General features: G+C 43.5%; 2 protein-coding genes across 4 annotated transcripts; one reads left to right on the forward strand and one right to left on the reverse strand.

The window, feature by feature from the left end:
* Positions 1-8,819: 8,819 nt before the first annotated feature.
* Positions 8,820-12,479, forward strand: RPS27L (ribosomal protein S27 like). The gene is made up of 4 exons (XM_055278233.2): positions 8,820-8,959; positions 9,833-9,941; positions 10,621-10,731; positions 12,278-12,479. Exons 1-4 carry the CDS (start codon positions 8,954-8,956, stop codon positions 12,304-12,306), a joined length of 255 nt encoding a protein of 84 aa, XP_055134208.1. The 5' UTR covers positions 8,820-8,953; the 3' UTR covers positions 12,307-12,479.
* Positions 12,480-24,262: 11,783 nt separating this feature from the next.
* On the reverse strand, positions 24,263-44,401 carry LACTB (lactamase beta). Of its 3 annotated transcripts, XM_063638931.1 has the most exons (7): positions 44,251-44,353; positions 43,915-43,989; positions 43,450-43,516; positions 39,692-39,882; positions 39,052-39,388; positions 37,060-37,225; positions 24,263-25,045 (listed from the first exon to the last, which is right to left on the reverse strand). In XM_063638931.1, exons 1-7 carry the CDS (start codon positions 44,269-44,271, stop codon positions 24,520-24,522), a joined length of 1,383 nt encoding a protein of 460 aa, XP_063495001.1. In that variant the 5' UTR covers positions 44,272-44,353; the 3' UTR covers positions 24,263-24,519. The 3 variants fall into 3 exon arrangements, with proteins under 3 accessions (XP_063495001.1, XP_055134210.1, XP_063495002.1); XM_055278235.2 differs by having other exon boundaries at positions 43,915-44,401; XM_063638932.1 differs by lacking the exon at positions 24,263-25,045 and having other exon boundaries at positions 37,060-37,221; positions 43,915-44,353.
* Between the last annotated feature and the right edge of the window lie 27,151 nt (positions 44,402-71,552).

Genomic DNA, 71,552 nt, shown 5'->3' on the forward strand with positions numbered 1-71,552 from the left:
TTCCCAGAGCTAACTGATTTCTTTTGCAAACGCTAAGCACCCCAGAGAACTCATACAGCAGTGGTTCTCAACCCTAGCTACTGATGGAATTACCTGGGGAGTTTACAAAAATACTGCCAGCTGGGTTCTACCCCGTGTACTCTAATTTAATCAACTTCAGCTGCTCCTTTGGTGATTCTAATGTACAACAAATTTGGGTTTCATTGACTTAGAGGGTTCCTAGAAGTGGTAAGAGAGAATGAGATTTGCTAGAATGAACAAGATATTTTTGTTCATTCCAAATGAACAGGGGAAGAGAGGTCCTTTCCTGCTCCAATGTAGAGAACAATCCTTGATTTGTTACCCTGGAGTAGTAGGAATCTGGGTTCTGGCTTCCTGACAACCACTAGGAATTACAGCTGGCATTTATTGAACACTTGCGGTATACCATGCCTCATCTCATTTTTTCTTCATATAACCTTATGAAATAGGTATAAATATTTTCATTTTATAGAGACACAACTTAGGTTAAACAGCTATTAAAGTTTCTGTGCTCCCAGGAAATAGGGTTTCCAAATTGCTGTTTGTATATAGCAGACATTCCATAAATAGTTGAATAAGTTTTTCAGTGTGAATAAATAGAACACCATTCTTCTTTATACTTTGAGCCCTTTAGCCCATTAGCCTTTTAGTCCGCTTTTATCTAATGGAAAAGCAGAATGCTTTTCACTTATTTTGCTTGTACCCACTTCCCAAGGGAAGAAGAAGCAGAGGTTACTACAGTGTCACATTAACTCTGCAGTGACTTTGAATCACTTTCCTAATTTTATCTTATTTGTTTATTTGTTTTTGGAGACAGGGTCTCAATGTCGCCCAGGCTGGAGTGCAGTGGTGAAATCATGGCTCTTTGCAGCCTCACCCTCCCGGGCTCAAGCGATCCTCCCACCTCAGCCTCCTGAGTAGCTGGGACCACAGGCACATGCCATCATTCTCAGCTAATGTTCTTTTTTCTTTTTTTTGTAGAAATGAGATCTGGCTATGTTACCCAGGCTGGTCTTGAACTTCTGGCCTTAAGCAATCCTTTCACCTTGGTCTCCCAAAGTGTAGGGATTACAGTTGTAAGCCACCACACCTGGCCTTTCCTAACTTTAGAAACAAGTTAATCGAGGCTTAGTCAGAATTCAGTGGTCTTTTGGTCTTTTCTCATAACACCAAGTTGAGACAGAAGAATGATCAAAGGCGTGCATCAAGAAGGATCAACTAAAACTATGACGAGAAGAAAGGGATTCTGGATAACTGGAATCGTTGTTAAAGAATGACCATCAAGTCAGCTCTATTGAGTATGGTACTCAGCATATTCCTGGAGTGCCCATTATGCACTGTGCTAGGCTTTCGGGGAGATGAGACCAAATCCTGATCTTTAAGAACCCTATGGGCCAGGCACAGTGGCTCACGCCTGTAATCCCAGCACTTTGGGAGGCCAAGGCAGGCAGATCACCTGAGGTCAGGAGTTTGAGACCAGCCTGGCCAACAGAGTGAAACCCCCTCTCTACTAAACAGTGGCTCACGCCTGTAATCCCAGCTACTCAGGAGGCTGAGGCAGAATTGCTTGAACTTGGGAGGTGAAGGTTGCAGTGAGCCGAGATTGTGCCACTGCACTCCAGCCTGGGCAACAAGAGCGAGACTCCATCTCAGAAAAAAAAAAAAAAAAAAAAAGCCTATGGACTTTTGGGGAAGAGAAGGCATGACACATGGGAAGTGAAATAGCATAGCAGTATAAGAGCATTTTTTAAAAAGTTCATATAAGACAGCAGTAGTTATTGACAAGTGGTTAAGGTAGGGATTAAGAGTTCAGAAAGGGGAGAGATATTTGCATAAATTTATGCTGGCCTCAGCACCTTCATAAAACACCTTGACACTATGAACTGTGGGTTACAATGAAGTCTGAGAGAACACCGTGCCTCTCAGTAGCTCACCTTCTCCTCTGGAGTCTCGGGCGGGTAGTGAGAAGGTTTGCAGGAAGCAATGGTAGGGGAAATGAAGAGACCTGATCATCAAGGCAAGCAGGACAGGTGCTGGGAGATCTCACCTGGCTGCCAAGCTTGGCTATTTTGAAATATTAATGATTTTTTTCTCCCTGTATTTTTCCCTTATTCTCCTTTTAGGCATTAGACATGTACAGTACTTTCTAGGCTTTGCTTTTACAAATTCTAAGCCCTCCAGACAATTTATAGCAGAAGTGCAACGCTGGTTGTTCATGGAATCACCTGGGGAGTTTTAAAAATACTGCCGCCTGGGTTCCACCCGTAAATACTCTAATTTAATTGACATCAGCTGCTCCTTTGGTGATTCCAAAAAGCAAACAACTTTGGAATCACTGACTTAAAAGTTTCCTAGATATGGTAAGAGAGAATGAGATTTGCTGGAATGAATAGAGTATCTTGGAGAAGCAGTGAAAGAGGAGTGCTTTCCTGTTCCAATATAGAGAAAAATCCTTGATTTGTTACCCTGGAGTAGCAGAAACCTGGGTTCTGGGTTCCTGACAGCCCCAGCAGGGACGTAGGAAGACTCCAGAGAGAATGGCCGTGTGATATATCTAGGCCAGTGCTTCTCACACAGAGATGTGCACAAGGATCACTATTGTTAAAATGCAGATTCTGACTCAGTAGGTCAGGGGCGGTGCCTGAGAGTCTCTATTTCCAAAAAGTTTGTAGGCGGCTGGTCCACAAAGTGGCAAGGATATACATGGCTAGGACTACAGGCTGTCTCCTTTAAGATTCCCATATCCATTTCAAGCATAGAACAGGAGGAGCCACAGCCTATTAAAACTGAATGGTCCCACAGGCGGGGACAAAGGATGTTTCTGCGGTGATTTGGTTTGATTGATGACTGAGGAGCAGATGGACCCCAACTGCAAAGCCTTCTAGGCTAAAAGAGGACCACATCCTGACAGGGGATCCTCGTGTCAGGGTCTTGGCAGATCACAGATGGCCACTCAGAAGGGATGACTGAAGAGAGTTTCATGAGGCATCCTCATGAATAACAGATAGATGGCAACTCTACAGTTGGCACTTTGGGGGCCATAGGTGTGGTCCTGTTGGAGAACTGGTATGCAGGAAAGACGCACACTTGCAGAAGTTGCTGCTGATTTCAGGAGTGTGTTGAGAATGAGCCACAGCACTTTAATAACTGCCAACAGGTGGACAATAGAAGGAAGAGAAAAAAAGAATGCAGTCTTGCTTTAGTTTCCTGACCACACAGATTTCTCGGAGAGTCTCAGAAAAATACTTAGAAAGGGTATGAAAAGTTATCTTTAGGCCGGGTGCGATGGCTCACACCTGTAATCCCAACACTTTGGGAGGCCAAGGTGGGTGGACCACCTGAGGTCAGGCGTTTGAGACCAGCCTGGCCAACATGGTGAAACCCCGTCTCTACTAAAAATAAAAAAATTAGCTTGGGCGCAGTGGCACATGCCCATAGTCCCAGCTACTGGGGAGGCTGAGGCAGAAGAATTGCTTGAACCCGGGAGGCGGAGGTTGCAGTGAGCTGAGATCATGTCACTGCACTCCAGCCTGGGCGACGGAGTGAGACTCCATCTCAAAAAAAAGAAAAAGAAAAGTTATCTTCAGTCTGGGCAACATGGCAAAACCCCGTCTCTACAAAATTTTAAAAAAATGAGTCAGGTGTGGTGATACACATCTATGGTCCTAGCTACTCTGGAGGCTGAGGTGAGACTGCTTGAGTCCAGGACGTGAAGGCGACAGTGAGCGGTTTCACACCACTGCACTCCAGTGTGGGCAACAGAGTGAGACCTTGACTCAAAAAAAGAAAAGTTATCTTTAGGACCTCCACCTCAAACTCTAATTTTTTTTTTTTTTTTTTTTTGAGACGGAGTCTCATTCTGTTGCCCAGGCTGGAGTGCAGTGGTGTGATCTCAGCTCACTGAAACCTCCGCCTCCCGGGTTCAAATGATTCTTCTACCTCAGCCTCCTGAGTAGCTGGGATTACAGGCACACACCTCAATGTCTGGCTAATTTTTGTATTTTTAGTAAAGACGGGGTCTCACCATGTTGGTCAAGCTGGTCTTGAACTCCTGACCTCAAATCATCCATCCGCCTTGGCCTCCCAGAGTGCTGGGATTATAAGCATGAGCCACTGCGCCTGGCCTGAATTTCTTAAAATCAAAACTAAACTAAACCCTTGATCATCTTTCTGGAAAAAGGGCATAGGCATTGAAAAACTTCAGTCCGGGGGAAAGCTGGGGATCTGATTTATTTAGAGCAGCACTTGGGGCCTGAAATTTAGCACTGGTTGGGTTACCGACTTAGCCTGTCCGAACACCTGCGTGTTTTCCTGGCACTAGAAGTTGGTAAAGGGAGGCTGGGCGCAGTGGCTCACACCTGTAGTCCCAGCACTTTGGGAGGCCGAAGCGGGCGGATCACCTGAGGTCAGGAGTTTGAGACCAGCCTGGCCAACATGGTGAAACCTCGTCTCTACTAACAATACAAAAATTAGCTGGGCATGATGCGCGCACCTGTAGTCCCAGCTATTTGGGAGGCTGAGGCACAAGAATCACTTGAACCCAGGAGGCAGATGTTGCAGTGAGCTGAGATCGGACTACTACACTCCAGCCTGGAATTCCATCTAAAAAGAAAAAAAAAAAAGAATTTGGAAAAAAAAAAAAGAATTTGGTAAAGGGAGATGGGAGTAGAAATGGCCCCCACACCCTTCTGAGGTGAAGGGAGCCAGTGCCAAATGGGAGGTTTCAGTTGCACCTACTTAGACCTGGCCAGCTAGAATGGCTGGAAAGTTCTCAGGGCAGTAAATAGGATTTTGACTGATGCTTTACAGTTCTTTGGAAAGCCAGGTGGGAGCTCTTTCTGCAGGATCCCTGAGAGCAGAGTGCCAAATGTAAAGGGACTCCAGGGCCCTCCATCTGCCATCAGTGCAGGGGCCTGAAAACATTTTAGGAGAAATTGAGCTTTGGAGGAGGAGGAGGGAGAGTTGTAATTAGAGTCCAGGTCTTCTTGACCTGGAAAATTTTATTTCTTCAGGCTGCCTGTGAATGTCTCAGAGGCTGGAGGGTTTTGACACTATACCGGGCATTAGTTAACAAGAACTGAAGCCATAACTAGGCCTAATAATCAGAAATTGTTCTGAGACCTATGATACATGAAGTGCCAAAATAAATTCCAACTTAATTAAAAAGTTAAAGAATAAATATCACAACAAGAGAATTAGAAGAAAGCAACAGCAAATATTCAGTTAATCCTACAGTGACCAAGTCCTCTCTAAACACAATAGCAAAAGGGAAAAAAGCAATAAATTTGAAATATGTATGTGTGTGTGTGAATAACATTAAAAACTTCTGCATGATTAAAACAAATTATCAAAAAATAAAATTAGGCAGGGCACAGTGGGTCACAGTGTAATCCCGGCATTCTGAGAGGCAGAGGCAGAGGCAGGAGGATTGCTTGAGCCTGGGAGTTTGATGCTGCAGTGAGCCATGACTTTCACTCCTGCACTCCAGCCTGGGCAATAAAGCAAGGCCCTGTTTCAAAAACACAAGAAAACAAAAATAGAAAAATGGTAATGGCCAATGAGCATGCGGAAAATATTAATTACAACAACAGTGAAATATGACAAAATATTAGTTCAAAACAATAGTTCTTCTGGATTGAGATAGGGAAAAACATAATATCCAGTATTGTCAAGGGTGCAAAGAAAGGGACATTCACATACATTTATATCTGGAAAATAAATTGGTTTCGCTTTTTTGGAGGGTAATTTGGCAGTTTATATTACAAACCTTAAAACGTGCATAACTTTTGACTCAGCAATTCCTCCTCCAGGAATTTATCCTAAGGGAATGAGGACAAACACAAAAACGTATCTATAAGAATGTTTATTGTAGCGTTAATAATGAAAAGTTGCTGGGAGGGAGTATTGAATGTTAAGCTTTGACAGAGCTAGGTAGTGGGTACACGGATCTTCATTATTGCATTAGTTTTCTATTGTTGCTGTAACCAATTACCATAAATGTAATGGCTTAAAACAACACAAATGTATTTATTTATTTATTTTTTGAGACAGTCTCGCTCTGCTGCCCAGGCTGGAGTGCATTGGCGCCATCTCCGCTCACTGCAACCTCTGCCTCCCAGGTTCAAGCAATTCCCCTGCCTCAGCCTCCCAAGTAGCTGGTGTCTACAGGTATGTGCCACCACGCCCAGCTAATTTTTGTATTTTTAGTAGAGACGCAGTTTCACCATGTTGGCCAGGCTGATCTCGAACTCCTGACCCCAGGTGATCTGCCCGCCTTGGCCTCCCAAAGTGCTGAAATTACAGGCAATGAGACAAAATTTATTATCTTACAGTTCTGGACAGAAGTCTGAGCCAGGTCTTACTGGGCTAAAGTTGAGATGTTGGCAGGGCTGTGTCCCTCTCTGGGGGATCCAGGAGGGAGTCCATTTCCTTGCCTTTTCTAGCTTCTAGAAGCTGCCCACATTCCTTGGCTCATGGCCCTCTTCCATCTACAAGCCATCAACATAGCACCTCTCAGACCTTCTTCCATTACCACATCTCTTTCTCGCTCTTCTGTCTTCCTCTTCCACTTTCAAGAACCCTTGTGATTCCACTGGGCCTACACAGATAATCCAGGATAATCCTTCTAGATTAAATCAGCTAATCAGCAACCTTTATTCCACTTGCCATGTAACTGAAGGTTCTGAGGATTAGGACATTGATGTCTTTGGAGGCCACTATTCTGTGTATACAATTGTATTATTCTATATACTTATACACATTAAATAGTTAATATTCACCAATATTTTATTAATTTTTAAGTATCAAATATTTAAAAACCCAAACCTAATGCCCAATTTAGTGTATGGCTGAAATGAAGATATATATAGTCACAGGACAAATGCTATATGCCCATTAAGAAGCATAATGTAGAATATTCCAGCCTGGGCAACATGGCGAAACCCCATCTCTACAAAAATTACAAAAATTAGCCAGGCGTGGTAGCTTGCACCTGTAGTCCCAACTACTCAGGAGGCTGAGTGGGGACAATTGCTTGAGCCCAGGAGGTCGAGGCTGCAGTTAGCCAAGATTGTGCCACTGCACTCCAGCCTGGGCAACACAGTGAGACTTTGTTTAAAAAAAAAAAAAAAAGAATATGTAGTGACATGGAGCAATGCTCATTTTATAGTAAGTGGGAGGAAAATTCAAGTCTACAAAAGATTATGCACAAGATGATCCCAATTAGGTTAAGTCAAAACTCAAAATAAACCTATATCCAAGAGAGTAAAAAATATTGGGAAGGATATAGGTCAAAAGTAAAAAATCTTTATCTCCAGATGGTAAATTTTCTTCTATTTTTCTGCATTTCCCAAAATGTATATTATACATGTATCCTTTTTGTAAAGACAAATAAGGTGATTAAGAACATCAAGTCAGGGCCGGATGCGGTGGCTCACGCCTGTAATCCCAACACTTTGGGAGGCCAAGGCGGGCAGATCACTTGAGGTCAGGTGTTCGAGACCAGCCTGGCCAACATACTGAACCCCCCCCATCCCCCGTCTCTACTAAAAACACAAAAAGTAGCCGGTGTTTGGCTACCATTACATGGTGGTGGACACCTGTAATCTCAGCTACTTGGGAGGACTGAGGCAGGAGAATCGCACGAACCCAGGAGGCGGAGGTTGCAGTGAGCTAAGATCACGCCACTGTACTCCAGCCTGGGCGACAGAGCAAGACTCCGCCAAAAAAAAAAAAAAAAAAAAAAAAAAATCCAGTTAGACCAATTTTCTGGTAAAGTGTCTTTCTGGTTTCTTGCCTTTTTGTCGCCCATGACACCCATCTTTCAAGCATAGAGTTTCCTCCTCAAAAATAGAGCATGCTGTCACGCGCCGGTGGTCCCAATTACTTGGGAGGCTGACGTGGGAGGACTCCTTGAGCCTAGGAGTTGGAGACCAGCCTGAGCAATATAGCAGGACACTGTCTCCAAGGGAAAAAAAAAAAAAAAAAAAAAAAAAAAAAAGAATAGTGGCGTGTTCCTGTGGTCCCAGCTACTCGTGAGGCTGAGGCGGGAGAATCGCTTGAGCCCAGGTGGTCGAGGCTGCAGTGAACTGTGATGGCACCATTGCATTCCAGCCTGGGCAAAAGAGCGAGACCTCGTCTCAAATAATAATAATGATAAAGACTCATGTTCGGTCATCAATGACATTCGCCTTTCTCAGGCCCCGTAGTTGTCCACTCTGCAGAGTACGTGTAATCCTCGGAAGGGGTGGGGTCTCTTAGTGAACGAGGCACAGCAGCGAATCCGTGCTGTTTTAAAAACTTTTTTTTCAGAACAAAGCAAACCTAAGGCACAGCCATACCCCGCAGAAAACTTCGAAATCTGCGCCTTGAAAAGGGAAGCCAAAAGGATACGAGCCTCTTTCATAATCTCTCTGGCACGTATTAATGGTTAATAATACTGTATTTTTTAATACACAAAAGAAGAGAATAGTGGCATCGCCCCGTGTGTCCCCCCTACCCAGAGCTAACCGAGAGCGGCCGGGCCAGGGGGCCGGGGCCGGGGCTGAACGGCCCGCCGGGTTTCGGGGTGGCGCCGGCCAGGGTGGCCGCGGGCGCTCTCTCGCCATGGCCTAAGCCCGAGGCCGCTCCCCAGCCAGATTGTGGCCTCAGGCACTGCAGAGCCCGCGGCCCTCGCCAACAAGCCCGTTAGACCCACGGGACTTGGCACCCTGGAACGCGCGCCATCCCCGGGTCTTCCCTGCGCCCTGGACCCGAGGACCCGGCTGGAGCGTCCCCCTACCACCGAGAGGAGGGCCTAGAGCGGACAAGCCCGCCCCGCCGCTCCTCCCAGCCGCTTCTATCCCGGAAGTTGATGCCGAGCGCAGATCGCTTGTAGCTTGCTAGCTGTGTGGGCTGAGAGGTCTGGTGGGGCTGAGCTTGCGAGAAGATCAACATGCCTGTGAGTTGTTTACATCGGGCTCCGGGTTTGTTTTGGGCTTCTTTACCGAGGGTCATATGGGACGGATGAGTCCGGCTGCCTCTCGGGCCGGTAGTGTCCTAGAGTGGCGAGGCGGCTCCCGTTGCGCAGCGTCTTCGCGCGTGGCGGGCATGTAGTGACTTGCCCGGTCAGCGCGGCGCGGCTGGCCCTGCAGGGGCGTGGGCTGCAATTCAGAGGCGGTGGCTGGGAGGGGAACAGCTCTCTGTGTAGCTTATGAGCGGTCTGGGTTTTTGAGGGTGCCCCTGAGGCTGTGATCTTTGGGTCTTTTTGCTTTCCCAGTGCTTGGTGTTTCTCGCCCCCTCTGCCTTCTTTCGGAAGCGATTTCCTACTTGTTTTCCTTTTTTAAAAACTGTCCTCGTTGTTGCCTTATATATTAATTCCGTCAAGGACGGTCGCTCAGCAAGAATTCCTGTCAGATCAGCTGTTGAGCCACAGCAGCAAAAGTCACCCAGGCGCTGGCGTTCTCTGGTCGACTTCAGCAGTTTCTAGTCTAAGCGAGTCCACAGTCGGGGTCACTTTCTTAGCACCTCGACTTCGCGCAGTTTTCATTGAAGACAGTTCATTACGCAGTTGAGTAAAGAAGGACGGAGTTTGCCTTACCATATGTTTCCTGATCGTCCGAAAGCCCTTTTCTAGGGACTTGGAGAACACAAGTATTATGAAAAGTATTGATGAAAGTTATTAACAGGTTTCGAAAAATAACTTTACTATCTGACGTGTTGCTTCTGCCGAGGATGACCGTGATTCCTGTTTTTGCATGTATATTTCACGTATGGTTAAATGTGCCAGCATTGTGGTTTAAAACTAATAGTAATAATATGCTTCTTTGTTCAGTTGGCTAGAGATTTACTACATCCGTCCTTGGAAGAGGAAAAGAAAAAACATAAAAAGAAACGCCTAGTACAAAGTCCAAATTCTTACTTTATGGATGTAAAGTGTCCAGGTAAAATTTGAAATCTTCATTCCTTTACTAAGGAAAATTTCTGTAGGGATTGCTAGTGTGGTGTGTATAGTTAAGATACATTAGAACCCTCTGTTGAGTAGAAGTGGGATTACAGAATTGGAAATGTCAGGGACATTTTCATAATAAATGTACTGAAACCATTGTGGGAACATTTCGGGGTAAGTGAAAACGGGCATTCAAAGGAGATATGCTATTTGACTTAGCAAGTCTTTAAGCTCTTCAGATGATGAGTTTTCTATTTCATGATACAAAGAAAAGTCTGTTGATTCTTCAGTCTAAAGCTGTGCTGCCCAATACAATGGCCATTAGCTGAATGTGGCTACTGAGCACTTGTGGATAATCAAAATGCGGATAGTCAAAATAGAGATGTTCTTTAATTGTAAAATACTCACTGGATTTTGACGATGTAGCACAGAAAAAAAATACATTGATTACATGTTGAAATGATATTTTGGAAATATTAAGTTTAATGAAATATATTATTGATTTTACCTGTTTTTAAAAAATTTTGTGTCGCTGCTAGAAATGTTTATGTTACACATGTGGCTTGCTGTTTCATAGCACTACAGTTACTAATTTTTTTTACATATTACCAGAAATGTCGAGCAGGTGCTGTTTTCCTCTGCTTTTCACTTTTAACATTGCCTTTTTTTTTTAGGTTGCTACAAGATCACCACGGTTTTCAGCCATGCTCAGACAGTGGTTCTTTGTGTGGGTTGTTCAACAGTGTTGTGCCAGCCTACTGGAGGAAAGGCCAGACTCACAGAAGGTATATCATTTGGCATTCTCCAACCCAGTGTTGAGATTGATTATAAATGTCTCTATCTTCACTGAAAAGTTTAAAGAAATCTTAATGATTACCAAAATAACTTATCTTTCATTGTGTGCTTTCAGTAAAGAATGCCCTGTTCAAATGGTTATATTTATACTCTTGACCTTGCAGTGAACTCCATTGACTTATTTTTCTTGGTTTAGAACACATTTATTCACTTAGCTTGCTGAACTTGGAATAAATTAAATCAGAATAGAAGCAAAAGAATAACTACATGTTATAGGACATACGGATTTATTATTTATTTATTTATTTATTTTTATTAGGAGTCTCGCTCTGTTGCCCAGGCTGGAGTGCAGTGGCGCCATCTCGGCTCACTGCAACTTCTGCCTCCCCAGTTCAAGTGATTCTCTTGCCTCAGCCTCCCGAGTAGCTGGGACCACAGGCACGTGCCACCATGCCTGGCTAATTTTTTGTATTTTTAGTAGAGATGGGGTTTCACTGTGTTAGCCAGGATGGCCTTGATCTCCTGACCTCATGGTCTGCCCGCCTCGGCCTCCCAAAGTGCTGGGATTACAGGCATGAGCCACTTTGCCGGCCAGGACATATAGATTTTTAAAACCATATAAAATTTTAAAATTTCTCTTACAAAATTTTGTTCCTTATGTATTTAGTACATATAATAGTTTTTTTTAATCATTGCCAGCTAAGCAACAGATAGCTAATATATAAGTTAAAATGCCAGAGGTTTTATTTTTATGAGCAACTGCAATGATTAATATAAAAACCTAATTTTAATTCCTCTTTCACTTTAGTGCAATAAGAAAAAAAATTATATATATAGTTTCCATAGTAATACTTGTACATTTACAATTCCATAATGATGTTATAAATTTGCTTGTGATATTTTGGGGAGCTGTAAGTTCCATGCTCTCACTGGAAGAGTTAAGTGGATTGGCAGCAAATCCGAGATCTATTTGGTGTGACCTGGTGAGATCTAAATATGGAGTCAGCACATGATATTTTAAGAGTAATATTGCTAAGTAATATTGCTAAGTATACTTGTGAGATTTTTGAAACAAAGTATGTCATGTCATAATTTTGGAATTTAGTGCCCGTATGCTGACAGATGGTTTAATGGGTCTGTCTGTTCTAGAGTTTTCCTAATAGGTCTGAAAATGCCTCTAATCAAAATTATTTTCTTGAGAAAAGTATTCAGAATAGTTCCTAAAAATTAAGAGTATATCTTCTGACAGCTTGCTTGAAACAGTCTTCACTGTTGAATTCAGGTTTATGGTCTTAAGTAGACTTCATTATAGCATTTGAGAAACAGGAGTGACACTTATAGTCATACCAGAGTAAACTCAGATATGATAGATGTATTATAGCAAATTTCTGGTATAAAAGGATAAATAATCTGTATATGAGTATTAATCCAATATTCTTAAAACTTCAGTATTTTACTTAAAAGTACTTTTTGTCATTGAAATTATAACAAAGGTAGAATGCACTTGTTTAATATACTCTCATGATTCTTTTGCAGGGTGTTCATTTAGAAGAAAGCAACACTAATGATTCAAACAGCTTCCTGAATTTTGTGTTATCTCACAGAAAGCCTTATCATAAATTCCATAATTATAATTAATTTACCAAGATAATGTAATTACATTTGGTTTTGTAAGGTATACAACAGTAATCTCCTATTTTGGTGCCAGTTTTTCAATAAAGTTTTGATTATGGGCAAATCCCCTCTTTTTCTTTTTTCTTTTTAAAATATATTTGAGTATGCCATACATTTATATATACAGTGTATATGAATTTGGTTTAAACATTTTAAAATTTATTTTGATTGGTTTGTGTCTTTTTTTTTGAGAGAGAGAGAGAGTCCTGCTCTGTCACTCAAGCTGGAGTGCAGTGGTGCGATCTCAGCTCACTGCAACCTCCGCCTCCCAGGTTCAAGCGATTCTGTTGCCTCGTCCTCCCAAGTAGCTGGGATTATAGGCACACACCACCATGCCCCGCTAATTTGTGTCTCATTTTCAAGAGTAGAAACCCTAAATATTTTATTTTCATTCCTTTTCCAAATTGCTATGAATGGAATTAAAGGATTACAAATGTAAAGTCTATTATTTGTGAATTCTAAATGTAGTTCTGCTGTTGTACCTGTGGAAACATCTTAAAGAAGTACATATTTTGCACGTCCTGCACGTGTACCCCAGAACTTAAACTATAATTAAAAAGAATAGTTTCAAAAAAATACATATTTAACACAGTAACGATCACAGTGTAATGCCTTGGATTTATGTGGCCTTGCTATACTACTATATAATTTAGGACAGTAACTGCTAGCTGGGGTCTGAGTTACTTATTGGAAGCTCCTTTTTAGGGTAGAGAATTTGAGGAGAAATCAGAAGTGGCATGATTTACCCGCAGAAGTCCTGGTTGGGGATAGTAGATGGTGTTGAATTCTCTGGCCCAGACAGGTGAGCACTCCTGACTACGGATGTGTGTTGAGTGGTTCTGGTGCCTGCCTCATGGTCATTTTCATAGTTTATGAAGTAATCCTGGGGAGCTGAGACGGGGAGTGTATCCGCTCACTATGCAACTCCTCATTGGACTAGGAAGATAGTCCAGTTTCTACTCTGCTTCTATTTGATTTGTTACCTTATGGCAGGAATTAGAACAGGCATTTCCTATCAACAGGTGGGACTCTAATGTGAGCAACTGATCCGCTTACATACTGCTTAAATCAGAGAACTGTTGCACAAGAACTAAAGAATGATGGCAAGTTTGGGGTGTATATAGTTGTATGAGGAAGGCCGGGCGCAGTGGCTCACACCTGTAATCCCAGCACTTTGGGAGCCTGAGGCAGGTGGATCACCTGAGATCAGGAGTTCAAGACCAGCCTGACCAATATGGAAAAACCCCGTCTCTACTAAAAATACAAAATTAGCTTGGTGTGGTGGTGCGTGCCTGTAATCTCAGCTAACTTGGGAGGCTGAGGCAGGAGAATTCGCTTGAACCTGGGAGGTGGAGGTTGCGGTGACCCGAGATCGTGCCATTGCACTCTAGCCTGGGCAACAAGCACGAAACTCCGTCTCGAGATATATATATATATATATATATATACATATATATGTATGTAGATGACCCAGAGATTCTCAGACTTTTAGTTTCTGACATCATTAGAATCTCAGTAGTTTTTTTCAGGCCATTCCTTAGCCAAAAGAAATACCTGATAGTTACATTTATTAACTTATGTTCTAACAACTCTAGTAGCCATTTGAAAAAAAACTATACACAAGAGCGTGATGTGATGATTTTTTTAAAAATAGAGACAGTGTCTTGGCTCTGTTGCCCAGGTTGGAGGGTCATAGCTCACATTGTGACCTCAAACTCCTGGGCTCAAGCAAGCCTCCCACCTCTGCCTCCTGAGTAGCGGAGCCTTCAGGCATGGGCCACCATGCCCACCTAATTTTTTTGTAGAGATGGGGCTCTGGCTATGTTGCCCAGGCTGTAATGAACTCCTGGCCTCAGGTGATCTGCCTTGGCCTACCAAAGTGCTGGGATTACAGGTGTGAGCCACTGTGCCCAGCCTGATGTGATAATTTTTATCTCATCCTTAAATCATCACAGTTACTAATGGAATGTGTGTGCCTTTTGGGCTCTGTACAATTTATCAAAATTGAAATCAGATTGGTCACCATTGTCCTTATTTCTTCCACATTGATTTTTGCATGGTGCTTTTTGTCATACCAGTGGCTCCAAACCCAGCTTCACAAGGATAGGATGCCATCAAAGGGAAAGTAGTGCCATATCATATTGAAACTGAACTACCTAGAACTAGTAGTTTATACAAAAGATGTGTCAGTGTCCGTGTTTTTCCTGAGGTACTCCAAGGCACTTCAGCTTGCACAGTTTAGGATACTTGGCTATATGGAGAGGCAGTGGGGATGACAGCTTTTGATGAGAAGGAATCAAACCTATAAGGAGGAATAATCTAACAAACCCCTGAAAATTCCCTTGGAAGTATTTTTTAAAAAAGGATTATACTTTAAAGACCACATCTAAGGGCTGGGTGCGGTGGCTCACGCCTATAATCCCAGCAGTTTGGGAGGCTGAGGCTGGCAGATCACTTGCAGTCAGGAGTTCGAGACCAGCCTGGCCAACACAGTGAAACCCCGTCTCTACTAAACATACAAAAATTAGCTGGGCATGGTGGCGCACACCTGTAGTCCCAGCTACTTGGGAGGCTGAGGCACGAGAATTGCTTGAAACCAGGAGGCAGAGGTTGCAGTGAGCCAAAATCGCACCACTGCACTTCAGCCTGGGTGACAAGAGAAGCTGTGTCTCAAAGAACACATCTAAGGATTTACATGGCATTGGGAAACGAATGGTGTATTAAGTTTTACTTTATTATTAATCTAGATGGTATTACTGGTTTTGAAAAGTGCTGAATAGGACACCAGGACTTTCCCAAACTTCAGGGTCAGCCACATACATTATTATATACTGAATGTTTTAAATATTATTTATATTAACTTCATATTTTAAATATATTTGTAAAGGAAACCTTCCATAAACTTAATATAAATGTATTTTTAGGGGAAGCCTTCCATATAGGCTTACATAAAGATAGCTAAAAATAGGCTGGGCGCAGTGGCTCATGCCTATAATCCCAGCACTTTGGGAGGCCGAGGCGGGCGGATCACAAGGTCAGCAGATCGAGACCATCCTGGCTAACACGGTGTAACTCCGTCTCTACTAAAAATACAAAAAATTAGCTGGGCATGGTGGTGGGCGCCTGTAGTCCCAGCTACTCGGAAGGCTGAGGCAGGAGAATGGCGTGAACCCGGGAGGCGGAGCTTGCAGTGAGCCAAGATCCCGCCTCTGCACTCCAGCCTGGGTGACAGAGCAAGACTCCAGCTCAAGAAAAAAATAAATAAGCTAAAAATAAAATGAAATTCTTGGCTTCTGGCCTGATGAGATGACAAATGGTTTGTGTCTGGTTGTTCCTGTAAGTCATCTGATAAAGCTCTAATTCCTTTTTGTTTTATTTTTCTGGAGATATGATTCAGATACTATAAAATCCAACCTTTTGTGATGTAAAAGTCAGTACTTTTTACTATATTTACAAGGTTGTGCAACCATTACTACTGTCTAATCCCAGACCATTTTCATCACCTTAGAAAGAAACTTCATACCTAACAGCATTCACTCCCTATTCTTCCCTCCTCTCAGCCATTGGCAGCCACTAAGCTACTTTTGTCTCCATGGATTTGCTTCTTCTCAATATTTCATATAATGCTATTTCATATAAATGGAATCATATGGTACGTAGCTTCTGTATGTTTCACTTAGCATAATGTTTTCAAGGGCTGTCTATGCTGTTGCATGTATCAATCAATATTTCATTCCTTTTCTTGACAATATTCTGTGTAATATACAATGTTTATCCATTCATCAGTTGATAGACATTTAGAGTGTTTTCACTTTTTATGTATTTATTTTTGAGATGGAGTCTTGCTCTGTTCCCTAGGCGGAGTGCAGTGGCGTGATCTCAGCTCACTGCAACCTCCGCCTCCCGGGCTCAAGTGACCCTCTGGCCTCAGCCTCCCGAGAAGCTGGGACTACAGGCACGTGCCACCACACCCCGCTGATTTTTTGTATTTTTTGTAGAGATGGGGTTTCGCCATGTTGCCCAGGCTGGTCTTGAACTCCTTACCTCAGGCCGTCCGCCCACCTCAGCCTTCCAAAGTGCTGGCATTACAGGTGTGAGCCACTGCACCCGGCCAAATAAAGTATTCTTAATTACATCTGCAAAATCCGTTTTGCTATGTAAGGTAACATATTCGTAGGTTCTGGGGATTAGGTTGTCGGAATCTTTAGAGGGCCATTATTCTGCTACCACAAAATATAAAGTTGTAAAATTCTACCCCATATTTGAAAACTGAGATTCTTAAGTTATGTCTTTGTAATTCTCTTTTTTCTTTTTCTTTCTTTCTTTTTTTTTTTTTTTTGAGACGGAGTCTTGCTCTGTCGCCCAGGCTGGAGTGCAGTGGCGCAATCTCAGCTCACTGCAAGCTCCGCCTCCTGGGTTCGCGCCATTCTCCTGCGTCAGCCTCCAGAGTAGCTGGGACTACAGGCGTGTGCCACCGTGCCGGGCTAATTTTTTTAAAAGTATTTTTAGTAGAGACGGGGTTTCACCGTGTTAGCCAGGATGGTCTCGATCTGCTGACCTCGTGATCCGCCGGCCTCAGCCTCTCATGTCTTTGTAATTTTCCATGGAAAAAAACTTTTAAATCTTTGGAAGGAATAGAGTATATTATTGCATTTTACAAAGAAAAGGATAACTTTATAGAATAATGACCTTGTATTCTTTTAGGATTTTACAGCTACTTTTTCACAACTATAGGCATAGAAAATGACATCAGGGGCTGGGCACGGTGGCTCACGCCTGTAATCCCAACACTTTGGGAGGCCCAGGCAGGCGGATCACGAGGTCGAGATTGAGACCATCCTGGCCAACATGATGAAACCCCGTCTCTACTAAAAATACAAAAATTAGCTGGGCGTGGTGGCGGGCGCCTGTAGTCCCAGCTACTCGGGAGGCTGAGGCAGGAGAATTGCTTGAACCCGGAAGGCCGAGCTTGCAGTGAGCCGAGATCGTGCCACTGCACTCCAGCCTGGGTGACAGAGCAAGACTCTGTCCCAGAAAAAAAAAAAAAAAGAGATGACATCAGGTCATGGTGTTTGCTATTGATCGACACTCACATAGGCTTTGAATTTTGTTTCAAAGGAGATGCCAGAATTGCAAATTTTCTCCGTTGATTTGTATCCTACTGATTCTGGCTCGCTTCCCCCCTACATTCCTAGGGCTACTCTCACTTTCATGCCTAGCAAAACTTCACCTATCAAAGAATTTAGGCAGAATAGTCCTAATTTAGTTAATAAGCTTTCATTTTAAATTTTAGGGAAGCAGTGTTAGTTTCAGTTATTCTGTAGGAACAGAAATTGGAGCTGCCACAGCCTTTTGAACCAGACAGAGCCTGGCAGACCCTCAGCTTCAGCCCTGCTCAGTGTTTTGTGTCTATGAAAGTCTTTTTAATTTTCTCATTACACATTTTATATATCATGCTATGTATTTAGAACAGAGGAGGTGTGTAAGATTACGACTCTGTTATCTTTATCTTGTCTTTGTATTAATTTGAAGTTGTTTTTTCTTTATTTGTAGCCAACTAATTAAAATACCAACACATACTTATTTTTATTCATTTTTATGTGACAAACTTTTAAACTGAAGACTGCATCAATAAAATTGCATGCCATTAAATATGACTTTTATTGGATTGGTAAATTTTTAGAGATGGCTTTTTTTTTTAGACAGAGTCTTGCTTTGTTGCCCAGGCTAGAGAGTGCAGCTGTGTGATCTCGCCTCTCTGCAACCTCTGCCTCCTGGGCTCAAGTGATCCTCCCGCCTCGTTCTCCCAAGTAGCTGGGACTGCAGGCCCATGCCACCACACCTGGTTTACTTTTGTATTTTTTGTAGAGACAGGGTTTCACCATGTTGTCCAGGCTGGTCTCAAACTTCTGGGCTCAAGTGATCCGCCCACCTCAGCCTCCCAGTGTGTTGGGAATACAGGTGTGAGCTACTATGTTGGCCTAGAGATGCTTTTTATGGGAAGTCACGATAATGGTTAAAACAGGCTTTAGAGTCAGATATGTGTGGGTTTGAAACAAGTGCTAGTTAATGGTTTGTGACCTTGGGAAAAAATAATATCTCTACTTAATAGAGTTATGTTGAAGGTATAATGAGATAGCATATACAAAGAGCTTAGCAAAATGCCTTTCCCACAGTAAGTGCTCTGTTAATAGTTTGTGTGGGCCGGGCGTGGTGGCTCACGTCTGTAATCCCAGCACTTTAGGAGGTCAAGGCGGGTGGATCAACTGAGGTCAGGAGTTTGAGACCAGCCTGACCAATACGATGAAACCCCGTCTCTACTAAAAATACAAAAATTAGCCAGGCGTGGTGGTATGTGCCCGTAGTCCCAGCTACTCAGGAGACTGAAGCAGGAGAATTGCTTGAACCTGGGAGGTGGAGGTTGCAGTGAACCGAGAATGCGCCATTGCACTCCAGCCTGGGCAACAAGAGCGAAACTCCGTCTTAAAAAAAAATAGTTTGTGTGTTTTTTTTTTTAAGTGGAAAGCAGTCATGTCTATTCAACATCAAGTACTTCAATGTTCCATTTTTTCCCTAAAGTTGTTTATCCACCTTACCACCACACTGGAGCACAGATATGTTAACTTCTGCTACAAAACAAGTCACCCCCAAATCTAATAGCTTAAAATGTTGACTTATTACTATTTCTCATGATTATATGAGTTGGCCGCTTACTCTGTTGGTCTCACCTAGGTTCACTTACACAGCCACCTTCACCTGGAGGCTCAAATCATAGGTCTGGCAGCTGGTGCTAGCTGTCAGCTGGGGCATCTCTGTTCCCCTCCATGTGGCCCCCCATCCTCCAGTAAGCTAGTATGGCTTCTTTACATGGAAATCTTGGGATAGTGTTCTTAGAGGGTGGCAGACAAAAGCTTGAAAGCCACTTAAAGCCTATGCAGTGGGACTTGTGCAACATTATTTCCACCACATTCAATGGGTCAAAAAGCAAATCATAAAGCAAGACCAGATTTAAGAGAGTGGAGAAAGAGCTCCACCTTTGGATGGAAAAAGCAGCAAAATCACATTGCAAAGTTGCATGCACAATGGAATGAGAGGAAATCGTGGCCATCAAAGAACTGGTGGCTGGGCACGGTAGCTCATGCCTGTAATCCCAAGCACTTTGAGAGGCTGAGGCAGGAGGATTGCTTGAGTCCAGGAGTTCGAGATCAGTCTGGACAACATTGTGAAACCCCTACTCTGCAAAAAATTATCCAGGCATAGTGGAGTGCGCCTGCATTTCTAGCTACTCAGGAAGCTGAGGTGGGAAGATCACCTGAGCCTGGAAGGTCAAGGCTGCAGTGAGCCATGATTGTACCACTGCACTCCAGCCTGGGTGACAGAGTGAGACCTTATCTCTAAATAAGTAAATAAATAAATAAATATAAAAGAAAATTCCAAATGGGGGCCCAGGAATGGTGGTTCATGCCTGTAATCCCAGCACTTTGGAAGGCCGAGGTGGGCGGATCACTCGAGCCCAGGTTACAGTGAGTTATGATCATGTCACTGCACTCTAGCCTGGGTGCCAGAGCAAGATCCTGTTTCTAAAAAATAAATAATTCCAAATAACATAAAACACTAACATTAAAGAAACATTAAATATTTAATGTTAAAATAACATTAAAATAACATTAAAGAAAGGCATGACATTTTTATGTTTATCTAAGGGCACGGATTCAAAATTTGACAAACATGAATACAGGACCTAGAGATCAGAAGTCAGAAAGAAATAAGGAGATGAAATGGATCTGTTTTAGAGAGCTGCTCTCTTTCTACTTCAACCACTCAGAGATATCCACCTATTTACTTGTATAAAGTGTTAAGTGAAGAAACAGATTTAGGGCTCAGAATTATAGAAAAGCCCTTCTTTTATTAGAGTGTATAAAAACTTTGATTTCTTTTTGAATTTTCCTGAGTTCAGTGGCACACTGGTAATCTCTAGTACACATGATCTGTGGCTGTTAGAACAAAATTCCCCAATACGTTAACACTGCAGCCTCCAAAATGGCTCCCAATGATCCCCACCTTCTGGTATCCACTCCTTGTACAGTCCTCTCCCACACCAAATCAGGGTTGGTTTCTATAACCAACAGAATTTGGCATAAGTGATGGCATATAGCTTCCAAAGCTGAATTATAAAAGACATTGAGGTGTTTCCCTGTTTCTTCAAGCCCCTGCTCTAAAGGAAAGCCATAGCACAGACAAGCAGACCTATGGAGAGGGCCATGTGGTGAGAAAACTGAAAACTCTTGCCCAAAGCCAGCAGGCCACAAAGCCCTCTTGTCCATGGCCACGTGGGTGAATCATTTTGGAATCAGATTATCCAGCTCCAATCAAGCCTTCCCTCAGATGCCTGAAGCCTCTGCTGACATCTTGTCTACAAACTCATGAGACCCTGAGCTAGAAACACCCAGCAAACCTGCCCCCAAATTTCTGAAACACAGAAACTGTGAGACAATAAGCTTTGGGGTAATTTGTTACACAGTAATAGATAACTAATACACATTATACTACAGGAAAAAGCTCAAGACACAGAAGGCCAGATATGGTGTGATTCCATTTATATGAAACATCTGTAACAGGCAAATCCAAAGAGATAGAAAGTAGATTGCTGGTTACCAGGGGCTGGAAGGACAGAGGAATGGGGAGCAAATGCTAATGGGTATGAGGTTTCTTCTTGGGGTGAAAATGAATTGGATAGTGGTAATGGGTACATAATCTTGTGACTATACTAAAAACCACTGAATTGTACACGTTAAAGAATTTTATGGCATATGGACTGTGAATTATATCTGAATTATATATATGTGTGTGTGTGTTTATGTGTGTATGTATTTGGAACAGAGCAGCGGATGGAAGTTGGAAGGACTTTGAGGAGAGTGTTAATGAAAACCTGAAGAGCCTTGAAGAAATTGTTGAGAAGTATGGCCTTTGAAGAGGCTGCAGGTGTAGTCTTAAGGAAAGTAAGAGAAATCTTATTGACAATTAGAGGAGGGGATTCTTGTTTAGTACTGACAGAAAATTTAGCAACACTGTCACCAGGAGTAACTCAGAAAATAGAAAATGTGCCTAATGAATTGGGTGACTAGCTGATGGGATTTCCATATACAGTGTTTTTTTTTTGTTTTTTGTTTTGAGGCTGGGTAATTTATAAAAAGAGGTTTATTTGGCTCACGGTTCTGCAGGCTGTACGGGAAGCATGGTGCTGGCATGTACTTCTGGTAAGGGCCTCAGGAAGCTTACAACCATGGCAGAAAGAGAAGGGGGAGCCTGGATGTCACAGGGCAAGAGAAGGAGCAGAGAGCCATACACAGTGTTGAATGTGCTTCCTTAATTCTTGTTGCTTATACTAACATGCAAGAGAAAGATAAGCTAATGGAAGAACTATTGGTAAAGAATTAATAATTGATGGTTTAAAAAATTCCCAGACTCTTCAGATGGCAAATGATGCCAAAATTAAGAAATGGCTTCAAGGCAAAGATAATAATTGAGGGCACTTCCAGGAAAACATAGTCTAAAGATGATATTGAGGGCTTGACTATACAATCATTTCTCAAGACTTTAGAATGAACCAACATAGTGCTTCAGAGAATGATTTAAACAATAGAGTTCATTAGATTATTAGCGTAAGTAGTTCTTCCCATTATCTTGGCAGAGACAAGCCCCAGGTTAGAGAGGGGCTATTCTGAAGGGACTTTGGGGTGGCTTTTGTCTACTAGCAGAAACTCCAATAAAATTCACAGGATACTCTTAACATTTTAAAATATTATATTGTCAGTTAATAGCGTTGCTAAAAAAAATTCAAAAATTAGAGAAATAAAATATTATATTGGCAGAACCACTGTTAACTTAGATTGAAAGGAGAGAGTACAAAAAGGCCTTTGGGTCTCCAAACTTCTACAAGTGGAAAGCAGACTGAGAAAACCACTCAGCTAGAAATATATGCTACCTTTCATGAAAAAAAGGTATAGGGAAGCGGCCAGCCTTAGTGGCTCACGCCTGTAACCCCAGCACTTTGGGAGGCCAAGGGGGGCGGGGGGGGGCGGATCACCTGATGTCAGGAGTTCGAGACCAGCCTGGCCAACATGGTGAAACCCTGTCTCTATTAAAAATACAAAAATTAGTCGGGAGTGGTGGCACGCACCTGTAATCCCAGCTACTCGGGAGGCTGAGGTGGGAGAATTGCTTGAACCCAGGAGGCTAAGGCTGCAGTGAGCCGAGATTGTGCCACTGTACTCCAACCTGGGTGACAGAGGGAAACCCTGGCTCAACCAAAAAAAAAAAGAAAGAAAGAAAAGAAAAAAGTATAACTCAGAGGCTGGGTGCGGTGGCTCATGCCTATAATCCCAGCACTTTGGGAGGCTGAGGTGGGTGGATCACTTGAGCTCAGTAGTTGAAGACCAGCCTGGGAAATATGGTGAACACCTGTCTCTTAAAAAAAAAGAAAAAGTGTAACTCGTAAGGCAGAACTAAGAGCCCAGATAACATAGCCAAAAGGTAAGAATTATTCTGAAGCCTTGAGTACTAATCAGAGTTGCCAACCTCTGTCTGACTGAATTTCAGAATTGCCAGTCTCCTGTATGTCTTCCACTTCCCTACTTTTTGAAGAGGACGGCATCTAGCAATTATCCTGTATCTGCTGTGCTACTGTATGTTACACATATGGGGAGCAAATAACTAAAGTTCACAGGTCTTAAGAGAAACTGTACTTGAGTTGCTGTACCTAAGGAACTCATCCCAAGGAGCCCTCATTCACACTTGGACCTGACCTGATTTAGATGATAAGATACTGGGCTTTGAGCTGATGCTATACTAAGGTGAAACTTCTGGAGGATTTGAAAGGAGGTAAGAGTATTTTGCATTGGGAAGGACAAAAATCATTGGGGACCAGAGGTCAGACTGTGGTACCCAACTTTCAAGTTGACAACCAGTGATTCTTACCTCCTAATATTCACAATGTATATAATCTCTCCAACATTTATTAGCCCCATGTAACCCATGGAATTTGGCAAATGTGATCGTATGTGACTTGAGGCTAGTTTATAAAAGAGTGACTTCTGCCTGGCACTCTCTGTCCCATCACTTACTCTGCGGGAAGCCAACTACCATGACATTAAGATACTCAAGCAGCCTAGAGAGAGGTCCATGTGGTGACAAACTGAGTCCCCTTGCCACCCACCAGCCAGAGAACTGATTCTTGCCAGCAGTCATGCAAGTAAGCCATGTGGAAGCATTTCCTCCATCCCTGGAGAATTCTTTAGATGATCATAACACCTTGCCTGCAACCTCATTAGAGACCGCGCCAGACCCACGCGACTATATTGCTCCTGATTTCCCGATTCCTTCTCTGAACGTTTCTTTCTCTGTAGTGGATAACTAATATACCATTTTTCATGCTTTTGTTTCTGCTGTCATATTAAAAGGATATTTGGGCTGGGCACAGTGTCTCACACCTGTAATCCCAGCACTTTGGCAGGCTGAGGGGGGTGGATCATCTGAGGTCAAGAGTTCGAGACCAGCCTGGCCAACATGGCGAAATGCTGTCTCTATTAAAAATTCAAAAATTGGCTGGGCATGGTGGTGGGTGCCTGTAATCCCAGTACTTGGGAGGCTGAGGCAGGAGAATTGCTTGAACTCAGGAAGCAGAGGTTGTGGTGAGCCAAGATCACACCACTGCACTCCAGGCTGGGTAACACAGCAAGAGTCCATTTCAAAAAAAAAAAAAGAAAAGAAAAGAAAAAAAAAAACCTCAGATATTTGGAGGCTCCTGTTGAATGATATTTTCTCTGTATTACACATGCAGAAAGTACATATTTTATCAGAATATTTTATTTCAAGAGTTAACACTTTTTTCAAAAAGTAAAAACAATATAATTACTTCCCTGAGTATAAAGAACCAATTCTACAATAAAAGACCATTACAAAATTAAGCAATTAGAGGTACATAATTCTCTGCATTCAATTATACTCTATTTCAAATTTATTCTTAAAAATTTCATGTTTTGGAACTTTAATGTTTTCAAAAAAACCTCAAAACAACTCATTTTGCACCTGTGGTGTTAAGGTTATCAGTCTGATCTGTCTTTATCAAATTCAAGGGCAATCTTCAAAGCGGTGCTATTGAGGCCAACAGATTGCATGTTACATATGATAGAAACAATGATTCCTCTTGGGGGAACCTTGTTATTTATAGTCTCTGTATCCAGTTCTTCAGGAAGGACCAGCAGGACACTACTGGCGCCCACTGCCCCTCCAGTATGTGAAGCATAATGCCGTTGCTTTCTACAAGAGCCATACGTTTGTTTCTTTTCCACCACACCCCACGCCATTGCATATTTACCCTCTTTATCCCAAGACATCTCTGTGTTAGGGACTGGGGTCCACATCATAATCATTGTTTCTGGTTTGAGGTATCCAGGTAAAAGATTTTCATTTGAGTTCTTAAACAGCCTAACTTGGTAACCATAAAGCATCGCATTCCCAAATTTTAGAAGGTCACCCACTGTAGACAGAAATCCACCACCAGCCCATTTATAGGAGTTATCCACGTAAGGCGTGTTGACAAGACGTTTCTTTTTATTGTAAACATAAAATCTAAAAGGAAATAAGAAATGATCATTAAAAATTTCATAATCACTGGCTTCACACATGACGATAGAAAAATGTGTACATGAGAGAGATTGTATTTCAATGTAATGATCATACATTCTCAGAAACTATAAACTAACCACTAATTTTCAATATGATTCAGGTCCTAATGACACACAGATAACTAAGTAAGATAGTCTAATTACCTTTTGAATTAAAGCATAGAAAGTGGTTTTTTTCTATTGGTATGGCTTGTCCATGCTGAGTGTATCAAACTTTTAATACCTGCAAAAATGTATTCGTTAATATTACACATGACATATTTGCCCTGTGCATATGGAGAAAGTTATCATTGGGTAGACATTCCTTGTCCTTGGGGTTAATGCTGAATCGTGCCACAAATGAATTTTATAACCAAAGCTGTAAACATCCAAAGCACTTTGGGATGTTTAGGAATAAGGTTATTTGTAAGATGACTAGATTTCTTGGATAAAAATACCATATAAGCTGGGTGCAGCAGCCGGTGCCTGTAATCCCATTGACTCAGGAGGCTGAGGCAGGAGGATCGCTTGAGCCCAGGAGTTTGAGTCCAGCCTGGGCAGCAAAGCAAGACCCTATCTAAAAAAAAATTCTAAAAAAATACCATATACATATTATATATAATGATGTGACATGGTAGTTTCTTGGTGCAGTGGGAAAGGCTGGAGTTAGCAAACCCTAGTTTGAATCCTTTCTTCTTTTTTCAAGATTCTTACACGTCCCCTAAAAGTACAAGTCATAATATTGGGTAAAGTAGGGCTGGCAGTTAGGAAATGAGTGGCCACAGGTATGTGTCTGATGATTTAAAAAAAGAAAAAAGTCTAAAGGGGATCTTAGTATACTCTTTAGAGAACCAATGACTTGATAGGTGGTTTTCTCATTGTCTCAAAATCAACATGTCTGTCATGTTTCTTTCTCTCCATTAAAACCTTCATTATACAACATTTAATGACTTTCTTGCCCTAAACTCTCATACCCAATAAGACGCTAAATCCTATGTATGCAATCTCTGCTTTGTGTCTTACCCTTCTCCCTTCCTTCCATTCCTATGGAAGAGTTGTCCTATGACAACTCTCAAATTTTAGGCCCTCATTACTTTCTGTGTCAACTTCTGATTATATTTGTAATTCCAGTCAACCAAGTAAAATTAAATCTAAAAGGAGTTACATAATAGAAACACATTTTTTCATTGAGAAATAAATTTCTACTTTTCTTTTGAGACAGTCTTGCACTATTGCCTAGGCTGGACTGCAGCAGTACAATCATGGCTAACTGTAGCCTCAACCTCCAGGGCTCGAGCAATCTTCCTGCCTCAGCCTCTTGAGTAGCTGGGACCACAGGTGTGTACCACCATACCTGGCTAAGTTTTTTTTTTTTTTTTGGTACAGATGAAGGTCTCACTGTTGTCCAGTCTGGTCTCGAACTTCTGGCCTCAAGCAATCCACTCGCCTCTGCCTCCCAGAGTGCTGGGATTACAGGCATGAGCCACTGTGCCCAGCCAATAATCAGCTTTCTGTAACTTCTTTTTTTTTGAGACAGAGTCTCGCTCTGTTGATCAGGCTGGAGTTTGGTTCTCCTGCCTCAGCCTCCCCAGTAGCTGGGATTACATGTGCTGCCACCATGCCCAGCTAATTTTTTTTGTGTATATTTACTTATTTATTTTTGAGACAGAGTTTTGCTCTTATCGCCCAGGCTGGAGCACAGTGGTGCGATCTTGGCTCACTGCAACCTCCGCTTCCTGGGTTCAAGCGATTCTCCTGCCTCAGCCTCCCGAGTAGCTGGGATTACAGTTGTGCGCGACCACATCCGGCTAACTTTTGTATTTTTAGTAAAGGTGGGGTTTCGCCATGTTGGCCAAGCTGGTCTCAAACTCCTGACCTCAGGTGATCCGCCCACCTTGGCCTCTCAAAGTGTTGGGATTACAGGCATGAGCCACCATGCCCGGCCTATTGATTGATTTTTGAGACTGAGTCTTGCTCTGGTGCCCAGCCTGGAGTGCAGCAGCACAGTCTCAGCTCACTGTTCCTGGGTTAAAGTGATTCTCCTGCCTCAGCCTCCCCAGTAGCTGGGATTACAGGCATGCACCACTATGCCCAGCTAATTTTTTTTTTTTGTATTTTTAGTAGAGATGGGGCTTCATCATGTTGGCCAGGCTGGTTTCGAACTCCCGAACTCAGGTGATCTGCCTACCTCGACCTCCCAAAGTGCTGGGATTACAGGCGTGAGCCACTGTTCCCGGCCGATTTTTTTTTTGAAACAGAGTCTTGCTCTTTCACCCAGGCTGGAGTGCAGTGGCATGATCTCGGCACACTGTGATCTCCGCCTCTGGGGTTCAGGTGATTCTCCCTCAGCCTCCCGAGTAGCTGGGATTACAGGCATCAGCCTCCTGAGTAGCTAGGATTACAGGCGCCCACCACCATGCACAGCTAATCTATCTATATATATATATTTTATATTTTTAGTAGAAATGGGGTTTCCCTATGTTGGCCAGGCTGGTCAGGAACTCCTGACCTCGTGTAATCTGCCAGCCTTGGTTTCCCAAAGTGCTAGGATTACAGGTGTGAGCCACTGCGCCCAGCTCTGTAACTTCCTTTTAACAGTAAAGCATTTCAAACCACTTACATTAAGACTGGAAACTAGAACTCCTCAGTCATTCCTCTTTTAAATATAAAAATATGGAGACTTCTAGACTTTATAATTCTAGCTTTAATAAGCAAATTCTAGATTTTAATCTCTTAGTTCCTTTTCACATAGGACAAATTAGTACATTTTTATGAAAATAATTTTATTCAGCTGAAAGATAAACTTTACCATTTCAAATTCCTAGAACATTTCTGCTTAAAAGAATATAGACACAAGTTCTTGACTAAGTTACTGAGACATTTTTGTAACTAACTGATGGGATGATGCCAGATGACAAACAGCTTCTTCATACTTATTTATAAGAATCTCCAGATTCTGCACAAGAATGTTATATAACCACAGAAATCTACATCTACAAACTTAGAAACTAAAAATACTTTTTTTCAAGGGTGGGGGGACAGGGTCTCACTCTGTCACCCAGGCTGGAGTGCAGTGGTGTGATCCCAGGCTCAGGTAATCCCCCACCTCAGCCTCCTGAGTAGCTGGGACTACAGGCACACAAAACCTTGCCTGGCTAATTTTTGTATTTTTTGTAGAGACAGGTTTTTGCCATGTTGCTCAGGTTGGTCTCGAACTCCTGGGCTCAAGTGATCCACCTGCCTCTGCCTCCCAAAGTGCTGTGATTACAGGCATGAACCACTGAGCCCAGCCTTATTTTTAAAATGCTTCTTAAATGTCTTTAGAGACAATATTCATCACTTGGTATTTATTGTTATAAGAAGTTTGAAAACCAACATAATTTCAAATGCATGTTATAAAAACAATCCCACTTTAACATTTAGTATTAACATTTGAATTGAACTACCAGTAGAGAGTCTGTCAGCTAAAGGCATGAAAAAGAGCTTGATACAGAATAATTCTTATAATTCTAGAAGATACTTTAGAAATAGAAGGTAAAGGCCATATCTATACTGTCAAAATACAGCCAAAGTTGAGAGAAGGTGGGGATGATTAATGGGTACAAAAGAAACAGAAATAATTAATAAGATCCAGTATTTGAGAATACAACATGGTGATTATGGTCAATAAAAATTGTACATTTTAAAATAACTAAAAGAGTAGGATTGGATCATTTGTAACACAAAGGATAAATACTTGAGGGGATGGATAACTCATTTTACATGAGTGATTGTTTTGCATTGCATGCCTGTATCAAAACATCTCATGTACCCCATAAATATATACAGCTGCTATGTATCCATAAAAATTGAAATTAAAAATTTTAAACATTAAAAAATGCAGCAAACACTCCAGAAAACATTCATTTTATTTGGTTTTCATCCCATCTAGTTATAAAATTAGAAATTTTTGTTGCAAACACTGTGCCAAACACATAAAAAATATGGCCAAGTTCTAATAATAAGCCGAGGCATTGACTGAGGATTCCCCTATCAGCAAATTGAGTGTCTTTCAGTGGCAAGAACATTCACTGAGCTCCTTTGTGATGTTCACTTACAGAGTTATTTAGTGTACTTGCCTATACAGAGTATATTCGCTACACAGAATCAATATAGTTATGCGCCTAAACAGAAACAATGTTCCCACTGTTCCATTTAAGAAAATCCCAATTTTATTCAAGACAACAACATATCCAGTTAAAAACAATTCTCTTGCCTCCCTTACAGCTAAGTGTGATCTTGTGACTCAAATCTGAGCAAAAGAATTTAAGTGCTATTGTGAGGTGGGATTCTGGTGAGATACTTTTAAACATGTGACAGACACCGTATGGTACTATTTTAAACACATACATAAACACACAGAGAAGTGATAAAGAAGAGAAATATTTACCCCTGGAAACACAGTAACTCTAAAAAGCCTTAGTCAGGATATTATGAACAGGTTTACGGTTATACCCAACAAATCAGTAGACTACATAACAAGCTGGAAACATTTTTTTCCCCTCAAAATGGTACCATAAAACAAATGAATACAAACATATATATTTATTAAGTTTTACTTTAAGGTTTTATTTTTGTCTATATCTTTGAAAAGATTCCTTTTACTCCCTGAACTCCCCCAAAAAGCTGGTGCCTTTAAACTCTTAAAATAATTATTACAAAAAAGAATCAGAGTTGAGTTTTAGAGGCCCAAATAGATACTGTATCAAATAAAATAAATAAAGCAAATAGACAAAACATTTTCCTAGGTAACAATATTTCTTTCTTTTAGTGCCCTATTTTATTTCAGCAGCCCATTTTATCTAACTAAAATGAATCAACCACCCTTTAGAACCATTGAGAACTACCAAAAATTAAAACAAGACAAAACAAAAAAACCAAACCAAAAGCATCTCAGAGCTGATAGGGACCCTTAACACTAGAGATAGAAACCCACTGCCTTTTTTCAAAGAATAGAAAATAAAGTGAGCTAGGCTCACGCCTGTAATCCCAACACTTTGGGAGGCTGAGGAGGAAGGATCATTTGAGGTCAGGAGATCAGCCTGGGAAACACAGCAAGATCTCATCTCTACAAAAAAATTTAAAAATCAGCCAGGTGTGGTGGCACACATCTGTAGTTCCAGCTACTTGGAAGGCTGATACGGAGGATCACTTGAGCCAGGGAGTTCAAGGCTGCAGTGAGGTATGACTGTGCCACTGCATTCCTGCCTAGGCAACAGAGTGAGATCTTGTCTCAAAAAAAAAAAAGAAAATGAAATTAACTCACCATCATATGGCATATTTGGATTTTTGCGCAAGTCACAAGTTAATTACTCATCAAGAAAACAGGAAATAATAGCTGCTCTGCAGTCTGCACATTCACAGAGACTTAATTTCTAGCTTAGAAAAGAGGCTCGATGAGTGGACATAATGTCCTTCTCCCCCTTATACACAGAGCTAGACATCCATTTTCAAATTTTCAAATGTCTAGATCTAAATCATAGTAAGGTCATACATCTATGCCATCTTTACTAGAGAATCTTTTTTTAGATTCAGCTGACAACTTGTGGTATTTGTCTTTTGTTTTTGAGACAGGGTCTCATTCCATCGTCAGGTTAGAGTGCAGTGGCATGATCACAGCTCACTGCAGCATCAGCTTCCTGGGCTCAGGTGATCCTCCTTGCTCAGCCTCCAAATAGCTGGGACTACAGGCACATGCCACCATGCCCGGCTAATTTTTTTTGTACTGTCTGACAGGGTTTCACCATGTTGCCCAGGCTGGTCTTGAACACCTAGGCTCAAGCAATCCACCCCGCTTGGCCTCCCAATGGTATTTATCATTTTTCTTGTGCTTTCCAGTAAAACATAATGCTAGATCCAAAAATAATAAACAGAAAGAGTCTGAAGTAGCTGAGAACCACAGGCCATTTAAAAAATTAAAATTCATTGCTTGTTGCTAACCAAATTTATTTTGGGTCCCCAAGAAATCTCTTTTAGGCCATAAACTGATTTGCAATGCATATTTAATCCTTTTAAATAAGCTGATAATTAAACAATTATAATTTAAATAAACAGAAGATTGAACAAAACTAGTATGTAGATAGGAACATAAAGCTAAAAAATTTTCCAAAAAAAGCCACCATTTCATCTATTTCTTTATAAAGTGCAATTAAACCATTTGTAAAGCATGTACTAATGGAAATATGCATGGTAAAAGTAATAGTTGATTTGTTAAATGTGCTATCTTTCTAACAAATCAAATAATAAAATCGAAAATAAAATACCATAACTGTAAAATTCCTATTAGTAATTAAGCTTCAAAATTCTCTCCCAAAGCCCCTTTCACAAATTACTAGCAAAAATTATAATAAAATTTTAGTTTGACATATTCCACTGAATGGCTTTCAAACTTTTTTTTTAACCTCAACCCACAGTGAGGAATATATTTCTCCTTTTGACTGAATGAAAACACACACACACACACACACACACACACACACACACACATATCACACCCTTCTAAAACAGAACTTTTATGGAGCAACACAGTGGCCAGTGGCATAGATGGCTGGTTGTTCACAAAATTGACTCTTCTCTTCTTCTTTAGTAATAAAGTAAAGCAAGCCACATGCCTGCTCAGCTACAAATTACATTTCTCAGCCTCCCTTGTCACAAAGTGTGACCATACGGCTAAGGTTTTGCCAACAGAAGGTGGACAGAAATGAAGTGTGACACTTGAAAGTCTGGACCTTAAGGCCCTGAGTACATGCTCCATACCCTTTCTCTTTTCAGGAGGCTGGGGCACCTGCAGGGCTGTGATTGAGCTTCAGGTGTATAGACAGGGACACCACTGTGGAGAGAGGAGCGGTAAGATGGATGAATCTGGCCTCTTAAAGGCTTGTGGGGAACCAATCAGAATGGCTCACCTCAGGAATGCTGCAAGGGGGAATTAAACTTTTATTTTCCTCACGCCACTGCATTTTGGTGCCCCTTTAATGCAGCAACCTAACCTTTATCCCAAAGCTTATATTTACCTTTACTACCTGCAATGTACTTTATCATATTCTATTCTATTTTGTTCCATTAAAAAAAAGAAATCCTGGTACTCAACCCACTAAACTGATTTTCCAACTCAATAACTGGACATACAAACCTACAGTTTGAAAACCACTATGGTAGGAAGAGAGAGGAGTAAACAGATAAAAATCAGTAAAGAATACAAATACTTAAAAAACGGAATTAAGGCCGGGCGTGGTGGCTCACGCCTGTAATCCCAGCACTTTGGGAGGCCAAGGTGGGTGGATCACTTGAAGTCAGGAGATCGAGACTGGTGAAACCCCGGCTCTACTAAAAATACAAAAATTAGCCGGGTGTGGTGGTGTGCATCTGTAGTCCCAGCTACTCAGGAGGCTGAGGGAGGAGAATGGCGTCAACCTGGGAGGCAGAGCTTACAGTGAGCCGAGATCGCGCCACTGCACTCCAGCCTGGGTGACAGAGCAAGACTCCAACTCAAAAAAAAACGGAATTAATTCTGACCATAAATAATCAAGATATAACTCAACTGGCCATTTTATAAACTTCTGACTCACCCTCCTAACATTTGACACAACTGCCCTTTCATAAGTATTCTTTGTTCTTTCTGAATTAAAGTATTTTTGAAAAGTTACCAAGTATTTGCTTTCCAAATACTTTTTCCTCTAATAATAAAACCCCAAATTACTTTAAAAGGTCAAACAAATCTTTATCGCATTTGCTAATACTGTATCTCAAATTTTTCTCTACAAAATAAGCTCAAATGTTTATAATTTTAAAATTCAATACTTCCATGTGTGTTTTTTGAAGTATACCAGTTCAGACAAGAAATCTGTATTTGGTTCACATTATTTTAATCCTGTCTCATCTCAACTGAGCATGTAAATTTTTTAGCACTTTCATATAGTCTTGTGCTTGTTTTATTTAATTAACTAAGTAATTAATTAATGTTTAGAGACAGGATCTTGCTTTGTCACCCAGGCTGGAGAGCAGTGTATAATCATAGCTCACTGCAGCCTGAAACTCCAGGGCTCAAGTGATCCTCTCCTCCTGATTAACTAGGACCACAGGTGTGTGCTACTATGCCCGCCTAATTTTTAAAAGAATTTTTGTAGGGACGGGGTCTCACTCTGTTGCCAAGGCTGGTCTCAAACTCCTGGCCTCAAATGATCCTCCTGCCTTGGCCTCTCAAAGTGCTGGGATTACAGGCATGAGCCACACAGCACCTGGCCAGAGTTATTTTAGATTATGCAAATTAGTAGTTAAAACTCTAAGTCATAGAAAATGTCTCCATAAGAGAAAGCATAAATTAAAATATAAAATTTGTAAAAGCTAAAAAGCTGACTAAACCCTTTCCTATTATAGTGGTAAATGAATCAAATATGAAATTATATAAAATCATAGCATTTTTCACTCCTAAGGGTAAAAATTCTAGTTAACTTGTCAAAATCTGTTCTAAAGCTTCTCCATAAAATATTAAAGTCTGCTTAAGCAATTTTTCTGCTTAAGCAATTTGCCTAGAATTTTGTCTGAACACCCAATTCAAATTTACATAAGTAACTTCAACTTGATATTTTATATTTAAAAGCTGTAGAAGAAAATGGAGAGAAAATGTGGTTTAAATGTTTTAAATCTTAAAACTTATTAAAAAGTATCTAAGGATGCCTCACTGTAAAATAGTGTTTATACCCAGATAGTTTTTAAGTGTTCAATTATTTTAGATATTACTTTGTATTTTTATAATATATAAAAAAAAAATTTTTTTTGAGATGGGGTCTCGCTCTCTTGCCCAGGCTGGAGTGCAGTAGTGCAATCACAGCTCAGTGGAGCCTCAACTTCCCAGGCTCAAGTGATCCTCCCAACTCAGCCTCCCAAGTAGTCAGGACTACAGGTACACACTACCATGCCTGGCTAATTTTTTTTGTACTTTTGGTAGAGATGAGGTTTTACCATGTTACCCAGGCTGGTCTTGAACTCCTGAGCTCAGACGATCCACCTGCTTCGGCCTTCCAAAGTGATGGGATTACAGGCGTGAGCCACATTGCCCCGCCCCCAAAATCTTAATTACCCTTGTTAAGGGCATGTAGCAGAGGTCTGCATAATCCAAATAAGAAGAGCATTTTAATGTTTACTATCAACACACACAAAGCAGAAAATCATTCAATTAAACATATACACATATACATAAAAAAGAACAAAATCACGTCCTTTGCAGCAACATAAATGTAGCTAGAGGCCATTATCCTAAGTGAATTAATGTAGAAACAGAAAATCAAATACCACACATTCTCACCTACAAGTAGGAGCCAAACACTGGGTACACATGAACATAAAGATGGAAACGAGACACCAAGGACTCAAAAAAGGGGGATGCAGAGAGGAGGGCAAGGGTTGAAAAACTACTTATTAGGTACTAAGCTCATTATTTGGGTGACAGGTTCAATTTAAGTCCAAACCTCAGCATTATATAATATATCCATGTAACAAACCTGCACATGTACACCCTGAATCTAAAATAATAATTACAAAAAGAAATTAGGGGATTACCATGCTAGCTACATAAGTAAAGGGCAGTGTGGCCCCACTGATAACTATGTCACATAATCATCATATTCTTTTTTTTTGTTGGGGGGTGCAACAGAGTCTTGCTCTGTTACTCAGACTAGAGTGTAGTGGGGCGAACTCGGCTCGCTACAACCTCCACCTTCTGGGCTCAAACAATCCTCCCACCTCAGCCTCCCGAGTAACGAGGACTACAGGCATGCACCACCATGCCTGGCTAATTTTTGTATTTTTTGTGGAGACGGGGTCTCACTATGTTGCCTCAGCTAGTCTCAAACTCTTGGGCTCAAGCAATCCTCCTGCCTTGGCCTCCCAAAGTGCTGGGATTACAGGTGTGAACCACCGTGCCTAGTCATAACATGTATTCTTTTTGAAAGAAAATGTATGTACTTAATTGAATTATTTGCTAGATGTTGGTCTGTAAGCTCCTGGAGGGCAGGAGCTATGTCAGGTTAGCTCTACTATGTGGTACAGTATGTGGCATGTAGTATTTGCTTAATAAATATTTACAAATGTAAGGCAAAACGAAACAAAAAATTCACATATAGGTAAGCAATCTAATAACTATTTACTGTTGCAGTTTTCATATTTCATATACTATTTTAAAAGCAACATATTAAATAATGACAGTGACAGATTATAACTCATTGACTAAAATAAGAATCCATGAGTGCATACTGGTATGAATAAATAGAGAGAAGGGAAAGCACTTTTTTTTCTGAGATGGAGTCTCACTTTGTCGCCCAGGCTGGAGTGCAGTGGCATGATCTTGGCTCACTGCAACCTCTGCCTCCTGGGTTCAAGAGATTCTCCTGCCTCAGACTCCTGAGTAGCTGAGATTACAGGTGCATGCCACCATGCCCGGCTGATTTTTTGTATTTTCTGTAGAGATAGGGTTTCGCCATGTTGGCCAGGCTGGTCTCAAACTCTGTCTCATATGATCCGCCCGCCTCAGCCTCCCAAAGTGATGGGATTACAGGCGTGAGCCACCACCCCGGCCCGCACCTTCTTATAATAGAATGTCAACTGATAAATATAGAATGGATGATGGAATTAGAAAATCACCATTTGACAACCATCACTGTAATAACTGATTCAGTCATGAATCATTGATAGATGCTAAAACTAGTAGAAAGTTTGATGAGAAACAGGATTTTTACATCATCTCAAATTATCTCCTCCAAATATACTTGTTAATTATAAAGTAAAAATAGTAACTTTACAATAACCTGACAGGCACCACCTCAAAAAGTGATTAAAATACCATCAGCAATAATGGGACAAACTGATGTCAAGTCACTTCTGATAGATATGACAAGCAAATGCAATGTGAGATCATGGATTAGATCCTAGACCAGAAAAAAAAGTTTTTCTGCTCTTTTGCTATAAAGGACATTATTGGAACAACTGGCAAAATTTGAGTAAGGTCTGTAGATCTGACAAAAGCACTGTATCTATGTTAATTTCCCAAATGTCCTTGTTTTTTTTGTTTTTTTTTTTTTTTCGTTTTTTGAGATGGAGTCTTGCTCTTTCGCCCAGCCTGAAGTGCAGTGGCACGATCTTGGCTTACCGCAACCTCCACCTCCTGAATTCAAGCGATTCTCCTGCATCAGCCTCCCGCGTGGCTGTGATTATAGGCACCTGCCAACACGCCCGGCTAATTTTTGCATTTTTAGTAGAGAGAGGGTTTTCACCATATTGGCCAGGCTGGTCTCGAACTCCTGACCTCAGGTGATCCACCCACCTCGGCCTTCCAAACTGTTGGGATTACAGGCGTGAGCCACCACGCCCGGCCCCGAATGTCCTTGTTTTTAGAAAATACACATTTAAATATTTATAGGTAAAGGGGTATCACGTCTACAACTTATTTCCAAATGGTTCAGAAACAAACACATACGTAGACAGAAAGGTAATGCAAATAAGGTAAACTAACATTAAGGGAATCTGAGTAAAGGGGATATGTGAATCCTTTGTACTACTCTTGCAACTTTTCTGTAAGTATAAAATTATTTCAAAACAGTATGAAAACAATTAAAAACTAATAACATGTAAACAAAGCATTAGTTAAAACCTTAAAAAGGAATGGTTAAAGAGCAAATTACAGATGCTCACAGTGGGTGCAATTTTGGTTTAGTTATTCATGTTTCAGTTATTAATATTATTGCTATCTTTCATCAAAGGGTCTCAGTGTACTTTATAAACATGTTTTACTTCCTTCACTTTACAGATGAGAAAACAGACATGTAGAAAAGCTCCCAAAATGTGGCAAGTTGATTTTGGAATGGAAACAAAGAAAATATGACTTTTAATTAATAACATAGTGTTAAGATGCGATATAGCTAGATACAGCAGAAGGTATTCATTTACCTTGCTCTATTGTAAATCACTGGCTCGTTTTCTTCCTGCACAGTTGTCAGCATATCCAAGTCATGGAATATTTTCTGCATATAGTCCAAATATTTACATCCTGAAGCTCTCTCTACTATGGCTGCCAGTAGGGTATAGCCAAAAGTTGAATACAAAAACTGACTACCTTGAGACATCATTGCGAGGAGGAAAAAAATAAAATGCTTGATTATTATTCAAAAATATATAAAATATATTCCCACTGAAAATTGGCATGCCTTTAAAACTGGAATATTTTACTTCAGCATTCAGAAAAAGAACACAGGCAATATATAAACAAATTGAGTTAACTTTGCAACTGTCCTTATTCCAAGTCCTTAACACAAGGATAAAATTATGATCAGCATAATACTTAACATTTCACATAAATCTGCTCCTTTCTCTGATAATAAAGTAAGCAAATAAATCCTACCTCAAAATAAAACAAAAATATTTCAAAGTGACAACAAAACAGAAAGAGGAAGAAAAGAAAAGCAAATTTGATTTCTTGAGTCAACTTTGTTCTTAATCTACCTCTACTCATTGTTTAGGGCATAAATGGGCAAACACGTTCTTATTTTAATAAAATATATGGGTCAGGAGCGGTGGCTCACTCCTCTATCCTAGCACTTTGGGAGGCCACGGGGGGAGGATCACCTGAGAGTCAGGAGTTCGAGACCAGCCTGGCCAACATGGTGAAACTCTGTCTCTACTAAAATATAAAAATTAGCCAGGTGTGGTGGCGGGCACCCGTAATCCCAGCTGCTCAGGAGGCTGAAGAAGGAAAATCGCTTAAACCCAGGAGGCGGAGCTTCCAGTGAGCCGAGATCGTGCCACTGCACTCCAGCCTGGGCAACAGGGCCAGACTCCATCTCAAAAAAATAAATAAATAAATAAAAATAAAATAAAATAAATAAATAAAAAATAAAATATATGTAGGCACACAAACTTTGTTTCAAATACATATTTAAATTTAAATATATATTCAAATATATATAGTGTTTCAGATAAATAACTTTATATCATTTTGGGTTCTGGACAAACTCAAACTGGTTTGAGACACAGTCTTGCTCTTGTTGTTGCCCAAGCTAGAGTAAAGTGGTATGATCACAACTCACAGCAACCTTGAACTCCTGGGCTCAGGGATACTCCTGCCTCAGCCTCCTGAGTAGCTGGGACTACTTACACACGCAGGCCACTGAACCTGGCTAATTTAAAAAATTTTTTGGAGAAACAGGGCTTTGCTTTGTTGCCCAGACTAGTCTTAAACTCCTGGGCTCAAGCGATCCTCCCACCTTTGCCTCCCTAAGTGCTGGGATTATAGGCGTGAGCCAACTATGCCCAGCATAGAACTTTATTTTTAAGATAAAATCCATAATTATATTTTATTTGCTCTTATTAGTCATATCTATATAATATCTATTCAACTAAAAGCTTTTAAAATGAAAACAGAATATAAGTATATAAAACTATAGTAAATTTAGATATTAAGTAGCTTCAATAGGCACCAAATCAAAAAATAAAACAAAGATAATTATTTGTATAGATCAGCTTTTTGGGAAAAAATTATTGATGAACACTCATTTCTTTAAGAAATAAAGGCACAAAATAAGTTGAGCAATTTAAATTCTAACTAAATACTAAAATATCAGCAATACCTTATCATGTCTACTTTGGTCCAGGTTGTATTTAGAGAACTATTATTCCAACATTTCTCCATAAGTTTGCAGGAACATCTTGATACTGAGAATCCTCTAAAAGACTGGGTAGTCTCCAATGAGGCAAAATTTAAACAACAAGCTGCCTGGATGCTAGGCTTTGTTAGAAACTACAGACAAAAACGCAAGCACCAGACTAGTCCATATCACAATCATCAACCTCAATGAATGCACTCCGGATGGTATCAGTTTGGATTTCCTGAAAATTAACATTTCAGTAATGATGATTTTGTTAAGAGAAGGGATTAACACTCACCAGGTTTAAAGAACAAAGGATCATTTTTAAATAATCTTAGGGATTCAATTGAATTTTCAAACTTTTCTCTCAAATATAATTCGCCTTGTTCAAAATCATTCTTTTTCTTGCCAGGTTTTGAATTCCGGCATTTGGCTTCATTCTCCTGCTCTGTTTTAAATTTAGTAAAATCATTCTTTTCATTACTTTTGCCTTCTTTTTCTTGCTCAAATGCAACATTCTCTTTCATCATCTTCAAGGCTTTATAAGCTTTCTCTTCTTTCACCTTTTTTATGTCCTTTTCATAATGACGAATTCCACTTAAATGGGAAATCAGTAATCTTGTTGTGACAGAAACCTAATTGTAAAAACATGAAAATTCAATTACAATATTAACCTGAAAAATAGAAAGTTAGTTGCCTTGGAATAATGTCTCAGTAATATTTTCCATTTAGAACTGCTGTTCGGAAAATGTCATGTACAAATCCTTAGCCTCAAATTTCAGAAAAACACCTACCTGATTATCATCTGGATTAAGAAAAACTAATACATTAACAATAACTAAAAACTAGCCAAAGAATCCTATGAAACATTTTAAATATAAATTCCAGCATAAACCATTTAACATGCGATTAGTAAAATGAACTGTGAGTTTCACTACCTTTTCACCTTCATATTCTTTTTCTGGGAATTCGGGAACATAATGTTGTACTGGAATATCAAGATCCAGTTTCCCTGCTTCCCACAATTTGGCAAGAGCAACCATGGTGAGACTTTTGCTGATGCTGGCAATTCGCATAACTGTCTCTGGCTTACATGGTACTCGGTTCTCAACATCAGCATAACCTAAACCTTTGGGGGAAAAAAGCAAAAAGTCACTATTAACAGGCTTCATGGTCAAACAAGTCTTCAAAAACTGAAATAAGACTATCTTTAAACATGCTGTGTTTATCTAAAAGAAAAGTACTCCACTTTTATAAGTTACTTAACACTGGACATGTAAAGGATTAAAATCTTAGTATACCAGTAAGCCTAACAATTTAACCTTATAACTGAAGTGAAATTGTACCCTGTTTGCAATAGCAATTTTCTATGACTTAGATACAAATTTTTCTTAGCTTATCTAAACAACTGAGTTATTCCACATTTTAAATAAAGTATTCTTTAAAGAAAACATCATTATTCTTCTTCAGATTATATTTATTTTTGACTTTTGAGTAAATTTCCACTGAATTCCTTGAAATAGCCACTCAATAAAAGTAAGTGTGGGCCAGGTGCGGTAACTCATGCCTATAATCTGAGCACTTTGGGTGGCTGAGGTGAGCAGATCACCTGAGGTTGGGAGTTCAAGACTAGCCTGGCCAACATGGTAAAACCCCATCTCTACTAAAAATACAAAAATTAGCCGGGCATGGTGGCGTGTGCCTGTAATCCCAGCTACTTGGGAGGCTGAGGCAGGAGAATTGCTTGAACGTGGGAGGCAGAGGTTGCGGTGAGCTGAGAACACACCACTGCACTCCAGCCAGGGCGACACAGTGAAACTCTGTCTCAAAAATGTGTGAAAAGATGTCCTGCAAACCAAATCTAGCTAACCATCAATTTAATTCGACTGCAAACCAGAAGAATAATTATGGACTAACTTAAAGCTTTTTCTAGAAAAAATTTTAAATTTGGTTTCCATGTTCTCACAGGCTGAAAGTGTGTAAATCTAACTAAGAAAGAGAAAGTGCCTGTAATCCCAGCACTTTGGGAGGTGGAGATGGGTGGATTACTTGAGCTCAGGAGTTCGAGACTAGCCTGAGCAACATGGTAGAAACCGCATCTCTACAAAATATACAAAAAAGAAAGAAAGAAAGAAAGAAAGAAAGAAAGAAAGAAAGAAAGAAAGAAAGAAAGAAAGAAAGAAGGAAGGAAGGAAGGAAGGAAGGAAGGAAGGAAGGAAGGAAGGAAGGAAAGAAAGAAAGAAAAAAGCCTGGCATGGTGGAGTGCACCTGTAGTCTCAGCTACTCGGGAGGCTGAGGTGGGAGAATCATCTGAGCCCAGGAGTTTGAGACTGCAGTGAGCCAAGATCACACCACTGCACACCAGCCTGGGTGACACAGTAAGAGATCCTGTCCAATAAATAAATAAATAAATAAATAAAATAAATAAATAAATAAAAGAGAACCGAGATCTGAAAAGAAATAAAAGGAATACAATGACTATAAATTTGTATAATCTTAAATATCTAAAAAATATTTGCATAAAGTCCATAAAGCTGACATTTATATAATTTTTGATTATAAGACTTATCATAAATTAGGTATAATGATTAGACTATACTTATACTTGAAGGAAGAATCATTTTCCTTTTTTAAAAAATTTTAAGCTGGGCACGGTGGCTCACGCCTGTAATCCCAGCACTTTGGGATGCCGAGGCAGGCGGATCACCTGAGGTCGGGAGTTCGAGACCAGCCTGACCAACGTGGAGAAACCCCGTCTCTACTTAAAATGCAAAAATTAGCCAGGCGTGGTGGTGCATGCCTGTAATCCCAACTACTTGGGAGGACGAGGCAGGAGAATCACTTGAACCTGGGAGGTGGAGGTTGCGGTGAGCTGAGATTGCAACATTGCACTCCAGCCTGGGCAACAAGAGTGAAACTCAAAAAAAAAAATAAATAAAATAAATAAATAAATAATTTTTTTTATAGAGACACAGGTGTCGCTATGGTGCCTGAGCTGGTCTCAAACTTCTGGCCTTCAGTGATCCTTCCTCCCTGGCCTCCCTAAGCGCTGGGATTACAGGCGTGCGCCACCTCAACTGGCCCATTTTCCTTCAAATTCAAACCCCTACTGCGCCCATCAACTTACTGCCTTTAAATGGCATATGAAACATTTTTTTTTTCTTTTTTTTGAGACAGAGTCTCGCTGTTGCCCAGGCTGGAGGGCAGTGACACGATCTCAGCTCACTGTAAACCTCCACCTCCCGAGTTCAAGCGACTCTTGTGCCCTGGCCTCCCGAGTAGCTGAGATTACAGGCACGCACTAGCAAGCCTGGCTAATTTTTTGTGTTTTTAGTAGAGATGGGGTTTTGCCACGTTGTCCAGGCTAGTCTCGAACTCCTAAGCTCAGGCAACCCACCTGCCTCTGCCTCTCAAAGTGCTAGGATTACAGGCGTGAGCCACTGCACCCGGCCTGAAACATCATTTTCTAAAAGTGGGACTCCTAGAAACCTAGGATGACCAATTAGATCAATTTCTGTGCAACAGAGAAGTTATGAAAAATAATGCCTTGATAAAAGTATCATAAAATGAATAGAAATCCCTCTCCCTAAGTTTCTTGCCTTCTGTTTGAAAAAAATAGTTGACACCTCTGCCTGGTTAAAAAGCCTAATAAAGTAGACTGAAAAGTCATTAAAGACAAGGAATAGTGTATAACCCCAGTACTTAGTACTTTGCTTTTTATGGAAGAGAGGCCTCAAGAAATTGTTAACTTAATTAAAAAAGAAAACTTCACAAATTCTGAGTTTTTTTTTTTTTTTTTTTTTTTTTTTTTGAGACGGAGTCTCGCTCTGTCGCCCAGGCTGGAGTGCAGTGGCGCGATCTCGGCTCACTGCAAGCTCCGCCTCCCGGGTTCACGCCATTCTCCTGCCTCAGCCTCTCCAAGTAGCTGGGACTACAGGCGCCCGCCACCACGCCCGGCTAATTTTTTGTATTTTTAGTAGAGACGGGGTTTCACTGTGGTCTCGATCTCCTGACCTCGTGATCCACCCGCCTCGGCCTCCCAAAGTGCTGGGATTACAAGCGTGAGCTTTATCTACCCGTAAGTGTTACCTACAAGTACTCACTTAATGGATTGTTCTACACAGTAGTTACCCCTTATCTGTGGTTTCGCTTTCCTCAGTTTCAGTTATCCATGGTCCGAAAGTATTAAATAGAAAATTCCAGAAATAAACAATTCGTAAGCTTTAAATTGCATGCCACTCAGAGTATTGTTGTGATTGTTCTATTTTATTATTGTTGTTAATCTCTTACTATGCCTGATTTATAAATTAAACTTTATCATAGGTATGTATATATAAGATAAAATAAGTATATACAGGGTTCAATACCATCCACGTTTGCAGGCATCCACTGAGGGTCTTGGAATATATCCCGAGGATAAGGAGGGACTACTATATACAACTTTCAGACCAATAAATCCAGTCCTAAGAGAAAAGTGGGAGTGGGTAGCCATCTTCATGACTCCAATTTATTAGTCACATTTTAAACCTTACTGTGATTTAAAAACACCTGATTCTTTATTATGTTAGATGTTTTCTCTACAATATGCATCGTTTTATGTAAATGCAATAGCATTTCATGGGATCCACTCTAACTAGTAAAACAATATTTTATTTACCAACTGGCACAGAACAAAACAACAATTTTCTGAACCCACCTTCTGACCAGACTTCTTTTCCATCTACAGAAACTCCAACCACTATGCCCGGTGCGCCCACCTCATCCTAAGACCGAAGGGGAAAGAACCGACAGTTTACGGGCCTGCTGAAAAAGCCCAGCGCTCTCCTCGGGGGCCTTCCAAAGCCCCGCCCCCTGAGTCTGGGCCCGCCCCCTCCACCTGGGCCCCGCCCACCTCGTCCCAGGCCATGCTCACACAAGGGATGTGCCTGTCAGCCCCCTAGTGGGAAGGGGCGGTCCCCGAGACAGGCGGTGACCTCCGCCCAGATTTGGGGAACCCCCAAGAGCGTCTGACCACGGCTTGGCGGTAGGGAAATGGGAAGTCTTTCTCGGAAGCCGATCGCGGGCACCCCGCCGCCCCGGGTGGGGTCCACTCAGCCCCCGACAGCACCGCCGAGAGGGGTGGATCCCCGGCCCCCTACGCCCCCCGCCCCAGTGGCCGCACCTTGATCCTGTGCAGCAGGTCGCGGCTGCTCTCGATGGCTCTGGCGAAGCACCTGGAGCGGGGCGGCGCCGGGGTCTGCGGAGACCACGGGGCGAGAGACTGCTCCTGTGGCGGCTCGCCCAGAGGCGACGCCTCAGGGTCGGGGGCCGCGGGGGACTGCGCCGGGGCCGCGCCCCTCAGCCCACCCGCTAGTTTCACCCCGAGCGCCAGCCCCAGCCCCAGCCCAAGGCCCCCGACCCAGCCGTGGCCGAGCGGCGGCAGCCCGGCGCGCTGATGGACCCCGCGTCGTCCGCAGCTTGAGGCCAAGCCCCCGGGGGCGGCAGCCCGGGCACTCACTGCTGACAGGAGCCGGTACATGGCGTCTCTGCACAGCTGGCCGCCACCGAACTCACGCAGACCCGGCCGGCCGCGGCGCGGGGCGGAGGGAAGGACAGGGGGCGGGACGGGGGCGGGGACCGCGGTCAGACCCTAGCAGTCGACGCCTGACGACCCGAGCGCCGATAGCATCGAGCCCTTCCTCCTTTCCCTTTTCTTGTCTCTTCCTTGTGTCTCTCTTTCCTTTTTTTCCTTTGCTTACCCTCTGATCAAGCGTCACCTCCAAGAAGCCTTCCTAGTTCACGTCCCATGGGAGTTCTCGCCCTTACCATCTTGCCCCTCAGTGTGCACACTTCTTTAACAACCGTTAACACTTTGTATCATTTAACTACTTGCCAGATTCCTTACCAGACTGGGACTTCTTCGGGGAGCCTAGACTTAGTTTTGGATCCTCAACTTCTGGAACAGCGCAGGGCACACAGTAGACGCTCAGCAGGCATTTCCTTTCCCTTTAGAGATGCCTTTCTCCTTTCCTTTCCCTTTCTCCTTTCCTCCTTTAGAACGCACTTCTTTTCTCTCTCTTGCCATCTCCCTTATGTCTCATTTCAATTCACCCATTTCCCTAAAGATGTTTTAAAATCTATCGCTTCTGGAATTCTAGCTCCACACTGTACCAAAGACATGAAGTTACACCCAGACCTTATATTACCTTTCTTTTGCTATAAAAGATGAAGTGTTTTTTTAAAAATTTCGTGCTTGAAAAATTTTAATCCAAAAGTAACTCTTGTAATTTACAATTACCTATGATTTCTTAGCATCTGTAAATGATCAGACATTCTTGTGAAATAAGAAACCTAATCTCAAATTGCTACAAAATGTAAAATGTGTATAAAATCCTAGTTTAACATGTAATGAAATTGATATGTTAATTTGAAGTTACTCAAACATTTATCAGTTTTGCAATTTTTATATTTTGGGACACACACACACACACACACACACACACACGATCTTTGAAAGCTTGTAGGCTTTAGACCTTCAGCACTGGGGCAATATGCCCCATATACAAAATGGTCCTGTCTTTTCTTGCAGGTGGAATAAAGAAGAAAGCTCACAGACTTGAACTGACAAGCCATCAGGAGAAACATATTGAGGTAATTAACTTATTGAGTAAACATATGCATACCTCAAAATAAATATATTGAGGTAATAATTATTTAATAGGAGGAAAAGGCAATAATGGTATCTATACCTAGCAAGAAAATAGTGGGGCTAAATAAGTAAAGCTTCTGGGGCTACTCATAAAACCCAAGACTCCAAGACACCAGAATATCCTAGGACCCAGAGCGTTTGACACTGAAACTGCAGTTATAGTGAACAGATGTACTCTATTAAGATAGTACTGGATGTTCCCACGGTGGGGGTCACCACTACTCCAAGCACATGAGAGAGAGAAAAAATATAAAGAGAAAAATGTAAAAGACGCAGTCAGTGGTGGTTATGAGTGCCCACTTTTATTTAAACTGTACATAATTTTTCTTTAAACAGTACATATGTTACTGAAACACCAAGGGTTTAGCCTAGATCCCATTGCTTGCCACACAGAAAGCCAGTCACCGAGACAATGAGTATCGCCAGGGGAAAACAAAGCTTTTTCAGGTGCTGCAGCCAGGGAAACAGGAGTTCAGTCTCAAGTCCATTTCCTCAGCTAACAAAAATTAGGGGTTTATATAGCAAGGAAGAAATGTAACTATGTGTAGGGAAACAGGAAATAGGGAGGGATAAGGAAGAAGAATTGTTCAACAGGAAGCAGATGGTTGGTTAGGCCAGGGGTTCCCAACCCCTGGGCCATGGACTAGTTAGGAACTGGGCCACACAGCAGGAGGTGAGTGGCAGGTGAGGGAGCATTACTGCCTGAGCTCCACCTCCTGTCAGATCAGTCACGACCTTAGTTGCTCATAGGAGCTCGAACCCTATTGTGAACTGCGCATGTGAGGGATCTAGGTTGCATGCTCCTTATGATAATCTAACTAATGCCTGATGATCTGAGGTGGAACAGTTTCATCCTGAAACCATACCCATCAGCCCCAACCCCACAACCCATGGAAAAATTTTCTTCTGTGAAACTGGTCCCCGGTGCCAAAAAAGCTGGGAACCGCTGGGTTAGGCAATCATGACAGGTGAGGGATCTGGTGTCTCATTGTCCAAATGTGGTGATCTGGTAAGTTTCAGTTTCTTGATACTATCTGGGAGACCTGATGGTTGGTTTCCTCCAAAAAGAACTCAGATAAGACAAATGTAAGTTTCTCAAGTTTTAAGACTGGGCAGGTCAATTTCTGTGTTTATTCAAAATAAACCATAAACATATTCTATTGGACAATTGGGCTGGTTTCACATATGTGTTTTTTGCACTCTTCTGTACCTCTCCTTGGATAAAAAGTAAAAAAAGAAACAGAGCCCTGTGTTTGCCATGTACAGGGCAAAAGCCAATGTCCTGGTGGACTCCCAGTCTAGAAGCAGGTACAGAGAGGCCATTTGAAGTATGGCTTCTGGGAAGAGTTAGCCTAAAAGGAAGAGGCTGAGGCACAAAATATAATTTAAAGAGTTTACTTTAGCCAAAGTGAGGATAGCTGCCCTGAAGACTCAGACCCAAGGAAACTTGGAATGAGCTCCCCATTAGGGGGCGCGCCCCCTGTCCTCCTTTGCCTTTAAAGGCAAAAAAAGGGGGACAGGGAATGGGCTGATACTAAGTTGTTTGTCAGGGATCCCCACTGGTTTACAGAAATAACAATGATTGGCTATATACATTGTTAAGCAACAGGGTATGGGTTCTAGCATCTGGTGCCCCATTATTAGGTTAATTTATAACTACTCATGGCAACAGCAGGCAGTTTCAAGAGATGAATACATAGCTTTATTGTGGGGGTAGGACATGAATGCCATCTCTTTTTTTTTTTTTTTTTTTTGAGATAGGGTCTCACTCTGTTGCCCTGGCTGGAGTGCAGTGGCATGATCATGGCTCATTGCAGCCCCAACCTCCCAGGCTCAGGTGATCCTCCCACCTTAGCCTCTTGAGTAGCTAGGACCACAGGCATGCACCACCACACCTGGCTAATTTTTGCATATTTTTTAGAGATGGGCTTTTGCCACGTTGCCCAGGTTGATCTCAAACTCCTGGGCTTAAGCGATCCTCCCACCTCACTCCCAACTCACTTCCAACTCACTCCCAACTAAGGGGCGTGAGGTAAGAGATGAGGCTGAGGACTGACCATCCAGTACCTTATCTCCTTCTGCTGCTATTTCTTTAGAAGGAATGTTCTTCTACAGCTGCTTCTAGCTGCAAGTCCTGTCCTACTATATCTCAGTATAATGTATACTATTAACCACATTAACAAGCTAAAAAAGAAAAATAACATGATCATATCAATTGATGCAGACCTATCAATCATTAGGCAAAACACATTCATGACCAAAAAAACTCTTAGAAAAATAGGAATAGAGAAAAACTTCTTCAAATTGATAAAGAACATCTACAAAAAAATCTATTGCTAACATTATGTTTAGTGGGAAAGACATACGAAGCAAGTATGTCCACTCTAATCATTCTTATTCAACAAGGTGCTAGAAATTATATTGAGTGCAATAAGGCAAGAAAGACAATTAAAAGCACACAGGTCAAAAAGAAAGAGATAAAATTGTCCTTATTTGCAGAGGCCATGATTGCTTATGTAAACAATTTTAAAGGAGCCGGGCGCGGTGGCTCACGCCTGTTAATCCCAGCACTTTGGGAGGCCGAGGCAGGCAGATTGCTTGAGGCCAGGAGTTTGAGACCAGTCTGGCCAACATGATGAAACCCTGTCTCTACTAAAATTACAAAAATTAGCTAGGCATGGTGGTGCATGCCTGTAGTCCCAGCTACTAGGGAGGCTGAGGAACGAGAATCACTTGAACCCAGGAGGCAGAAGTTTCAGTGAGTCGAGATCACGCCACTGCCCTCCAGTCTGGGCAACAGGGCAAGATTCCATCTCAAAAAAAAAAAAAAAAAAAAAAAAATCTTAAAGGGAAAACAAAAACCTATCACCTCCTAAAATTAGAATATTTGTCCAGCAAGGTTGTAGGATACAAGATAAGCATAAAATATCAATTATGTTTCTATGTACTCGCAGTAAACTTGTGGAAAAGTTTAATTAAAAAAATAAAGATGGCCAGGCGTGGTGGCTCATACCTGTAATCCTAGCACTTTGGGAGGCCAAGCACTTTGGGAGCTCATTGCTTGAGCTCAGGAGTTCAAGATCAACCTGGGTAACATGGTGAAACCCCGTCTCTACAAAAAATGCAAAAATTAGCTGGGTGTGGTGGTGTGTGCCTGTGGTCCCAGCTACTCGAGAGGGTGAAGTGGGAGGATCACTTGAGCCCTGGAGGTTGAGGCTGCAGTGAGACAATATTGCACCACTGCACTCCAGCGTGGGTGACAAAGTGAGACCCTGTCTCAAAAAAAAAAAAAAAAAAGATGGAATATGAACCAGGATGAATATTCTGAAACTCAGATATAACCATATCTAACTCCTATTCAAAATGCTTTAAAGCTTAACCAATAAGAGAAAGTCCAGCCTCCTATGGTTGGACATGTGGTAGGATAACCTATTGAGAAAAAAATGGGTTTTGTTTTTTCAGAATCAGATTCACCACAAAGGAATGAACTTCATTTCCTCTTCTGCCAAGAAGGAGGCCAGGCCTCTGACCCTGGAAAGTCTGGGTTTCTCATACCCCCAAAAGGGCAGTTAACAACTGTAACTGGTTGTTTGAGAGGTCCCAATCCACTGAAGTATAAACAATGAAGATTTGGTTTTTCCCAGTAATTGCTACCTGCTTTGCTTGGCCAAATCCCTCCCCACCAGGTTAGAGGGGAACTTTAGTGATAACTCTATCTGGTCCAACACCTTTTCGGTCACATCTAGCTATCAAAACAGTGTAATTTCAAGTGAACATTTGGTTGCTTCAGGTACTATTTCCCCTGCCAAGTCCAGTTCAACGGCCTCTCTCTAGGAGCTGACCAGGGTGCCACTTAAAGCCGCAGGGAGGTCCTGGCTGAAGCGGGTAGGTGGTGCCATCAGGAATTTACTTTCTTAGTCTGTCTCCCTTCGCTTGGCAACAGGTGTGTGAAGCAGGCCTCACCAGTCAGAGGTGCACATTTTCAGAAGCTGGCAATGCCATTGAGCATGTTGGATGAGACATGCAGCTCTCTGGGCAGTAAGCGACAGGGGTTCTCATAGTGTGGCAGGGCTACCCCACTGTACCCACCACTGTATCAGGCGCAAGGCCGCTGTCAACAGCCCAGCTTCTAGGAGCACCCGAATCTTAAAAGACTCCATTCGTGTGTACTTTACACTTGCAATCCTGGCATAATTAGAAATAACTCCACTTTCCCTCTCAAATGAGGAGATAAAATATGTAGCCATCCCACCCCATGTTTTAATAAATTCATTTTCTATCTAACTGGTCAGAATGGTCTTTGAATTTACAGCTAAGAACATGCCTGATACAAAGGGCTTCTCAGAATCAGGCTCCTCCCTCTTACCCCATCTCTATCCCACCTGTGATTCGATCTCAGTTCTATTAAAATAGATGGCTGTTAAATGTCTCCAGGCCATTGGACGGGCTTTTCTTTCTTCCTGGAACGTTTTTTTCCCCCAGCGTCCACCTGGCAAACACTGTCTTCCTCCCTCTTTGTGCCCTGCATTCCTCTGTTGTCGCACTTAGCCCCATGTTACAATTGTACTAGACTTTTTGGGTTTGTTCTTTGAGATTTTTCTGCCAATGATTTGTGAGTTCCCTCAGATTAGAGACTTAGTTTCCTCCAGGGTTAGCCCAATGCCGGTCACATGGTAACTTTCAACAAACATGTATTGAAAACTTTATATGAATGAGTGTAAAACTGCACTTTTTATAGAAAAATGGTGAAATCAATTGGTTATGATTACTGATTTCGAGAGTAGCTTTAGTAGTCTGCTACTAAGTTGAATTCTCTCAAGGTTTTCATTTGTAGATCTTGAGTTTTAGCTGGAGAGAACCAACCCTATCAGGGGTCTGGAAAATGGAATTCAAGTCAGGAGTGGACCTTAAGTTGGACTAAGCCATGTCACACCAATAGGGAGACAAATGGTGACAGCTCACTATTATTATTAGACTGCTATGTGACTGCTATGTGCTGGCTGCCTTATATACCTTCTTATTTTTTTTTTTTTTTGAGATGAAGTCTTGCTGTGTCACCCAGGCTGGAGTGCAGTGAAACAATCTCGGCTCACTGCAACCTCCACCTCCTAGGTTCAAGCAATTCTCTGCCTCAGCCTCCTGAGTTGCTAGGATTACAGGTGCCCACCAACCCGCCTGGCTAATTTTTGTATTTTTAATAAAGACAGGATTTCACCACCTTGGCCAGGCTGGTCTTGAACTCCTGACCTCGTGATCCACCTGCTTTGGCCTCCAAAAGTGCTGGGATTACAGGCGTGAGCCACCGTGCCCGACCTAGTAACAGTTTAAAGGATAAAGCAGGTGAGCACTAGGGACAAGAGGCAAGGATTTCAGGCCCTGCTCTACCACCAATGAGGTGGGCTCACTTCAGGCTAATTATTTTCCTTCTGAATCTCAGAATCTGTATCTGTAAACCAGCATGCACTCTGAGGTCCCTTTCAGCCACATGGTACAAAAATTCTAAACCTCCCAGCAAGAGGTTCACTATAGAAGACGATGCTGGATAAGACCAAAAAGAAAGAAAGAAAGAAAGAAAAAAACTTTCCTAATAGTGGAAGTTGGAATAGGCTCAGCATTGTTTTTGGAAAGAGAAGTTATTTCTGGAAGTTTCTCAAGCCTCTCTCTGTTCTTGATGGAACTCAACACAAGCACTCTGCATCTAGTAGGCCCTCCATAACTATTTCTTACTAATGAACAGCATCTAGGGTGTCAGAGTTGGATCTTCAGGGCTGGGTACATCTAATAACCTCCTCTCCCAGCGCATCCCCCCCCCGTGATAAACAAGTGTTGGATACGGCGACCCTCTTGTTTTCGACTTTTGTTAGATTTCTCTGTGGGATGTTTTCAAACATTCTCAGGTAATAATAACAAGACCATAACGATAACCCAGAGGTGGTTGTAACTTTTATGTGATTAGCTGGGAGAAAGAATTAGAGGTTTTAAAGGTGATGAAAAATTTTTCTTGAACCTGATCAGCCTTTGACATCTGCAGACTGGAGCTTTAACAGTTGCAAAATGGAGATAGTGATGCAGGATGTTTAAAGGCAGAGTAGAAGGCACAGACCAGAGAGAACAGCTGTTAGTTTGCTGAGGAAATGGTCTCCCTTCTCGTCACAAACCATTTCATTATCTATGTGTATATCAAAGCATCATGTTATATGCCTTAAATATATATGATAAAATCTTTTTAAAAATTCCTTTCATTTATCTGTTTGCAAATTGGAGGAGCTTGACACTAGGATGCAGTTAGGTCAGAACAATGCAATAGGCATGTTGAGCTCATGACTGGTCAAGGAATAGGCAAGGCCAGAGGGAAGCTGTGACCAGGGAGACAGCCAAAGTGACACTCCTCAGATGTGGCAGCTGTCCCTCCCGCTTCCCCATGTCAGCCCTTCCAGCTGCCAGTGCCTGCCTGAGGACTCTGGTGCTGGAGCCTGTCTTGTCCACGAGTGCAGCAGGCGGGAAGTATTGGGGAGTAATTGCTGCCTCCTTCAAAAAAATAAAGACTGATGGGAGTAGGTGTAAAATGCCTCAGCACTCTTGCCCTTCTGGGATAACTGTCTCTGAGTTCCCCGAGGGGATCAAGCTTCAGCCACATGGGTAACCTGCATGATCTCGCATCCTTCATTGTCTCCTTCCTTTCCCTGTCTCACATCTTCAGTGGTGTTTCCTAGGATCATCTCCCACAAACTACCTGAGCTAGAATCCTTGTCTCAGGTTCTACTTGTGGGGAGACCCTAACTAAGACAGCAGGCCACTAGGAATACGATGGGTAAGGTCACTGACTTGTAGCCAGGGGGCTAACAGAACACAGGGCCACCATGGAGCTTATAACACAGAAGAGGAAGTAGCTGAAGTGTCCAGTATACAAAGAGATGAGCACGGTGAGACTCATGGGTGTGCGCAGGAAGGGGCAAGCTTGATTGGAAGCCTACCCTAGGCCTGACCCTGTGTTTGGGATTAGGTACATATTGTCTCTATCAATCCTTACAGGACTATACACTAGAGAGATGTCACCTTCATTTTACAGGTTGAAGGAAGTTAAATAACTCATTCATGATCACATGGCTCGTAGAGAGGGGATGTGAATCAGGCCTCCCTGGTACCAAAGTCTATGCTGTATTCCCAAGAGCTCACCTAACAGCCCACACATCATGAGTGATCAGTCGGTGTGGTTTTCATGAGGAAGAGCCCGCAGTTCCTCAGGCCAGGCCAGGCTTCCCAGGGTGGAAGGACCTTAGAGAGGTTGAGGTCAGACACATGGGGACTCAGCTTAGCAGATCCAGAAACTTGATTTGGCGACCCCCTAGCAGTAATCTGGCCCAGGGGACTGAATGACAGCCACCAGACTCTCCAGAGACTCATGAATGATCTGGGTACTGATCTGTTGATCAGATATTTATGTTTGTTAGTGTATTAGTTTTCTGTTGCTGATGTAACAAATGACCACAAACTTAGTAGCTTCAAACAATATACATTTATTATCTTACAGTTCTGGCAGTCAGAAGTCTGAAATCAGTTTCACTGGTCTAAAATGAAGGTGTGGGCAGGGCTGCATTCCTTCTGAAAGCTCTAGGGGAGAATCAATTTCATTGCCTTTTCCAGATTCTAGAGACCACTCTCATTCCTTGGCCCCTTCATCTGCCTTCAAAGCCAGCAGCATAGCAGCTTCCAGCCTGACTCTGACAACCCTGACTCCTTCTTGTTACATCTGATGCATCTGGACGATCCCAGAGAATCTCCTCATTTCAAGGTTCTTAGTTTAATCACAGCCACAAAGTCCCTTTTGCCACATAAAGTAATGTATTCACAGGTTCCAGGGATGAAGATATGGACATCTTGAGGGAGTCTTTACTCAGCCTATCTCCTTCGGTCAGTATTTTTCTCTTCCCATAGCAGGATCATAGTTAAGCCAGCCTATGAGCAAAGGCTGCTGAGGAACCTGAAACCAGAGTACAGGGATGTGTACAATCTCCATGGACAGGTCAGCAGCTGGCTGCAAGTCAGCTGGGCCCCAGTCTGCCATTCAATCAACAAGGAGTGGAAACTTCTGACACTCAGGCTTCCCTTCTTGTAGACACTGTAGCCTTTTGTCAGACGGACTCCAGTGCTGATTGTCAGGTCCTGCTCTACTTACTCCCAACTCTCCATCTCTGATACAATTACAAGCCATCTTTTATGGTTGCTTGATGGGACCTGTCCCATCCTGGGTTCCCGTTAATCTTGTCCATCCATTAATGTCTCTGACAGATTGTGTTACAAACCAGTCCCCAGTGACAGCATTTGATCCAGTGTTCTCCAGGACCTCACAGCTCCCTGCCTTTCTCTCCCTACCTCTCTGACTTTTGGCCACACATTCCAGGTTCCAAAGTCTGCTCTGCCCTTCCCCTGTCTTTTTGATAACTTGTTAGGACTTTCCTTTCTGGATTCTGTGCAGAAATAATCTCATCCATTATGTACTGAGCTTTATTAGTAACCTTGTCTCAAAATTTGGGGAATACCTCCTTCGTGGTGACTTTTTATTTTTTTTTAAACTGATTCTCAATTTTCTGTGTTAGTCAATTTTTAGGTTTCTGAAAATCATTCTATAAACATTCTGCAAGAACCTGTTTATGTGTCAGGCTTTGGGTAAGGCTCAGAGAGCCTAGAGGCCAGTAGAGAAAATGAAATTTTTTTTATCAAATAATCACATTCACGTATATGTAATTATAAATGAAGGTTAATTGCTCTTAAGGACAGAAACATGGTTAATGAAAATTTAAAACAGACCTGCCCCAGATTGGGGGTCCTCAAGGGAAACTTCCCTATGGAAGTGCCATTTGAACTGTGATCATCAGATAGGTGACAGGGAGAAGTCAGGGAGCTGGGAGGTGACTGTGGCTGCAGGCAGACAGACAGATGGGGAGGAAAGGTCAAGGGGGATTGTATAGGCAGGCAGGGGGCAAGGTGAGGGTTTTGAGTTTTAGCCTAAGAGCAAAGATTTTCAGCAAGGAGAGAGTGGGGATGGCATCACGTGTGCTGAAACCATCTTCTTGCTTGTAGCGTGGTGAACAGCTTTAATGGGGAGGGAGGAGAGGACAGGAGGGCAGTTAGGAGCTTCTTTTGGTAACAGAGGTGAGACATGAAGGCGACCTGGCTGGGGTGGTAGCAATGGAGAAGAAGCAGAGTGGTTGGTTTCTCAGAGGTAGTTTGGCAGTAAAAATCTAACAGGAGATGGTGACAGTTTGAATATGAGGCAAGAGGTGGATAGTTTCGAAGATGGAACCAAGCTTCACAGCATATGTAAGTTACTATTAACTAGCCTGATTTTTTTTGTTTTTTGAGACAGTGTCTCTCTCCGTCACCCCGGCTGGAGTGCAGTGGTGTGATCTCAGTTCACTGCAACCTCTGCCTCCTGGTTCAAGTGATTCTCATGCCTCAGCCTCCCAAGTAGCTGGGACTACAGGCATGGACCACCATGCCCAGCTAATTTTTGTATTTTTAGTAGAGATGGAGTTTCGCCATGTTTGCCAGGCTGGTCTTGAACTCCTAACCTCAAGTGATCCACCCTCCTGGCCTCCTAAATTGCTGGGATTACAGGCGTGAGCCACCGTGCCTGGTCTGCAATGAAACATTTTTAAAAGGAGGAAATGATAGCTCTTGTGTATTTTGTGACAGGTCTAATGAAAACAGCTGCCTTCAGTGTGAGGGGGTTGCTCCATCCTTGTGAACCTCAGACATGACTGTGTTGGTGGCTTCTGGGAGAAGTTTACATATCTAAGTTCAAGTTCCTAGGTGGCCGACATGGTTGATGCTTTTATCGTCAGAATTCCCCTAACATTCTTTGCGGTGGGGAGAGGGACTATCTCTAAAACCAAACCACCATCATGAGGGAGCCTTAGACCTAGAGGCTTACTTATGGACACTCATATTTGGAGAATTCTGGGAACCCAACCCCAAGAATGCTGGCCCCTTTCCCCACTTGTGATGGTCTTTTGAACCTCAGGATTTGGCAGTCTGTCAAACCAAATAACTCTGGGTGCAAAAGTCAATGCAGTCCAGAACAATATCTGCCTCATTGCTGCAGGCTGGATGTCTCTAACAGGCATGTCTTGGAATCCTTCCCCTTTTTCCCTTTTCAGTTAGAACAGATTCTCTGGTATAAGAATCTGCATGAACACTTTTTTCCCCAACATTTTTTTAATATATTTTATTTTATTTTATTTTGAGACGGAGTCTTGCTCTGTCACCCAGGCTGGAGTGCAGTGGCACGATCTTGGCTCACTGCAACCTCTGCCTCCCGGGTTCAAGCGATTCTCATGCCTCAGCCTCCTAAATAGCTGGGATCACAGGCATGCACCACCACGCTCAGCTAATTTTTATATTTTTAGTAGAGACGGGGTTTCACCATGTTGGCTAGGTTGGTCTCGAACTCCTGACCTCAAGTGATACCCCCGCCTTGGCCTCCTAAAGTGCTGGGATTACAGGTCTGAACCTCCATGCCTGGCAACAATGTGATTTTTTTTTTTTTTAACAAGACACTTGGTTGCTTTGTTGAGACAGAATTTCCAGGATTTCACATTTGAGTCTCTGGACCTAAGTATCCTGGTAGCACCACTTGGACATCTTAAAGTCACTTGTGGCTGTGGGTAGTGGCTCAAACCTGTAATCCCAGCACTTTGGGAGGCCAAGGCAGGTGGCTCACTTGAGGCCAGGAGTTCGAGACCAGCCTGGCCAACATGGCAAAACTCCATCTTCACCAAAAATACAAAAATTAGCCAGGTGTGATGTCACATGCCTGTAATCCCAGCTACTTGGTGGCTGAGGCATGAGAATTGCTTGAACCCGGGAGGCAGATATTACAGTGAGCTGAGATTGTGCTACTGCACTCCAGCCTGGGCAAATAGAGCAAGATCCTATCTCAAAAAAAAAAAAAAAAAGTCATTTGTTAAAGTGAGTGGACCCCTTTGGAACATTCAGTCAGATTCTGCTACCCAAAGGCTAGAAACCCGGCCTCCCAGCACACAGTGGGGTAGAGGAGTGTGTACCTTAGGATGAGGCTGAAGGCTCTTGGACAGGGAGCCTGGCCAGTGTGCTCCAAACCTGCCATTACTTTTGTTCAGTTACACATTATGAGAAGTGGAAGAAATGAGAAAAGCAAATTAATGCTTAATCACTGTTAATACCCAACACACTTGTAAGGAAGGCCCCTGTGCCTCATTGTGGAGATCTACATACACCTGCACTGAAAGGGGCCGGGCGGAGACCAAACTACACCAGTCGCGGTCAAGAGATCTTTATTGGAGGTATCGAGCGGCACCACGCAAGGAGAAGGAAGAGAAGAGAGAGAGGGCTGCTGGTGTGCTGGGTTTTATAACCCTTGGGCCTACGTGGATTGGGCTAGGGGCGGGCCCAAGGGAAGGCGGGAGATGCTTCTTTCTGATTGGCCCTCCTTTGGCAGGTTCAGACAGTGCCCGGTCAAGGAGGGGAGAAGAACCCGGAACCGGCCCCATCTTAAGGTACGGCGCCATTTTAAGGTACCCCATGTTACCTAACATTCCTCCCTTTTTGTTTTCTTAAATGGGGGAAAATGGGCCTCGTGGTTCATCTGGCTGCTTCCTGCTGAGTGGGGGCGCTGTGGGGAGGGGGCACAGGGAGAACTGTCAGGGTTGTGCATGGGGTAATGTTCCTTGTAGGTATAGATCCTCCAGTGCCATAAGCCAGTTGAGGGGCAGGGATGGGTTGGCGATGAGCCAGCTGTCGGCACGGAGATCATTGAGAAATTTGTGGAATCGGTTGGTGGTTGTCATGACTGGCTTGGGTTAGCAGGTTGTGAGCCCGTCTGTGGAATCTGTCCCGTCCTCGCTGGTGGCTAAAAGTTGGTAGTTTCTGAGGAGAAGCTGGTTAAATGTTTGGTTAGATATGGAAAAGAAACTTAATGAGGCAGGGGAGTAGTGCGCAGAAAGCGAGGATACCCATTAGGGGGCCTAAAAAGGGAAGGAGCCAAGCTAAGAGGGGGGTTTTGAGGGTTTCCCAAAGGGAGGGAGTAGTGCTAGCATTCATTAGTTTACGTTTTATCTGATGTAGGTTTTAATGCTAGTTTCGATTACTTGGGACTCATTAATGTAATAACAACAGTTCTCCTGTAAGAAAATGCAAGTACCGCCTTTTTCGGCTGTGAGTAGGTCGATGGCGCGGCGGTTTTGAAGGGTGACACCAGCTAGAGATGTGATTTGTCGTTGGAGGGCGGCTAGAGATTGAGCCGTTTCCTCAATGGCCGTCTGCATCTGGGTTTGGAAATCTGAAAATTGGGATATGCTGTATTCTAAAGAGGTGGCTCCTAGTCCTGTACCTATGAGAGAGGTTGTTAGAGACATTCCAAGCATGATAGGTAGGAAGATTGCTCTTTTTTTCCAACGGTCCTCAGGAGAGTTGGGTTTAAGGTGATTAAACTGATAGGCTTGAAGGCCTTCAGAGAAGGAGAGCAATGTGAGTTGAGGGACTAGTGTGGTGGGTATGCAGGGGCCAGGGATAGAGGAATTAATGGCCGTTACACCAAAAAAAAAAAAAAGGCCTTCTGGAGCTGGAAAGTTGGAGGGGGTGACAGTTTGTTTGCATGTTACATTGTGGGGCGATGGGGGATGGTAGCTGGTGTTGTAACAGGTAGGAATAGGGACGCTGAGGTTGGCAAGGAGGGGGACATGGGCGATTACAAAGCCAGTGGTGGGGGGGAGGAGTTGCTTGTGTTTATGGAGCTAGATAGTGGAACCGCAGCAAGAGGGGGTTTGTTGATGTTTGCGCATAAGAAACAATCTGAAGTAGGGACCTGAGAAGTGTTGTGTTAATTTTGGAACTTTGAGAGGGTTGTGGGGTATGGGCGTGCCTGGCTTTAGAGGGGTTTGTGGGTTTGTGTTTAAGGAGAGACAGGCAGGAGGGTGGCGGGATTGAGGGGTGCACATGTTTCGAAAGTTACAGCGGAATCGTGCAGGAAGGAAACTAGGAGAGACAGTACGCGGCAAGGGGGAAGGGTTTGTAGACTTTTGTAGGTCAGGAGTTCCTTGAGTTGATGGGGGGAGGTAATGACAACAGCTGCCCTAAACATTAAGTTCTTTGACTCTTGAAGTAGTAGGTAGGCTGCAGCCAGGGCCCGAAGGCAGGGGGCCCACCCTCGCATGGTGGGGTCTAGTCGGCTGGCAGGGATGCAGAGCCTCCCATGGAGGGGTATATGTATACGGCGGCTGTATACATATGAGAGAGAGGAAGGGGTATATGTATATGGCGGCTGGCTGAACAGGGCGTCCCCTATTAGCCGATGGCCGTGTTGTGAGTCAGAAACTTCGAGCCGGTCGTCACCGAAACGAAAGAACTGATGGGCCTCTGTAAGGCGGAGGGTCGCAGGTTACCTGGTACCAGGATTTTTTGAGCGAGAGGAGGCAGGAAACCCAGGCCGGACGAGTGAGGAGGGAAAGGAGAAAACTCAGTTCCCTGCGGGCTGAGTTCGCTTTCAGAATTGTTTGGCTAGGTATGCAACTGCCGCAAATGTGGGTCTGTGCATCTGACCTAGGACTCCAAGAGCCAAGCCATTGTGCTCATGTACATGTAGAATGAAAGGTTGTTGTAAGTCTGGAAGATGTAGGGCTGGGGCTTTGAGTAGTGCCTGTTGGAGTGACAGGAAGGGCTGCTTGACTGTGGCCTCTACAGGCTCAGATGGGGTACCTTGGGAGATATCATATAGGGGCTTTGCTAATAAAGAGCAGTTGGGGATCCAAGTTCTAAAGCAGCCTGCTAGTCCTAAGAAGGAGAGTATCTCTTGTTTGGTTTTTGGGATGGGAAGACTTCTAATGAAGCACTTTCGGTCTAGGGTGATGGCCTTTGAGTCATGGGCAAGGAGGACTCCTAGATAGGTGACTTGAGTGAGGGAGAACTGGACCTTTTGGGGGGATACTCGGTAGCCTCGGTCAGCAAGGAAGTTGAGAAGAGAGGTGGTGTCAGTTTGTGAATGTATTGTAGGAGGGTGGACTGGGGAAAGTGTAATTTTTGTAGGTCTGAGGCAAGAGTTTGACCAAAGATATGGGGGCTATCTCTGAACCCTTGGGGAAGCACTGTCCACGTGAGCTGTTGTGACTGTTTAGTGTCTGGGTCAGTCCAAGTGAAGGTGAACAGGTCTTGTGACTGAAGGGAGAGGGGAATGGTGAAAAAGGCATCTTTAAGATCTATGACTGAGAAATGTGTGGCACTAGGAGGAATAGAGGATAAGAGCTGAGGTCTTGGACAAGGCGGAACATACCATTGGGTTTTTTAGGGGTGTTAAATGGAGAATGGGTTGGCCTGAGGAACCCTTTTCTTAAGAGGTCTAAAATAATTGGTTGTAATCCTTTCAGGCTGGAGATGGGGAGAGGATATTGGGGCTGGCTGGGGAAGTGGTGTGGGTTTTTAAGGATGCTGGCTGGGAGCGAATCTGTGGAACTCACCACCAAGGCAATGAGTGAGGTGGATTGCAGGAGGGTGATTGGGTTGAAGGTGATGGAGGTAAAGGTGATGGGACGTCCATCCACTGTTAAAGAGACCCTGGGCTCCTGTGAAGTGATGACATGTGTTGGGGGAGGAGTCCTAAGGCCCCATCAGTCCTCAATGGCTATTCCTAGAAGGTCTGGAGTTGGGCTGAGGGCCGGCTCGGCCCCCCTTCGGGGACCGGGACAGTCCACAGCCCAGTGACCAGGCTGGTGGCACTTTGGGCAGGGCCGACTGGGGGCCTGGGATTTGGACATTCTGGAACCCAATGTCCTTCTTTACCACATTTAAAACAGGGCCCAGGGGGCTGCTGTTGTGGATTGACAGATGTTGATTTGCAGCCTGGGGTGGACTGGGGAGAGGCTTGGAGCGCTTGTGCCAGCATTTGGCACTTTTGTCTCCTGGCCTTCTTGTCCCGATTGTGGTAAACTTTGAATGCCATTGCCAGGATCTCGGATTGAGGGGTGAAGGGGCCTCTGTCTAACTTCTTTAGTTTTTGTCTGATGTCGGGAAAACTTTGTGCAAAGAAATGGGCCATGAGGAGTTGCTACCGTCTGGGGTTTCGGGATCTATGTTGGTGTATTGTTGGAGTGCCTGTGTAAGGCGGTCTAGAAAAGCGGACAGGTTTTCATTTTTATCCTGTATGACTTCATGAAGTTTTTCAAAGTTAACTGCCTTTTGAGCTGCCCTCCGTAGACCGGCTACGATGCAAGTAGCAAAATGGTCTCGGGCTGATACTTCATTTTGGGTGTTATGATCCCAATTGGGCTCATGCTCAGGTACTGCCTGCGCTCCTAGCGGTAGGGCTGGGGTTGTTTGATGAACCTCATCTGCATTAAGTTTGAGCTTGTTCCTAGACTCGCCTATGCTCCTCGGGGAGGAGGGTGTTAGAGAGAATCATATAGATGTCATGGAAGGTAAGGCTATAAGCTTGGATGAGGTATTGGAATTCTTTCATATATAAAGCAGAATTGGAAGTGTAGGAGCCTAGGCGTTTTTCTATTTGTGATAAGTCAGCGATAGAAATGGGGACATGGACTGGGACAATACCTTCAGCTCCTGCCACCTCTCTAAGGGGGGCAAAGGGGGGTGTGACTTTGAGCGAGTGTTGGGGGGAGCTGAAGGCCGGGGCTGATGGGATAGGCAGTTGAGGGTGTGTGGGGGGGGCAGCGGGAGGCTGGGCAACTTCCGGTTGGGTGGCAGCCGGAGGGTGAGGCAGAGGGTGGTGGTATGGGGGGGGGGTTCGTCAGCTGGGTCGAAGTCAGGGGCAGAGGGAGAGGTTGGCGGTTTAAGAGCAGCAAGGAGCTGCTGCGGTTTGCAAGGGAGACAAAGTTTAGATCTATCTCACAGGAGAAAGAAGCCGTGGATATATGGGATCTCTACCCATTTTCCTGTTCGCTCCCAATAATTGTAGAGATCCTGGAGAATGTTAGGATCGAGAGACCCATAAGTGGGCCATTTGCTATGGTTGTCTAGGGGATATGTGGGCCAGTTTTGCTATTTGGGGTCTACCGTGGCCTTAGGGGCTTGAAGCGAGGCGCTTCGTGGGGTCTCTTGCCTGCCTAGAGAGGTAGACCCCAGAGGGGAAGACTTACTGAGACGAGGCTGGTGTTGGGCGAACAACTTGGCGAACAGGAGAATGAGCGAAGACCGGCTGGGGTCTGGACTGAGCCCGAAAGGGATCGGGGTCCCACCGAGGGGGGTAGGGAGTCCCGATCCGAGTCACGGCACCAATGAAAGGGGCCGGGCGGAGACCAAACTACACCAGTCACGGTCAAGAGATCTTTATTGGAGGTATCGAGCGGCACCACGCAAGGAGAAGGAAGAGAAGAGAGAGAGAGGGCTGCTGGTGTGCTGGGTTTTATATCCCTTGGGCCTACGTGGATTGGGCTAGGGGCGGGCCCAAGGGAAGGCGGGAGATGCTTCTTTCTGATTGGCCCTCCTTTGGTGGGTTCAGACAGTGCCCGGTCAAGGAGGGGAGAAGAACCCGGAACCGGCCCCATCTTAAGGTATGGCGCCATTTTAAGGTACCCCATGTTACCTAACATGCACGGTGACCCCAACCACACCTCTGACTTCATCATTAACATCTAGGATTCTCCACCTTGGCTGCACTTTGCACGATGGAGAGGAGTTGAGGGGCTGGGAGTGTTAAAAAAAAAATCCAGCACTTTGGGAGGCCAAGGCAGGTGGATCGCCTGAGGTTGGGAGTTCCATACCAGCCTGGCCAACATGGTGAAACCCCATCTCTACTAAAAATACAGAAATCCAGCCAGGCGTGGTGGCATGCACCTGTAATCCCAGCTACTTGGGAAGCTAAGGCATGAGAATCACTTGAATCTGGGAGGCAGAGGTTGCAGTGAGCCAAGATCGTGCCACTGCATGCCAACCTGGGTGACAGAGCAAGACTATCTCAAAAAAAAAAAAGACAATGCCACGGTAACGATTTTGTTCATTACCGTAAGATACGTGGGTCACCCCAATCTTACTTGCTGGCCTAAAGGCCAGCGACGGCCACTTCAGTTCCACTCTGTCACGTGCCCCACTTGCCCAGCACACACCTTCCTTCCTTCCCAGTTAAGACGCTGGCTGGTGTTTCTAGTGGAGCTGGTCCTCATGCCCTGTCTTAGCACTGGACTGCGCTGTTGAAGAATATGTATACTCACTCACCTTCTGGCTCTCTCCTCTCTGGCTTCCCCAGATTCCAGCCTCCAGGAACCAGATCCTAACCATGGCTTGCTTGGTTGGCTCCTGTACCTCCCATTGGGGATTGTGGGCAGATATTTAGATTCTCATTGTGTCCGGAATTGGTGGGTTCTTGGTCTCACTGACTTCAAGAATGAAGCCGCGGACACTTGCAGTGAGTGTTACAGTTCTTAAAGGCGGCGTGTCCGGAGTTTGTTCCTTCTGATGTTAAGATGCGTTCAGTGTTTCTTCCTTCTGGTGGGTTTGTGGTCTCGCTGGCTCAGGAGTGAAGCTGCAGACCTTCATGGTGAGTGTTACACCTCTTAAGGCGGAGGGTCTGGAGTTGTTCCTTACTCCCGGTGGGCTCGTGGTCTTGCTAGCTTCAGGAGTGAAGCTGCAAACCTTCACGGTGAATGTTACAGCTCATAAAGGCAGTGTGGACCCAAAGAGTGAGCAGCAGCAAGATTTATTGCAAAGAGCGAAAGAACAAAGCTTCCACAGTGTGGAAAAGTACCCGAGTGGGTTGCCACTGCTGGCTCGGGCAGCCTGCTTTTATTCTCTTATCTGGCCCCACCCACATCTTGCTGATTGGTAGAGCTGAGTGGTCTGTTTTGACAGGGCACTGACTGGTGTGTTTATAATCCCTGAGCTAGACACAAAGGTTCTCCACGTCCCCACCAGATTAGCTAGATAGAGAGTGTCACACAAAGGTTCTCCAAGTCCCCACCAGAGTAGCTAGATACAGAGTGTCGAGGCGTGCATTCACAAACCCTGAGCTAGACACAGGGTGCTGATTGGTGTGTTTACAAACCTTGAGCTAGATACAGAGTGCGGATTGGTGTGTTTATAATCCCTGAGCTAGACATAAAGGTTCTCCAAGGCCCCACCAGAGTAGCTAGATACAGCGTGTGGATTGGTGCATTCACAAACCCTGAGCTAGACACAGGGTGCCGACTGGTGTGTTTACAAACTTTGAGCTAGATACAGAGTGCTGATTGGTGTATTTACAATCCCTGAGCTAGACATAAAGGTTCTCCACGTCCCCACCAGACTCAGGAGCCCAGCTGGCTTCACCCAGTGGATTCTGCACCGGGGCTGCAGGTGGAGCTGCCTGCCAGTCCAGCACTGTGCGCCCGCACTCCTCAGCCCTTGGGTGGTCGATGGGACTGGGCACCGTGGAGCAGGGGGCAGCACTCGTCAGGGAGGCTCAGGCCACACAGGAGCCCATGGAGGGGGTGGGAGGCTCAGGCATGGTGGGCTGCAGGTCCTGAGCCCTTGCCCCGCGGGAAAGGAGCTAGGGGCCGGTGAGAAATTGAGCGCAGCACTGGTGGGCCGGCACTGCTGGGAGACCCAGTACGCCCTCCGCAGCCACTGGCCCGGGTGCTAAGCCCCTCATTGTCTGGGGCCGGCAGGGCCGGCCGGCTACTCCGAGTGTGGGGCCCGCCAAGCCCATGCCCACCCGGAACTCCAGCTGGCCGGCAAGCCCCGCGTGCAGCCCCGGTTCCCACTTGCGCCTGTCCCTCCACACCTCCCTGCAAGCTGAGGGAGCCGGCTCCAGCCTTGGCCAGCCCAGAAAGGGGCTCCCACAGTGCAGCAGTGGGCTGAAAGTTCCCTCAAGTACCACCAAAATGGGAGCCCAGGCAGAGGAGGCGCAGAGAGTGAGCGAGAGCTGTGAGGACTGCCAGCGTGCTGTCACCTCTCATCATCAGCAATCTGGGAAGTATGAACTAACACTACCCCCATTTTATAGTCAATGATATGAATGCCCAGAAAGGTTAACTGATTCAGGCTGGGAGTGGTGGCTCAGGCCTGTAATCTGAGCATTTTGGGAGGCCGAGGTGGGAGGATCCCTTGAGCCCAGGAGTTCATAACCAGCCTGGGCAGCATAGCAAGACCCCATCTCTATTTAAAAAAAATAAAAAGAAAAAAGAAAGAAAGATTAAGTGGTTCATATACGAACACCCAGCTCTGAACTTTACTGCTTTTGATTCTATTGAGAGGTGAAGCCAGCTGGGCTTCTGGGTCCGGTGGGGACTTGGAGAACTTTTCTGTCTAGCTAAAGGATTGTAAATGCGCCAGTCAGCACTCTGTGTCTAGCTAAAGGTTTGTAAATGCACCAATCAGCACTTGGTAAAAACGGACCAATCAGCACTTGGTAAAAACGGACCAATCAGCACTCTGTAAAATGGACCAATCAGCTCTCTGTAAAGTGGACCAATCAGCAGGATGTGGGTGGGGCCAAATAGGAATAAAAGCAGGCTACGGGAGCTAGTTGTGGTAACTGCATGGGGTCTGTTTCCGTTCTCGGTGTTAACAGTGCAGGTTGTTGCTGTTTACTTTTTGGATCTGCACTATATTTATGAGTTGCAACACTCGCCGCAAATGTGTGCAGCTTCACTCCTAAAGCTATGAGGGCATGAACCTACCGGGAGGAACAAACAACTCTTGACGCGCTAGTTTTAAGAGGGGTAACACTCACTCGGAGGGTCTGGCTTCACTCCTGAAGTCAGCGAGACAACGAACCCACCAGAAGGAAGAAATTCCAGACGTATCCAAATATCTGAAGGAACAAACTCTGGACATGCCATCTTTAAGAACTGTAACACTGCAATGGTCCGAGGCTTCACTTCACTCTTAAAGTCACCGAGACCAAGAACCCACTGGAAGGAACCAATTCTGGACACTATCATCCAAACAGTCCATTACTTGAATTTTAGCTGTAAAATAGAAAAAATTATCACCCACTTGGGTGAGGGGAGAATTTACGTGGTGAGGATTAAAGGGATATGGAGGCAAGATTACTCAGTATAGCGTAAATAAGGCTTGGGCTCTGGAAGCCAACTGAGTACTACGTGTGGACATTAAAGATTGCTCCAGTGTTTGGTATTCATCATCTTGGTCTGCCATTGCAAAATACCACAGACTTGGCGTGGCTTAAAGAATAGAAATGTATCTTTTCACGGTTCTGGAGGCTTGAAGTCGGATAAGAGTGCCAGTGTAGTCAGCTTATATGAGGGATGTCTTCTAGGCTTGGAGACAGCCACCACCTTGCTGTATCCTTCGTATTGCAGAGGGAGGGAGTGGAGGAGAAAAAAGAGGGGAGAGGATTTTCTGTGCAAACCAGAGTGCTCCTTGTGTTTCTTCTTATAAGAACTCTAATCCTATCATATCAGGGCCCCACCCTGAGGAACTCATTTAACCTTATCTGCTCATACTAGTCACCCTAATAATTACATATGCATTTTAACACAGGAATGTGGGAGGACGTAATTAAGCCCATAGCATGTTTCCAGAGAAATCATTAATTCTGAAAGTTGGAAAAGAACACAAAGATCATTTATACTTTTTTACCTTTTTTGTGTGTGTGTGGTAGAGACAGGGTCTCGCTGTATTGCTCAGGCTGGCCTCGAACTGCTAGGCTCAAGTGATCCTCCCACCTCAGCCTCCTGAGTAAAAAGCATCTTTTTATTTGCACGTTCCTTCTCGGTAACTCATTTCTCTGCTCAGCTTCCTTTCCTGGGGGCAGGCGTTGAGGGGAGGCTTTCTGCTAGAGTCTACCCTGGGGCTCTGAGAATGGTTATCCAAACAGACTAGTTGTTCTTTTCTAAGGCCTTTCCTGCCCTTGAGTTGGTTATTTACGAAAATGCCTCAGGGATTCCCAGAGGAAGCCCCTCAAATTCTAAGGTGCTGGCTTTCACTCTGGACTAAATGCTGTGCTCTGTAGCTCACTCAGCTCATCTTTCCATCTTCAGGAAAGGGAGAAGCTACATTGCCGGGCAGCTTTACTTATTCCCAGAGCCATTTTACCCTTTAGGTGAAGAGACAATCCCAAATGCAAGTATAAAGACTCATCCCTAGTGATGGTGATGGCCTCCAAAAGCATCCTCCACGGTGTGAGGCCTAAGGTTTAGCTTCTCTCTGAAAGATTGTAACTTCCCGTTTTTGTCCTAAGAGGCTTTTTCTTATTAAGTTGTCAGAAGTGGGGTCTCTGAGAAACTCTTAAGAGGCCCTTACTGTAAGACTTTCAAGAGATTTGAAGTGTGGCTGTCTCAGCAGGGCATTACTGTGAAGGGGAAGTTAGATTTTAGTGTGTCAGAGTCTTGAATCAAAGTTAGGAAAATCAGAGTTGGGAGCTTTCTAGAACACGCTGGGCAGTCTGTCAGAGGCCTGCACCATCTGGATGGGGTGACGGGATGAGAACCCATAGGAAGGAAGCCTGTGGTCCCCTCCACTTCAGCGCATTCACTTTGGCTACCACAGGACGACCCCAGGGTGGACCCCATCTCTGTTGCTAACCACTTTGTTGCCAAGTTACCCTTCTGGAGACTCATTTTCCTCAGCATGGCTCTGAGAGGGAGTGCCTCCTTAATGTGTGTATCTCTCTCTCTCTGTGCATGTAACTCCTTAATTTTGTACCCTGGGCCTCTTTCTTCTCTCACCCTAGTCCTGCCCTAGATACTAGTATCTTCCTTACTGGGATTTGTGTAGATTAAATTACAGAATGTGGGATGGGTATGGTGGGATCTGTAATCCCAGCACTTTTTGAGAGGCTGTGGCTGGTGGATATCTCTATCTATCTATCCATCCTATCTATCATATATATTATAGATATATGGATAGAGATCTATAATATATGTAATATATATCTATAATATCTCTCTATATATCTATATATGTGTATATATTTTTGAGACAGTCTGTCGCCCAGGCTGTAGTGCAATGGCGCGATCTCGGCTCACTGCCAACCTGCGCCTCCCAGGTTCACGCCATTCTCCTGCCTCAGCCGCCTGAGTAGCTGGGACCACAGGTGCTTGCCACCACGCCTGGCTAATTTTTTTTTGTATATTTTTAGTAGAGACGGGGGTTTCACCATGTTGGCCAGGATGGTCTCGATCTCCTGACTTCGTGATCCGCCCGCCTTGGCCTCCCAAAGTGCTGGGATTACAGGCATGAGCCACTGCGCCCAGCCAAATTAGCTACTTTTTAAATGGAACCCTATTTTTACTTAAAGGGATGGCTGACAAACTATTATTCTTTTGACTTGGGAATTTGGCAGATATTTTCTTGAAAATGAATAGTGTCCTGTCACTTCAAGGAAATCATACGACAGTATTTGTTGCCACATGGTAAACTTTGAATTTTCAAGTGAAAATTAGGATTTGGGGAAGCCTGTATCTGCCACCATAAGCTTGACAGCTTTTTAGTTTTTTAGTTTTTGTTTTTTTAAATTGAGATAGGGTCTTGCTGTGTTGCCCAGGCTGGAGTGCAGTGGCACAAACACGGCTTATTGCAGCCTTGACCTCCTGAGTTCCAATGATCCATCTTATCCTAGCTGGGATGACAGGCGCGTGCCACCATACCAGGCTAATTTTTAAATTTTTTGTAGAGACGTGTTCCCACTGTGTTGCCCAGGCTGGCCTCGAACTCCTAGGCTCAAGTAATCTGCCCCCCTTGGTCTTCCAAAGTGCTGAAATTACAGGCATGGGCTGCCGCACTCGGCCATCTAGTGTTCAAATACTTTTCTTATGAAATTTGTGGTGATAGTAATAGATGTAGTTTTCGATACTATATAATGAACTATGTCAACATTTGGAAGTCTACAACTCGTTGAACCAATATTTTCAAAATGGCCAATGCACGAAAATCCTACATAAGCAAAAGAGCCATTTAAAATGCAAGATGAGACTGGGTGCAGTGGCTCACACCTGTAATCCCAGCACTTTGAGAGGTCGAGGCAGGTGGATTGCTTGAGGCCAGGAGTTGGAGACCAGCCTGACCAACGTGGTAAAATACCATCTCTACAAAAAATACAAAAATTAGCTGGGTGTGGTGGCTTGTGCCTGTAGTCCCAGCTACTCAGGAGGCTGAGGTGGGAGGATTGCTTGAATCTGGGAGGTTGAAGTTGCAGTGAGCTGTAATCGTGCCACTGCACTCCAGCCTGGGTGACAGAGTGAGACCCTATCTCAAAATGCAAGATGAACCAGTGAATTTTAATATGACTGAAAATGAAAAGTTCGATGATATGGTTCCAGATTCTACCTTGCAATTAATGTTTAAGGAGCTACCATTTGTCTGGGGGTGTTGGATCATGCCTGTAATCCCAGCTTTTTGGGAGGCTGAGGTGGGCAAATGACCTGAGGTCAGGAGTTTGAGATCAGTTTGGCCAACATGGTGAAACTCTGTCTCTACTAAAAATGCAAAAATTAGCCAGACATGGTGGCGCACACCTGTAATCCCAGCTACTTGGGAGGCTGAGGCAGGAGAATTGCTTGAACCCAGGAGGCAGAGGGTGTAGTGTGCTGAGATCATGCCATTGCACTCTAGCCTGGGTGATAAAAGTGAAACTGTCTCAAAAAAAAAAAAACACAAAAAAAAACCCCTGCCATTTGTTGAATTATAGTGCAGTATCAAAGAAGCACATCCACAATTATCTGAAAAGTCTAATGACATACTCTTCCCTTTTCCATCTATACATATATGTGAGGTCATATTTTCTTCATATATGCAAACAATGTGTCAAAATAAGTGGACTATATAAGCAGATAAAGCAGCTATCTTTCATTTAATGCAAACATTAAATGGATTTGCAAAAATATAAAAGAATTTCACTCTTTTCACTAAAGTTTTCCATCTTGGAAAACATTTTTACTAAAAGTGTTATTTATGTTAATAATGGGTTTATTATTGTCATTTATAAATGAATTTGTAAATAAATTTCTCAGTTTTAATTTCTAATATATAAACATTGATAGCTATAACCCATATAAACAAAAGCTCTTTGGGGTTCTCAGTAATTTGTGTGAGTAGAAAGGGATTCTGAGACCAAAAAAGTTATTCTCGGGCAGAGGGCCATGCTGCCCTCCTTTTTTTTTTTTTTTGCCTTGAGAGTGTTCTATGCCTGTACCCCATGGACTGTGTGTTAACTCTGCATATCCACCAGTTTTCCATTTGAGTGACTAGGAAAACATGTTGCATACAATGCTCTGTGATGTCCTTTGGCCTCTACTTGTTTACATAGTAAGTCCGCCTCTATTCTTTTTCCATTTAGCCTGTGACAATTCAAATAGAATTATTTGGCTCCAATCCCATCTAAACACAGTGCCAATGTAGATTGTGAAGCCATGTTACGGTACTCATTGGCTGGCCAGAGGACCCAGAACCTGCAACCATGAATCTAATTTTAAATAGTAATCAAATGGAAAGACAGAATTTGAAACTCCATAGGTGTCTGGGGGTGAGTCTGCAGACCCCAGCATGAGAAGCCCGAGCTTGCTGGCTCAAGCATAGGCGCCCAGAGCCATGTCAGGAACCACAGGGAGGCTGGGAATATGATTGTTGTTATCAATGTGTGGTTACTTAGTTCTTTCTTAGAAACCATCTCAAGAGTTATTCGCTTTATTTCTATGCCCTGGTCTAAGTTTGAAAGGTTTTCCTCTGAGCTCTGTTGATCACTGAGGGACCAAAGATCTAAGGCTAGGTCCACCCTTAGTTCTTCTCCCAAAGTCTCTATCAGGCACTGCATACCCCCCGCCTCCCTCTCATAGATGCCTCCTGTTTGTGGGTACTGAGGTCCTGAGTCATCTTCCTGCGACTGTACCACCCTCTGGCCTCACCACGTTGCTATCAGGCTCTCCAACAGATCATTGCGTGGGCCTCCCCAGGCACACTAACCATTCATACCTCACAACACATTCCTTCCTGGGCCGGGCATGGTGGCTTATGCCTGTAATCCCAGCACTTTGGGAGGCTGAGGTGGGCAGATCACCTGAGGTCGGGAGTTTGAGACCAGCCTGAACAACATGGAGAAACCCCGTCTCTACTTAAAAAAAAATACAAAATTAGCTGGGTGTGGTGGCACATGCCTGTAATCCCAGCTACTCTGGAGGCTGAGGCAGGAGAATCGCTTGAACCTGGGAGGCAGAGGTTGTGGTGAGCTGAGATCGTGCCATTGTACTCCAGCCTGGGCAACAAGAGAGAAACTCTGTCTTAAAAAAAAAAAAAAAAAAAAAAATTCCTTTCTGCGCTTAAAAAGTCAATGAGTAGTTTCACCATAATCCATGTACCTCAGAGTTGATATGCTACGTGTCAACAGTTACTGAGAGTTTAGTCATGTCCCTTTATGACAGACAACTCTCCAATGTTTAGTTTCAGCTTTACTAGCTGTGTGAACTTGGGCAAATAACTTTCTTTTTTTTTTTTTTTTGAGACAGAGTCTTGCTCTGTTGCCCAGGCTGGAGTGCAGTGGAGTGATCTCCGCTCACTGCAAGCTCCGCCTCCTGGGTTCAGGCCATTCTCCTGCCTCAGGCTCCCGAGTAACTGAGACTACAGGTGCCAACCACCACTCCTGGCTAATTTTTTTGTATTTTTAGTAGAGACGGGGTTTCACCGTGTTAGCCAGAATGGTCTCTATCTCCTGACCTCGTGATCCGCCCGCCTCAGCCTCCCAAAGTGCTGGGATTACAGGCGTGAGCCACCGCGCCCGGCCAATCAGTTTTCTAAGCCTCGGTGTCCCCATGTGTAAAATAGTACATGCCCTGCCTGCCATACAGAGTTGGGAAACTCAAACTTGATAAAAGATGTGAAAATATTTTAAAAATTATAGGCCGGGCACGGTGGCTTATGCCTGTAATCCCATCACTTTGGGAGGCTGAGGTGGGTGGATCACTTGAGGTCAGGAATTCGAGACCAGCCTGGCCAACATGGCGAAACCCCATCTCTGCTAAATTTACAAAAATTAGCTGGGTGTGGTGGTGGGTCCCTGTAGTCCCAGCTACTTGGGGACTGGAGCATGAGAATTGCTTGAGCCTGGGAAGCAGATGTCACAGTGAGCTGAGATTGCGTCACTGCGCTCCATCCTGGGTGGCAGAGTGAGACTGGCTCTAAATAAATAAATAAAT

The sequence above is a fragment of the Symphalangus syndactylus genome, chromosome 5, assembly GCF_028878055.3.
Source record: "Symphalangus syndactylus isolate Jambi chromosome 5, NHGRI_mSymSyn1-v2.1_pri, whole genome shotgun sequence".
In the NCBI taxonomy this organism is placed as follows: Eukaryota; Metazoa; Chordata; class Mammalia; order Primates; family Hylobatidae; genus Symphalangus; species Symphalangus syndactylus.

What these genes read in the sequence shown, in the direction of transcription:
- RPS27L (XM_055278233.2), top strand. An exon ending in TATGGATGTAAAGTGTCCAG is followed by an intron (nt 9,942 to 10,620) that starts GTAAAATTTGAA and finishes TTTTTTTTTTAG; the next exon opens with GTTGCTACAAGATCACCACG. An exon ending in AAAGGCCAGACTCACAGAAG is followed by an intron (nt 10,732 to 12,277) that starts GTATATCATTTG and finishes ATTCTTTTGCAG; the next exon opens with GGTGTTCATTTAGAAGAAAG.
- LACTB (XM_055278235.2), bottom strand. Translation starts at nt 44,271, where the DNA reads ATGTACCGGCTCCTGTCAGCAGTGAGTGCCCGGGCTGCCGCCCCCGGG. An exon ending in ACCTGCTGCACAGGATCAAG is followed by an intron (nt 43,517 to 43,914) that starts GTGCGGCCACTG and finishes CTTCGGTCTTAG; the next exon opens with GATGAGGTGGGCGCACCGGG. An exon ending in GTGATTTACAATAGAGCAAG is followed by an intron (nt 25,046 to 37,059) that starts GTAAATGAATAC and finishes ATTTCCTTTTAG; the next exon opens with ATTTTATGTTTACAATAAAA.